The 72089-nt window shown below is 39.2% G+C and overlaps 1 non-coding gene and 1 pseudogene across 1 annotated transcript; both read left to right on the plus strand.

The window, feature by feature from the left end:
- The first annotated feature begins 23439 nt into the window (after positions 1-23439).
- On the plus strand, positions 23440-23576 carry LOC136316525 (small nucleolar RNA SNORA15). Its single transcript, XR_010727755.1, has one exon. It is a non-coding gene; the product is annotated as a small nucleolar RNA SNORA15 (small nucleolar RNA).
- A 43699-nt stretch (positions 23577-67275) lies between these two features.
- LOC136316562 (small nucleolar RNA U3) lies at positions 67276-67393 on the plus strand (annotated as a pseudogene).
- Positions 67394-72089: the final 4696 nt, after the last annotated feature.

Here is a 72089-nt window from a genome sequence, read left to right on the forward strand (position 1 = left end):
ATGTTTTCGGTGGGACACTTGAATCTATGTAAACACAATAAATTAAAATAAATTTTAAAAAAAAGACAGATACATGGAAAAAAAGAAGTAATGTGACCATAGAGATAGAAATTAGAGTGATGTGGCCACAAGCCAAGGAATGCCCAGGACACCAGAAGCTGGAAGACAGAGGGCATAGAATCTCCTCCAGAGCCTCTGGATAGAGCACAGCCCTGCAGACACATTGATTTCAGACTTCTTGTCTGTCTCCAGAACTGTGACAGAACAATTTATGTGGTTTTAAGCCACCCAGTTCGTGGTAATTTATTATAGAACCCTAGAGAACTAACAATCTAGCTCTGCTTCATTGAACTGCTTTTCTCAAACAAGACTTATGGGCCTTACTCAAGAAGTGTTCATCCATGGAGATCTCTTCCTTCTCTAGATGTGGTTGTACTTGATTATTGCTGACTATAAGGAGGGCAGTTTATGACCATCCCACACACTAATTTTGCTCCTTTCTTTTGGCTCTGGGCTCTAAACTCCTTGGGAATGAGAGCATACTCACTGCTTGTGCTCTAGGCTGTCTTGAACAGTGCTAGTTTCATATATAATTCTCATGAATTCCTGTTGATTGACCACAGGTTTGAAATATTAATGAGGTTTTAATTTTAATTTTGTTTCTTTCTATTTAACATTTGGAGAACTTCAATGAGGAACTAAATTTTCATCCCTATTTGAAATGAATATAGAAAATTTCAGTATTGAATCGCAAACAAATGTAATACATTATTCACAAAAATTTGGGGAGCAGGGAACGTGCAGATACCCCAGTACTTTCAGCCTTTTGTATAGTGCATTTTCACCATGAGATAAGAGTTGAGTTTGCATCTCATTTGCATAATCAACTTTCTTTGACTTGTTTGTTTTTCTAATGTTCTTGTTTAATAAAAAAATATCAAATGCTTCATATTCATTTTGAAATATCCCCTAATTTTTGTGAGCAGTATATTTTACTTTAACAAAGTGATTGTTTTAGAGAGGCCTAAAAGCAATTCAAATCTAAAAGGTCTCATAACCTTGCTTTTGGTATTGAAGACCAGCTTCAAGGTGGTATGTGTAACATAGGCCTTTCTTCTACTGTATCAGATGTTGCCCCAGTTACACATGGCAGAGTTTAGGGCTAATAAGGGAGAGATTCTGGGACAAGCGCTTTTCTATATCCTTTGAATTGCAACTTGGACTAGATCAGTCCACACAGGACATATAGTGTATAGGTCTTTTTTTTAAAAGAATGTTAACCTTAATTTAAACTTTAATTTAATTGTGTGAAATTACATTTTTTCCCTAAATTTTAGAAGATCATTTAAATTAAATTTAGTGCAGCAAATATTTACTGAGTATCTTCTCTTGCAGAATACTTACTAGTCAGCTGTAGGGTACACAAAAATGAGGAAGACACAGTTCATGTTCTGAAGTGACTGATTCTCTAGGAGGGTCAGGCAATTACATAACTTCAATCTGGTACCTAAGTCTATTAAGATACACATGTGCACACACATGCACCCCACATACACATGCACGTACACGTACACACACAAACACACACACACAGGCCAAAGGCATGCCCAGGAGGAGAGTAATTCAGTAATTCATTCTGAGAAGAATGATTGGTGATGGACTCATTAGAGATAGTGATAATTGAATTTTATCTCAAAGAATAGAAATTTTGTCACAACCCAAACCATTTTAGAGAAAGGATATCCTTGGAAGAGACCTCGCACAAGCCAGGAGAATGTAAGCATTGTGGTCTCTGTAGGGTGTGCTAGTATATTAATGACATTTCTGAAGGCTGTGTGTGTAAGAAGGTGTGGTAGGAGGTGTGACTTGAAAAGGTGTTTGAACTCAATCACCCAGCGCCTTAAACTTCAGGCTATGAAGATTATACTTTATCCCATAGGATGTGAGAAACTTTGCAGGTTTTTGAGCAAAGGAAGCATGTAACCCAAGCTTTGTGCCATATTAACGAGGTGTGGATGGAAGAGCTAAGGGTTTAGTTGTAGAGGAAGCTATTACAAAGGTCTAAGGAAAAAATTTTGACACATGGATTTGGGAAGTAGCTTGGCAAATATAAGTAAAGAAATAAAGTTGTTTGAGAGATAATTAAAAAGTAGAATTAACAGGATTTAGTGACTGATGAGATATGAGTGCAGAAAGACATTAAAGACAAGTCCAATAAAAGTAGCCAGAGTGCAGGGAGGTTTATATGAAATATGTAGGAAACTCAGAAGGTGCAGTTGTAAAAGAAACTCCCCAGGAGAGCATAGCTTTAGGATATGGTCATTTTGCATTGCCAGCAAGTATTCTGAATTGGAGCTCAGGAGATGTAAAGTTGGAGACTCCAGTGTGGAGACAGTATTTGAAGCCACCAGAGAGGATGAAAGCCTAGAATGTACAAAGTGAGAGGGAAGAACGGAAAACTAAGGAGAGTATTTGTGGTCGAAATTTTACATGAACAACAATACTCCTGAAATTCAGAGCAATAAAAGAAATTCTTTTAGTCAGGTTTATTGAGGTATAAATTTATATATGGAATTCATCCTTTTTAGAGTGGACAGTCCTGTGAGTTTTGACACATACAGCTGTGTAACCACCACCAGAATCAAGATCTACAGCATTTCCATTCCGCTCCTGAAATTCCTGTGTGCCCCTTAGTAGTCACTCTCCCACTTCCCAGCCCCTGGGCAACAACTAGTCAGTTTTCCAATCCCATATTTTGCGTTTGACTTCCCTTACTAAGCGTAACTGAGATTCATCAAGTTGTTATGAGAATGGATAGTTCATTCCTTTTTCTTGATGAGCAGTAGTCCACTGTGTAGATACACCACAATTTGATCCATCCCCCTGTTGATGTATACCCGAGTTGTTTCTAGTTTTTGCTGATTATTAAGTAAGCTGCTATAAACATTTGCATACAGATTTTTGTGGAGATATCAGTTTTCCTTTTTCTTGGGTAAATACTTAGGAGTGGATTGCTGGGTAGCATGCCAGGTGTGTATTTAACTTTATAAGAAGTTGCCAGACTGCTTCTAAAGCAGCTGTAACATTTTGCATCCCTATCTGCAGTGAATGAGAGTTCTGTTGCTCTGCATCTTCGCCAGCACTAGATATTGCCACTGTTATTATTATACATTATATGTGGCTGATACCTCATCTCATTGCAGTCCATTTCACGTCTACATTGGAATATGTGCATTCATCTAGGAAAAGGGTCTATAACACCATCAGATTCTCAAGGGGTTACAAACCTGAAGATAAACGTCGTTAAAATACAAGTTTGCAGAGTGATGAGGAGTCAGTCAGGACAGCGCCCTGTGGAGACTGAAGAGAGTTTTATAGTGTGGAGAGCCAGCTCTGCCTAGGGAAGAGGAAAGCCCAGCATGTGAACTAAGAAAAGGAAACTACTCAGCAAGGGAAGATTCCTGGTGGTCTCCACGATGCTGTTTCAGTGGACTGGAAGGAAATGGAGGTGACAAATGGGGGTGTGTGCTGCTTTGAAGTAGAAATAAAAGGAAATGGAGGCAGCACAAGCAGACCATTCCTGTAACTATCCCAGCTAATCCCTATACCGAGAAAAATCACTGATGGGAAGCCTGAGAGGGGGCAATTTTGATGACAATGAGCAATGTTAACTGGTATGAACATTACTTTGTTTTGAAAACGTGGTTCTTTCATGTGCAATTCATTGTACTGGTATTTACTTTAAGTTTTCCTGAGAAGCAAATTCACTTCACCACTAATGCCACTGACTTGGCTAACAGGAACTTTTGGGCACATAGAGTGTTATTGTGGCCATGGAGCTTTCCTCAAGTACATGCCCAAGGGTTTTACAACATGCAGTTAGTATGCTGTCAGGAAATTTTCCAAATCAGCTGCCGCGTGCTGAGGCACCACAGTCCTCACCTGTTCCCGGCCTGCCTGCCACAGTGCGCAGCCGCGGCTGGCCTATACGTGGTCCCCGGGACACAGAGAGCATGCCCACTGAAAGCACAGGATCAGCATGAGGTCAGGAAGGATTCACCACTCTACTTTCAGACAGTTGCTCAGAAAGGTTGTCAAAGGAGAGCAGACAAAGATTTAATAAAACTCAGGCATCTGTGTACAGAGAGTTTTCTCAGGCATGAGGTCTAATTGGATTATAAAAATCATCCATTCCTGAGTCTCTCTTCTGCTTTCTCTCTGTTCTTTAAATACTTAAAGAAATTAGAAAGCAGAAAATGTGTAAGTTTTACTCTCCCCTACCATTTCTGGTCAATCTCTCTCTCTCTCTCTCTCTCTCACACACACACACACACACACACACACACACACACACACACACACACACACACTACTCCATAGTTTTGATTCATACTAGCTCACTATCTAATCCTATATTCTTTTTGTTTGGAATTGGGTCAGATAGATATGTGGTGCTGGGGCCGTGAGCACATTGTCCTCCCCTGGTTCCTCTCTAAGGGGCGGGTGCAACGGTATCATGTTAATGCCATCAGAAGACTGGAATTCTCATCTAATGCCTACTCCTCCCCCTTACCTGTCTTTGATGCTAGAGTCACAGTTCCACTGAATTCTTTTCAATGCCACATCCTATAACAGATCACAAAATAGGTTGCTGCAACAACTTTGGCCCTATAGAAAGAGGACAGACATGGTGATAGATATATGAATTCCAAACTGCCCTCTAGATGTTCCGCTTATCTGTCAGACCTCACCCTTACTGGACTATTGCCCCTGAGACAGAGGAATTCCAAGAAGCTGGTAAGCTGCCCCAAAAAGGAGCATTCCAGACATACCAGGACTTTTGATTCAACACCCACATTCTCGAAATTCTTCCTTACCCTATAACATTCGTCCCCTCCAGCTTGTACTGGTGCTCTTCTCCCCAGAGAAGTGCCCGGCAGGGTTCCTTTCTTCCTTGCAATAAAGCCTGTTACTCTGGTCTTTTTGTACTCCCATGGATTCCAACATTTGGTGCCGAAACCCGGGACAGGGTACTGCCTGGATGATCTCTCTTTGCTGTCCAAACTTACAACCAGGGAAGCAATGGGCAGCAGCAGCTCATTCAGGGCTTACTCCCTGATTCTGTTTGGATGTGTAATTGTAGGTTGATTGGCTGGTGATCTGTCCCAGTCCCAAACCCCTGCCGGACCAGAGAAAGGTAAGGAGTTTCTCCCTCCCCCTTCCCTGGTTGGCCTCCAAATTTCTCTCTGAACACACCCCTTCCTGGTCGGATGGTTTTGACTTCGGACCCCATATCTATGAGTGGTCTGCCTCTACTCCTTTATGGATTTCTACGAAAGTCTAGGCGCATCTAGCCAGGCCCCTCTCCTACGTCCCAGGATCTCAGCCTTGGGTTGACGACCTTCTGTCTGAGTCTCTCTTTCTACGGAGATTTTCTCCTCTCGGAACTGTGACTGAAGGCAGGGTCGCCCCCTTCTCTCACCAGTCTCCTCTACTATGGGCTCCTCTCAGTCCAAACCAAACAGACAGGCTCCTCTCGGAACATGGGCTCCTCCCAATCTCAGGCCTCAGAGACTAATCCTCTACTCCTTTGGGACTACTTCTTTGGGATACTGTGTCATCCTCACTCTACTCTCTGAGGTTCACAGTTTGGGAGGTTTCTACTCCAAGCAGCCTGCTTCTATGGACTTCCTCGAAAGTCTAGGCACCTAACCAGGTTGCTTTCTACTACCATTACAATATCCTAAGAGATCTTGACAATTTCTGCCACTGGATGGGGAGGGCATCAGAGATTCCTTATGTGCAGGTCTTTCTTCTCCCTTCTCTTCTGTCCTTAATTTCTGTACTGCTTGTTCTACACGCAGGCCATTTTTGGCCAGAGAAACCTCACCTAAAACTGCCATCCTAATCTTTCCTTCTCTGCAGACTCCCAACTCTCTCCTTCTCCTGCCTGACCCCTGGGGGGAACCCCTCTCTTGGGACCCCTCTTTGGTCCCTCTGCAAATATCTTGCTCAAGTCTCTTCCCTCCAGAAAGCCCCCTCCCTTCACAGGATTCTGTTTCTCATTCACCTGCAAATACCATTCTCTCTTTCTCCTCCCCTGCTGGCCAGGGGCCTCTCCCTTCTCCACTGTGTTCTTAAACCCCTCCTCCCTCCTTACAGATGGGAGGCTCTGTCTCTTTTTCTTCCTCGACCCATCCTTCCCTCTCCTCAGAGACTGACTGTGCCTTCCACTACCCCTTGTTCTCTCCCTGCAATACCCCCATTCTTCCTGTTCAAAAACCTTCAGGGGCTTATCGTCTTGTACAAACTTTACACCTAATCAATGAGGCAGTAGTTCCCCTCCATCCAGTAGTCCCTAATCTCTACAAGTTACTATCACACTTCATGGTCCTAGACCTCAAGAATGCCTTCTTTACCACTCCTCTACACCCTGACTCTTACTTTCTGTTTGCATTCATCTAGACTGACCTGGACAATAATGCAGCCCAGCAATTTACGTGGACTGTCTTTCCCCAGGGGTTCAAAAACAGCCCACACCTGTTTGGGCAGGCACTAGCTCAGGATTAACAGCATGTAATCTCAAAACTAGTACTCTCTAACAATATGAAGATGACCTACTCCTCTGCAGCCTCCCTGCCTGCTTCAAGGATACATACCTCCACCCTTCTTAACTTCCTTGCTGTGAAGGGATATTATGTCTTCTCTGCTAAGGCTCAACTCCACTCTTAGATCATAGTCTATCTGGGCATTGCCTTAGACCACCTGAGGTCTCACCCTAGATCGAACTCAGACCCTCCACAGTCTTCAGCCACCTACCACCGCAAACGAAATTCTTTCTTTCCTCAGTCTAATAGACTTCTTTAGACACTGGATTCCCAATTTTGCTCTCTTAGTCAAGCCCCTCAGTGAGATCTTCTGAGCATGGCTTTTAAGGTCTATAATGACCAAGGTAGTCACAGAAAAGGCAAATAGGCCCAAAAGAGGTTAGGAAATACCAGCTTTTGGCATATGTTCTTAAAAGCTCCAGTGCCCTAAAGGGCTTCATAGGATTCACTCAGGGCCCTGCTCCAGAGTGGAAAGAAAGGTCATTGAACTGAAGCCTGCCAGGCTTCCCGGCTCCATCAAGGGACACATCATTGCTGTGGAAAGAGGGACACAAGAAGGTAAGCTGCCCCCTTGCTCCATGGAGGGAGGGTTCAGTCTTTTCTAGCCCTGCTCCAGCTACCTGTGACCTGACCTTGCCCAGCATGCTGGAAATTACCACTGAAGGCCCAAGGACATCGTTCACAAGCCTAAGATATTTCTTCCAAGTAGCAGATAAGCTGATCTCATTTCTTGTAAACACAAGAGCCATTTTATATGCCTTGCCTCAATATTTGAGTTTTATTTATCCCTCAAAGATCTCTACTGTAGTGTTGACAGTCTGATTTTGTTACTTTATTTAATGTATAGCATCTCCTCTATTCCTCTTATCTCAATGCGCCATGCCTATTGTAGGCTGGGACCTGCTGCTAATTCCAGCTAGAAGCAGTGGTCACTAGGACTTAAACTCTACTGCAAAGTGTAGAAATGTAACCACCCATTCCCTAAGTACTTGCAGGATTTACAGGTTACTCAGCAAACTGTTCAAAGACTGTCCAAGAGGCGCTTCCAGCATTACATCACCCAAGGACTGACTTTCACATGGACAGGTCCACACACCATGATCCTGACAACTCCCACTGCTGCTAAAATAGAAAAACAGCATGCCTTACTCCAACCACAAACCAGAAGCTGGTTGGTCTACGTATGGCAAATATATGAAGAAACTAAGGACTCTTTTGATCAGACTTTGGGAAAAGGGAAACTAGGGTACAAAGAAAGTCAACTTAACTGTCACTAAAAGTTAAAGATTTTTAAATTAAGAGTTATGACTAGAAAGGAATTGTATGGTTTTGATAATAGAAGGTATAAGGTATGGAAATACTTTTGAAAGAAAAAGGAAAAGCAAGTTGTTATGAAGGCCAGTTATTTCTGGATAAGAAAGTTTATGAAAGTTGTAGGTTTATAAGGTTTGTGCAGGTTGTAGGAGGTTTGTACCAAGAAAAAAGAATTTGAACAATCAGAAAACTAGTTTGCAAAGAATGTTTAATTTGTCAACCTAGCTAACAATCCTCTACTCTCTCCACTTATTGGGATGACTCTTTTCTTTACCCTGACCATCTGGAGCTCGGAAACAAAGAAATGAAACCAACCCCTTGTCCATCAATTCTCTATTCACCTCTCAACCTACCTCACCCAATCAGGGGCTTTCTACTCATGTGGGACCAACACCTATATGTGTCTCTCTACTAATTGGACAGAAGCCTGTAACCTAATCTATCTCACCCCAAATATCAACCTAATCCCACCCCATGAGCCTCTTCCAGTTCCTAGTACACTACCTGTCAATTCAAGGACCAAACGAGCCATACAGGTAATTCCTCTCCTTGTTGCTTTAAAAATTTCTATAAAAGTAGGTCTAGGGGCAGGGGGACTGGCCACTTCCCTGTCTTATTCCTACTCTCTCTCTCTCTCTCTCTGAAGCCCAGCGAATTCGTAAACATAGAATCAGTGGTTTCACACAAACTGGGTGTCTTGACTATTGCCTTTCATTAGTCCACTCACTCTCATATTTATTTTTTTAACTTTTGGACCCTGCCTCTTATGTTTGTTCACTAGTTTCTTACAGAACCGCATGCAGACCTTCGCCAATCAGAAAATTGGAAAAATCTACCTAACCCTACACACCAACCCTGAACCCTCGCAAAACAGAAAAATCTGAAACCCTGTATAAACAAACCTCCTAAATCCTATCTTTCAACCTGTAAAGCCAGCAGCCAAGGCTACCATCAGAGCAGCCCAGCCCATGCAGGTTCGCATTGAATTCGGACAGTCGGTAAAGAAACAACGGAGCCAAAAACTGATGGGCTGTTGTAAAGCCAGAAGCCATGGCTAGGGCCACCATCACAGCAGCCTTCTGGCCCATGCAAGTTCGCACTGGATTCGGACAGTCGGCAAAGAAACAACGGAGTCACAAACTGGTGGGCCATAGTCTTTAATCCTAGCTTGCACCCGGCGGGCAAGTAAAACATACACTGGGCTCCAAAACCCAATCACATTCAGTGCTCACAAAGCCACTGACTTATCCGAGTTTCCTAGAATCAAAGGTTTCTAGCTCACCAGCCTTATTCTCCTCAGTTCCCCATCTCCTTCCTTATCCCAGATACAAACTCTGCACAAACTGGCATCTCACTCAGCACTCCGCCATCTTAGCTGCTTCTCCTGGCCTCCTCCACGTGGCCTCCTTCTGCTTTCTGCTCTGCTCTCTCCTCTAATGATAATCTCAGGAACCAAGAGCCCCCATTTTATATTGTAGCTTCACAACCTCTAATCCAATATACAAAATAGGGAAGTCTCTAATACAAAGTCACTTCTCTGAGGCATGATTGGATTGTACCGCCCCACATCAAAAAGGGTGGGAAAGGCTTAATCCCAAAACCAAGCCCCAGGCTACAAGGATTCTCAACACACATTAATATCACCTGGGTGACGGCCTCCTCGTGAGCAATGTAATCTTTAACAAAGTGAGCATAATACATTTTATCTGCCCAACAGCTGTCATCTTTAATTCTAGCTTGCACCCGGCGGGCAAGTAAAAACACACACTGGGCTCAAAAACCCAATCACATTCAGTGCTCACAAAGCTACTGACTTATCTGAGTTTCCTAGAATCAAAGGTTTCTAGCTCACCAGCCTTATTCTCCTTAGTTCCCCATCTCCTTCCTTATCCCAGATACAAACTCTGCACAAACTGGCATCTCACTCAGCACTCTGCCATCTTGGCTGCTTCTCCTGGCCACATGGCCTCTTTCTGCTCTCTGCTCTGCTCCCTCTGCTCTCTCATGCTAATCATCCCAGGAACCAAGAGCGCAAGCTCCCGCTCCATCCCCATTTTATAGTGTAGAAATCCAAACTCTTAATCCAATATACAAAACAGGGAAGTCTCAAATACAAAGACACTTCTCTGAGGCATGATTGGATTGTGCCGCCCCACATCAAAATGGGTGGGAAAGGCCTAATCCCAAAACCAAGCCCCAGGCTACAAGGATTCTACCTGCCCACAGAGACACACATTAATATCACCTGGGCAACGGCCTCCTCGTGGGCAGCGCCATCTTTAACAAAGTGAGCATAATATATTTTATCTGCCCAACACAACCCCTACAGGTCTAAAGCTCTCCTGTATCTCTGAAGAACTAGGAGAATGAATAGCATTCACCTCTTAATGCTTCTCAGTCTTTTTACCCTTCACATAGTAAGGGGACAAGATCGCTGGGTCTTCTTGGCTGAAAAAGAGCCTACAAATGGACATGAAACATTTCTTTTAGCTCAAGCTAACTGCTCTCTCCAGGGCTGCCAGGAAAGAATATCTCTAATTTTACCATGGAAGAACTTTCACCCCCCACTATACAACCCTCCTTATCTCTGCATTCCTGATCTCCAAATACTTGCCTGTTGTGGACCGTTAATGGCAGGAAGCCATTATAGATTCAAGACTTAGCAAAAGGCTAAGTTCTCCCCCCTCCATCTCCATATTTGGCTTTGATGCTGAGTATTTGCACCCACTCCACTTGCTTCCTTGGGTTGCAGGAAGCAATATACATGCCCTTCCTCTGACTCTTTGTTTGTTTCAGATGTTTGTAAATTTCACTAATGTATCCTATGTAAATTTCACTAACTATCCTGTTTTTGCCTTGGGAGAGTTCCTGTCTTAGCCTTTGATGTGCAACTTTGTATCAGGGTCCTTGATTTGCATATGACTATATAATAAAGCGAACTGGCGCTATGAGGCACTCAGATATTGCCAGGCAGTTTGAGGAGTCCTCCCAGTCCCATCGGTTTTGTTCTGACAAAGTGTGTTTCCTTAATTCCGCACCGTTATTTGGAGCCGCACTGGTCCGAGGCACTTGCCCCCTTCTTTATCAAGTCCCTACAGGCCCAGATGAGAGAAATCGCTAAAATTACCTACAATCAAATGCTCCTACACTCCTATTCCTCAATACCCCAAGGAAAACTTCATGAGGGAAATATCAAATAGGTAGGGATGACAGCAGGAAGAAGGCGCCCCTCAGCCCGAGAAGTTCCCTCCTGAATATTCTCCAAACCCCCTTCCTTTTAAACCACACATACTCAGTCCTTCTAAAACTTACATCAACAGGTTCCTTGTCTCTAAAAATCTCCACATGTCCTCCCATTTGAGAGGAACCAGACCAGCACGTTCATGAGGCTCATCCAGGAGACCATGTATCACCATATCACCCTGTTCTATCAGCACTCTCAGCAAGCAACTAACAATTATTACCTCAAATTTTTTTTACTTCCTCACTCAGGTTTTCGAGGACTTCTCCTGGTTCAGACCGCACAGCACGGAAATTGATGACCTCTTTAACTGGATGACAAACTTGGCTTGGCAAGGTTCTTTTCTTGAGTTCTCTCTAGAAGAAGCAATAATTTTCCAATTTTTTTCTCCTTGTCACCCCTCATCGTATATTATAAAATTAATAACTGCCTTTCTTTTATATGTAACCACAGAGTTGAGAAATGATAGATACGTGAATTCCAAACTGCCCTCTTGATGTTCTGCTTATTTGTCAGAACTCACCCTTACTACACTATCACCCCTGAGACAGAGAAATTCCAAGAAGCTGCAAGCTGCCCCAAGGAGAAGCATTCTAGACATACCAGGACTTTTGATTCAACACCCACATACTCGAAATTCTTCCTTACCCTATAACATTCATCCCCTCTAACTTGTACTGGTGCTCTTCTCCCTGGAGAAGTGCCCGGCAGGGTTCCTTTCTTCCTTTCAATAAAGCCTATTACTCTGATCTTTTCAGACTCCCATGGATTCCAATACATGGAATCAAAAGAGATGGCTTTGACACACAGTTCTGTCCTGTGCTAGTCATGCTAACAATTCTTCCTGTCTCAAGATTTGCATCAATAAGATAGAAACAAATGGTTCCTAATTCATTCTTCATCTTGTATTGAACATTCAAACAATGTCATGAAAGCTCATATGAACTAACTCTAGAGGGTTTGACAGTTACTGCATGTTGCCATTATCACTCTCTACAAACTGGAGGGCACTGTGCCCTTGCTGTGTGCCAGGGAATCTGCCAGTTTTAAGCCCTCCTGCCTGGGAGCTGTCAACACAGCCGCTCTTGCCTAAGAAGTTTCTCTCCCCTTTCTCTCCCCTGCCGTGCCTTCCTTTTACCTTTTAGAAACAGATATCAATACATACGTAAGCTTCATTTTCTAACTTGGACATCCCTCAAGCAGACGACTTACCATATTTGCAGGGCTCTGTGGCTCTCTTTCCTTGATTTTGTTATTATGATTAAGGATAACCTTTTCAAAGTAACCTCTGCCCTGCACCATTTACTACTCCTTTCCCCCATAGCATCCATTTCAGTCAGTTGGTGGAATGAATAAAGAATTTAGGGAAACATTGGTGCAAGCGAACCCTGGGCCTTAAGAAAATAAAGTGTAGATTCAGCTTTCTGATATATTTGAGGGCAGTTAGTTATTTTTCTGAGATTTGTTCTCTTTGTCTACACCATTATTTCACAAACACTTCTGATCTCTGCTCAACCAGTTTCTAATTATGCTCCATCTGCATTTACTTGATAGTGAATAAAGCTATTTAAAAAAGACTATGTGAATGAAAGCCCTTATCTCAGAGTTTTAGACAAGGCACTATCTAACTGATAGAAACAGAAAATTTGTCAAGGTGCATCATAGATAAGATAAGTTAGCTTATGATAAGCCAGGACCTAAGATAATGTTTTTTATTCTTGCAGAATTAGGGTTACACACTGCCCTTTGCTTGTGAGAATACATTTCACTCATACTCATGTGAATGGTATTCTTGGGCCAAGGAGAAATACAGCCCTTCAAGATTTCAAAACTGTCTGAAGACTCTGAAATAATGGTTGAAAAGCTGGTTAATAGGTAGATCGTCACATGACTTAATTAGAAACCATGATCTCCTCTTGCTTCAAAGTTCCCCTGAAAAATGGTATGATTTTTGTTTGTGTTCTCTGACCTGCACTATGTCAATACATTAGAAAGTTAAAATAGAAAGATAGACAGATTATACATACAAAGAAATTTTGATATTTTTGCCTTTTATTTGGAAAAAATTGTCTAGTTTCATTTTTTTAAATTATGATTTGATAAACAGTATTGTATGCAGAGTGCAGTAGATAAAAGGCATTGACAAATATATCTTGAGTCAAATTATATATGATACTGACTTTTCTAAGAGCCAGGAAGGTCCTGTTGCAGGGCACTTTTAACTTAGCCCTTCTCCTCAGCTCTTTATTTAGAAAATGATTCTTATGTTATTTCAAATCCCAAATGGACGGCAAAGAATAAATAGTTCCCTAAAATAAGATCTAGAGAAATGAAACTAGATTCTAATTCCTCCCCAATCTTTAACAATTATTTTCATAAAGTCTTCAAATTGCTCTAGGATTAAATTCTTCTGAGGCCAGTTTGTAGCCCTGGCAGAATCCGTAGCAGCCCGTAGGACCTCTTAGTGAGATGCTGTCCCGGTCTCGGCCATCACAGAAGGCAAACTGAGGCCAGCAAGTCAGTCTTTCTTTGGTCAGCTATATTGGTAATGCTTTTATTGTGGCTACTCGGTTCTTGCTTACTTAAAATGGTAATTTACTATATCTGTTCACAATCACCTTCTGAAAGAAAGGTGCCCAGGGTTTTCAACAGCTAAATTGTTTGGCAGCAATTTCATTCTCTGATCAAGCTTTCTTTGGGGCCTATGTGCCAGCGTGGTGGTCATCATGGGAGCTGGCCTATGAGTATCCTCATGTCCCTAGCACCCTAAAGGGTAACTCTCTCTGTTCTTGCCAGAAAATGGCAGGCTATTAATTGGATTAAAAAAATGAATAAACATCATTGTAGAACCTACTTTCTTAGGAGCTAAGTATGTTTGAATAGAGAATTTAGATCAGAAAACCTGTGTACAGTAATGAAGATAAATACCATAGGCCATTCATTCTTGGCTCTGTTTCACTTGACGGGATTAGCTTTACTGAATGAGCCCAAGGCACTTTTCAAAGCTCATCTAAATTTTATTTTAAAAGTCAGCAGGGAATATGAAATATGGAAAATTTGTTTCTGACAAGAGGTGAACATTGGCACAGAGCTATGAAATGATTAATACCCGTGCTAACTACGATCTGGACAGTCATTTATGGTATGATTCATGAATACCTAATAGAACGAAAAGTTCACTTTTAAAACCATTATCCCAAAGATCTTTAAGAATTTCATGCAAAGCTCTATTCCCCGACTATTGAGTCTCTTACTGTCTATGGGAGATAACCTCTTGACTTTCTTTTTCTGCAATAATCCTTGTCTGGTGAGCTAGGAGTTCAGCAGAAAAAGATAATACATTCCTTCTGGTGGACTTTGACAAATGTCTGCTGGAACACTTTATTCTTATCCAGAGAAATCTAAGAGTCAGCATGTTATTTTAAGTTAAATCATTCACTTTCTAATTTCTGCTTAACCTTTGACACAACATTGTGTTAGGTGGCCATGGATTCTAGGCAGTTTTAGCAAAAATTATGGTATTATCAATAAATTTAAACAATAATGATTCAAATCTCATGTGAGTTTTTGAAATTCAGTGATAACAAATATAAGCTACTTTATGATCTGGGGGCAGAGGAGGTGGTTTCCACAGACAAGGCCAACATTCTGCAGCCCCCACCTAAGTAGCACATTTAACACAGCAGGAGGTAACCAGTGTAGTGCTATGACTGGGTGTGGCCCTGCAGTCACGTTGCCCAGCATTCAAGTCATGACACTGCCTTGTCTGGTTGTGTTTAGTTTTGAAAAATTACTCAATTTTATGAAATTCCATTTTTTCACCTATTCAAGTGGAGCCACAATTCGTATTTCGTAGAGCTCCTTGATGATCAATGAGATAATGCATAAAAATCCATATACCGCACTTGACACATAGTAAGTGCTCGAAAGAAGCTGATTTTCCAATCTTTCCATTTTGAGTCCATCAAAGGGGCTTCAATTTTCAGAAGTTCATAATTATTACATGGTTTCAACTATACACTGATCCTAGAACATAAACATCAAGAACAGCATGAATAAAGCTCAAATATCCATAGCTTTAAAATGAGTTATTTTGCTAGCATAGCCTTGAAAACCAAAGTTTCACATTATGTTAGAATGTGACTTTTTTTGGAAGGACCTGTTTCTATCATTGAATCAGCCCTTCTAGAATATGCCTTTCTGTATAACCAAATAGCTGGGTAAATTTGCTTCATAATTTCCCTATCATAAAAAAAACTATAATTGACAGGAGAAATATAAGCTCTATCACTCTGAAACTTTCCTTTCCTCATTGAGGTAGCATTTGCTGGTGTCATTGAACAGGCAAAGTGGATGCCCAAAGAGAGTAGTGGCATTAGTACTAGCCGTGATAGAGATGGCTGGCATTTATAAAGTTTTATGCCTATGACTTTGCAAACATCCCAACAACATCCTTAGATAGAAGGTAATGTTAATCAACTTCATTTACAGATGAAGAAACTAAGAAACAAAGAGGCTGACTAACTTGTCCAAGGCTATCTCTCTAGGAATATAGAGATGGGAGTTTAAATTCAGGTTATCTGAATGCAGACCATGGTCTGTAACCCACCATGCTGTTGGAGCCTGACAGCAGCGAATCTAGAAGAGGAAGAACTGCAGAGGGAGCTCAGTTTCTGTTGGCATAGTGGGCCATTTCCCAGCCAGGGTGTCCCTGTCGTAGTGAGGTTCCCTGGAGATCCTCACTGTTCTTTAAGGAAAGTGAAGATGGCTATCACGTCTAAATCTATTGTTACATGAATGGAAAGAGTAGAGTTTGGAAGGCTGGTATTTGTCAATATCTGCTTATCCTGATAAAACAGTTACTTGGGAACCCCCAAGACCAGGCTTTTGACATAATAAATAATGGTTGAATATATTAAGTATGAAATAAAAGATATGTATGGGATTCCTACTGCTTTCCTAGTTAAATGGGAAATCTCTGCCTCACTTTGAATCTATGGTCTCTTTCTATCACATGTAAAAACCATATAAAAACAATTCAAAAATGAGCAGAGGATCTGAATAGACATTTTTTCAGAGGGGACATAGAAATGGCCAACAAGGTATATGGAAAGTCATTCAATATTACTTATCAAGAAAATGCAAATCAAAACCACAATGAGGTATCACCTCATACCTGCTAGAATGATTATTATAAAAAAGACAAGATATAAGTGTTGGTGAGGATGTGAAGAGAACCCTTGTGCACTGTTGGTGGAAATATAAATTGATGCAGCCAGTATGGAAAACAATATGAAAGTTTCTCAAAAAATTAAATCTAGAATTACCATATCATCAACAATTCTACTTCTGGGACTTACCCAAAGAAAACAAAAACACTAACTCTAAAATATATATGCACTTCTATGTTCATTGCAGCATTATTTACAGTAGCCAAGATATGGAAACAATCTAAGTGTCCATCAGTGGATGAATGGATTTTTGAAAATATGACACAAACACACACACAATGGAATATTATTCAGTTTTGGAAGAAAATCTTGCAACAACATGGCTGAACCTTGAGGGCATTATGCTAAATGAAATAAGCCAGACAGAGAAAGACAAATACTGAATGATCTCACTCATATGTGGAATCCCCAAAAGGAAAAAAAACAAGTTCATAAATGCAAAGAACAGATTGATAGCTGCCAGAGGCAGGATGTGGGAGTGGGCAAAATAGGTAAAGAGGGTCAAAGAGTACATACTTCCAGTTATGAAATAAATAAGTTATGTGGACGTAATGTAGAGCATGGTGACTACAGTTAAGAATACTGTGTTCTATATTTGAAAGTTGATAAAAGAGTAAATCTTAGAAGTTGTCATCACACCAAAAAATTTTGTAACTAATACATGATGACAGATGTTAACTAGACTTACTGTGATCATTTCACAATACATTGCATACAAATATTAAATCATTAAGTTGCACACCTAAACTGATAATGTTACATATCAATCATAACTCGATTTAAAAATCACAATGAAAGCTCAGATAGATGGATATATGTATGAACCTGAATTTCATGTTATAACCTGCCATGTTTTCCTCTATTTCAAGCTGAAAATTGGCTGGTGCATGGAGAAATGGGATAAAAGTCTGAATTAGAAACTAAACTAAACAGAGACAGAAGACAGAAATAACAATAAAAATAGAAGTATGAAAAAAAGCAGAGGTTGGCAACTGACTAACAAGTAAATTTCACTATCTGCAACCTTGTCACACCTCCATGTGCCAGGCTGTCTACCTCTGACAGTTCCTCCTCCGGCTCTCTGAGGCCTCACCCCCTCGCAGCACTGCCTATCACCCAGGGCTCACTCTCCTTACTATTTGATGTCTTCTTGTTCATGTTACAAACTTATGAGTGCCATAAACAACACTTTTTAAGTGGATTGTTATACAGTTCTGGCTGTAGCATGAAACATACTTTTTTGACTTCACACAAACATTATTTGATGATCATCAGTATCTTTTTTAAAAAGTTTTTATTAAGTGAGATGCAGGGAGGCAGAGAGAGACTCCTACATGTGCCCCAACTGGGATCCACCTGGTGATGCTCTGCTCATATGGGGCCATTGCCCCATTGTTCAGCAACCGAGCTATTTTAGCACCGGAGGTAAGGCCAGGGAGCCATCCTCAGCACTTGAGGCCAGCTTGCTCCAATTAAGCCATGTCTGCTGGAGGGGAAGAGAGACTGAGAGAGAGAGAGAGAGAGACAGAGACAGAGAGAGAAGGGGAGGTGAAAGGTTGGAGAAGCAGATGTGCACTTCTCCTGTGTGCACTGACCAGGAATTGGACCCAGGACTTCCACAAGCTGGGCCAACACTCTACCACTGAGCCAACCGGCCAGGGCCAGTCATCAGTATCTTGACAATTATAATCTCCATTGGTCACCTGGAAATTTCCAGGAGGTAGAGGTACAGGTTAAGAGCATGGGCTTTGGAATCAGACTCATTTTGAAGCCTGGCTGTGCTGTTAGTTGTGTACTTTCATAAAATGGGTGAAACTCTTTTTCTGTATGCATTCAGGGTGATAATACTACCTATTATGCAGGGTAGCTACAAGCATCAAGAGGTAGTAGGAGTTCTTAACTTTTTGTGCCATGAACCCATTTGAGAGTCTGGGGAAGCCCTTGGAATACCTCAGAATAAAATACTTTAAATATATAAAATAAAATATATAATATGATAAAGTACAATCATAATACAGTTATCCAAATATTTTTTAAAGAAAACTTGTGGGATTGTTAATAAATGTATTAAAAAATAAGGTCTAAAAGTAGATATGATATCAACAGGAAATTTCAAGTTTGTAATAAGTGTCACTCTTTTGTGATAGCTGTCCCATGTGTAATGCAATATTAAAATATCTGTGATTTCTATTGGTGACAAAGGTATAGATGATATAAACAAACTTGGCTGCTTTGTCTTAGCATTGGAAAGAAATGAAAAATTCAAGTTACAGGTTGGTGAAAATAAATTGCAAATTTTTTTTGTTTGTGTATGACAGAGACAGAGAGAGACAGATAGGGACAGACAGAGAGGAAGAGCGAGATGAGAAGCATCAACTCTTTGCTACAGCACCTAGTTTTTCATTGATTGCTTTCTCATATGTGCCTTGACTGGGGGGCTACAGCAGACTCAGTGAATCCTTTGCTCAAGCCAGTGACCTTGGGCTCAAGGTGGTGAGCCTTGCTCAAACCAGATGAGCCCATGCTCAAGTCGGTGACCTCAGGATTTTGAACCTGGGTCCTCCGCATCCCAGGCCGATGCTCTATCCACTGTGCCACCACCTGGTCAGGTATAAATTGTAAAATTTTTTATCCAAGTTCAAAGTTCATCTTCCAGTCTAGCCTTGAACTACTTGGGGGGAGTCAGTGGACCCCAGGTAAAGACCTTGGATTGATGTCAGACAGGGCTTAGTACTGAGTGGCTCACAGCAAAAGCTCTAGAAATTACTCATTCCTTACAGATCTCCTCTCAGGAATTGAAATAATGCCATTCTATTAGTAAAAACCACATGAAATCACCAATTTTGTAGGTTAAAAGAAAAAATTTTGGCAATTCCATATGGTTCAATCTGATATAATTTAGGAACTCTATAAACATATATTATGAAACTATTTTAATTCTTTAGTATATATAGTAGGAGGTTTCTTTCCTAAGAAAGTATATATTAGCTTAGTGGGTTGTAAAAGCATAGTCTATTTGGAATTATGTTTGACTAAGTCTTTTGGCTCTTTCCAGTATTTGTTGACAAAGACAAATAGACACATATTGGGGCTATTCCGAGATTTACGATGCTTAAAATACATCTTTATCTTCTTAATTATAGGACATTTGTTATGGCTGTGATTTACTCATCTCTAATGATTCATTTGAACCTGGAAAATCTCTCTCGTGTTGCCAAAAATTTTAGTCTTACTAAATTGGAGGAAGTCCATGGCCCTAGCTGCATTTAGCTATCACATATTATTTAAAAAGATACTTTATTTATTTGCCTCAATTACTCTCAAATGAGTATTTAGTATAGTCTCAGAAGTAACATGTCACCCTGGACAGCACTACCATGTCCTCAGATTGAAAGAATGAAGGTAAAAGGGAGATTTTGGTAACTTAATACAAATACAAGTTTTCACTGTGTAAAGTGAATGACTATGTAACCACTCTGCTGTACACTTGAAACTATAGTAATACAAAATAATATTGAATGTGAACGGTAATTGTAAAAAATGTATTAAAAAAACAAATGCAAGTTTTTGTAACAAAGTGCTATCATTGTCAGTTTACTTCCCTGTGGCCCCAGTTAGAAAAATCTAAGGGTACAGATTCTCTCTCTCATCCATTATAATATCCCCAGTACCTAGCTCTGTACCTTGCACAGAGTAGACAATAAATATTTGTTGAAAGAAAAAAAGAAGAGATGAGGAAATGAAATACTAGCCTCATCATTGATCTCATCTTCAGCTGATAGAAGAGTCTGGGCTATGATTCTGGTTTGGTTTGCCTTTAACATTCCAGTTAACTTTGCACTCTCAGAAATACTGTCAATTAAATAAAATATAGTTAAATGGAGGAAAAGATTTAATTTTGTAAGCATTTAAAAATATTGTTTATGAAAATTGTACATCCTATGAAAGAGAATGTACTAATCAAATTAAGCATATAAACAAGATTACTATATAAACAAGATTACTAAGAGCAAGATTGACCTATTTAAAAACAAAGCACCTTTCAAGCATTATCATGCTCCTTAGAGGCATCTGTTCACTACTGATCATATTATTTAAAATGTGTAGTTTATTATGGAAAATATGCTCACAAGAAATATGTAAAATATACTCATAAGAAAATACAAAAAACACCTGGCACATAGAAAGTACTCAAAAATATGTTTATTGTATTAATCAGATAAGTAGAAATAACATTGCTTTTTTGTTTTAAATTTAGCTTTTTAAAATTTGTTACAAACTTTGGTATCTTTTCACATGTTTATTAACCATGTGGGGTTTTTTCTCTCTGAGCTGTGCTTCTATGTCACTTGCCCTTCTCATTAATATGGGCTCCTCATATTTTTAATTGATCTATCAGAGCTCAATCTTTCATTCTGAAAATTGATAATATTTTTCCCAGTTTAACATTCATCTTTTGGCATTGTTTGTATGTGTGAATATGTGTTTGTTTTTGACAAGTCAATGATGAACATTATTCTATATTTTAAAAGGTCTTTTCAATACAATATTATGTAGTTTTACTTCTTTATTTTATAGTTTAATGTCTTAATATATATATCTTTGATCCATCTGATTTTGGGAAAAGTAATTATCCAGAGGTGTGGCTTTATTATTTTCCAAATGGCTATCTAGGTGTAACCAAAACCTTTTATTGTAAACCTGTTTTTCTTTCCATTGATTTGAAAACCCAACTTTTGAAGTCACCCTGTTGTAAACTTGTGATCATTGCTGAGTTCTTCCCATTGAACTCTCTGTTATTGCAAACCACAATTACAGTTGGTTAATCCACACTTACTATTTTCTTTCCCAGAATTTTTTTTGCTCTTCTCTCATGTTTATTTTTCAGATAAGTTTTACAGTCATTTTGCAAATTCCTCTGAACTTGTGATTTTGACTGGGTTTTACGAACATTTAACCCAGTGCCTGAGACATTTAATTTTTCTATAAGTGAGAAATACAATTGTAATTTAAATAAAAATTATGATTTTCACATCAAATATTAATACAATGACAGATATGAATAAGATTGACATCTTTGCAATATTGTCTCTCCTCATCCAAGAGAAAATTTGGATAATTTCCACTTATTTAAATTTAAAAGAATAATCTACCTCAGTACGGATGCTCTTCTACTGACAATGGGGTTACATCCCAGTAAACCTGTTATAAGTTGAAAATATCTTAAGTCTAAACTGTACTTAATATGTAACCTAGCAACCATTATTACTTAGCCTAGTCTACCTTAAATGTGCTCAGAACACTTAGAAATAGCTAATAGATGGACAGAATCATCCAACACAAAGCCTATTTTATAATAAAGTGTTGAATATCTCAAGTAACTTACTGAAAATAATATCCCAAAAAATGCTGGCAACACAGTACACTGCAGAGTGTTGGATGTTTACCCTTGTGACTGCATGGCTGACTGGGAGCTGCCTGCTGCCCAGTCTCATGAGAGTGTATTGCACCACATATCAGTGGCCCAGGAAAAGATCAAAATTAAAAATGAGAAGTACAGTAAGTCCCCGAGTTACAAATACCTGTCCCAACTATACAGCTCATACTTATGAACAGAACACGGTAAATGCTGCTGGATATCTGTGAAAATAATATCATCGAGTTACTTGGCTCTCATGACATAAAACTAACCAACGAAGACCTTATAAAACTAGAACAGCAGATGATAGCATTTAGGGAAGAAAACAGGGACCTAGAAACTCCAGAACTGAGTAAGTTTTTTACAAAAGTGTTAGCTGATGCTTTTCATCTCTTTGAAGCAGGAAAGACAAAGTTAGAGGAGCACAATCCTGATACAGAGAGGTTCGCCAAAGCTTACCATACAGTTACCAAAGATCTGAGAAGCTACAGGGCCATTTATGATGAGGAAAAGAAAAGCTCTGTACAAACCTCCCTCAATGCCTACTTCAAGACGCTGACTCCAGCAGCAGAATCAAACCCTGCCTCTAACATCAGTCCTATCCCCTCCAACAAGTCCATCATCTTCCGCATAATCTAGGATTGTTTAAGGTTGTGTTTGAAAATGTTTAAGTACTTATATGTACAGCAGGTAAAATTAAATGTTAAGACAAACATCTGTCTAAGTTGCATTTAATAGGTAAATGTACCTGTTCCAATTTACAAACAACTTAAGAATAAACCAACAGAACCTATCTCATTTATAACCCGGGAACTGTCTGCATAGTTCCACTGAACACATACCCATTTTCACACTGTCCTAAAGTTGAAAACTTTGAAGTTGAACCATCATAAGCTGGGGACCATCTGTAGTTGAACTGATTTTCTGGTCTTCTCATGACCCTCTCTTGCAATAATTTTACACCTTCCTCAAATCTCCTTTCTCAGTATCTATACTTTTGTAGAGAGAATCTATACCACCTGACTAAAACTCCTTTATCTTCCTCCAAAGGTACAAGCCTACCTCCACTTGTATCCCTTCTCCCTTTCTTCATCCCAGTTATAAATAAACGATCATCATGCTGTTTAATTCAATAGTCATTTCCATTTTCTTTTTTTTTTTAAAGATTCTATTTTATTCATTATAGAGAGGGGGGAGAGAGAGAGAGAGAGAGAGAGAGAGAGAGAGAGAGAGAGAGAGAAGGGGGGAGGAGCTGGAAGCATCCACTCCCATATGTGCCTTGACCAGGCAAGCCCAGGGTTTTGAACCGGCAACCTCAGCGTTTCCAGGTTGACATTTTATCCACTGCGCCACCACAGGTCAGGCAGTCATTTCCATTTTCCATGCCTTGTCTGACCTGGCTTCTCACAGAGTACTTAACCGTGTTTACTATTTTTCTTGATACACTCTCTTCCCTTGGCTTCCCCACTTCACTCTTGGATTTTTACTCTCACTTTCTGACGGCTTCTTCTAGGTCTACTTGATCTTTGTTTAAATTTACCAGAAATTTTCTCTGTACCACTTCTTTGCTTTTTCTTCCCACTCTCCCTTAATGACTGTAAACACTCTCTTTAAATATTGTCCAAGGCATGGCTGAATCCTGTGTTCTTTTATCGGTAGCTTACACAGCCAGACAACATGCAAAAGTAGTCTTCCCTTTAAAATGGCTGTGATGGTATGCCAAGTTTTTTCATAGCATATCATTACTAAAAGTAGATACAAATAAAAAAATCATCTAAGTAGTCCCTTCTTATCCGTAGTTTTGCTTGCATGTTTTCAGTTAATTGCGTTAACCATGGTCCGAAAATACTATATGGAAAACTCGAGAAATAAACAATTCATAAGTATTAAATTGCATGCTGTTCTGATGAATAGCTTGATGAAATCATGTGCCATCCTGCTCTGTCCCACCCAAGATGTGAATGATTCCTTTGTCCAGTATATCTAAGCTGTATATGCTCCCCGCCCATTATACACTTTGTAGTGATTTGGTTATCAGATCTACTGTCGTAGTATCTCAGTGCTTGTGTTTAAGCAACTCTTATATTACTTAAGACCCCAAAGCCATTCACATAACTTTATGATAATTTATTGTTCTAATTGTCCTATTTTGTTATGATTGCTGTCAATCTTTTTCTGTGTCTAATTTATAAATTAAGCCTCATCACATGTAGGTATGTATAGAAAAAAAACCCAGTATATATGGGGTTTAGTATTATCTGGTTTCAGATATCCACTAGGGGTCTTGAAATATATTTATTGTGGATAAAGATCAAAAACTTCTATCCCTGAGTCAAAGCTCTTTTTCTTTGTTACAGTTGGAAGATTTTACTTGATTATTTGACCTCTCCACTTTGAAGTCTCATTGGCACCTTATCCTAGATTTAAAATGGAACAATACCATTCCCTACCTGACTTCAGATCTGCACTTCCTTTTATTTTTCCCACCTAGGAATGTGGCTTCTCCATCTACTCCATTGCTCATGCCAAAATCTGGGTAGAATCTATGATATCAACATCTCACATTTAAATCATTACCAAACCTGTGCAGTATTTCTTGAATCCATTCACTTATTCTCATGTTCACTGCCCCCACCCAATTTCAAGGACCCCATTACTAACCTGGGCTCCTATGCCAGCTTCTTTTTCTGCATATTTTCAGGGATTCTTTCCAGGCAAGCTGTTCTCTGCCTGAAAGGCAAAGTAATAGTTTAAAAATATAAATTTGCTATTACTTCCTTGCTTAAAGCATTTTAGTGGCTTTCCATTATTCTCATAAAAAGGTTCCTATAATCCTAGTTAATCTAGTACGACCTGTCCCCAAACTATTTCTTCAGTATTACTTTCTGTCAAGCTCTCTAAGTATCACTATTCTCTGCTGAGATTCTACTTTTTCAAAGGTGAAAATATTTTGTCTTTCTCCTCCTTTCTTGTTTGGCCAATTTTTATTCATTCTTATGCTTCACTTTAAATGTTACAACCTCAGGGAGGTCTTTCTTGACCCCTGAATACAGACTAGATTCCAATATTTGCACACATTTATGGTACTTTTTTTCTACTACATTATAGTAGTTATTACATTTTGTGTGTTTATTTCTTTATAATCTCTTTCTATGACTAGATTTTATTCTACAGAATGTCAGAGACTATATACTTTTAAGAACCTTTTAATTAATAGTAGAGTCACATATAAGAAATAGTACAGAGAGAGCCTGTGTACACTTCCCCCAGTTCACCCCAACTTCCCCCAGTTGCCTCCATGGCAACATCTTGAATAACCACAGTATAATATCATAACCAGGAAACTGACATCAATAAAATGTGCCAACCTAATTCAGAACTCACTATTTTAACATGTGCTTATCTGTGTGTATTTTGTTCTATGCAATTTTATCACACGTAGATTTGTGTGACAACCACTACAGTCCACACACTGAGCAGGTACATTATAAGAATCCCTCTTGCTACCTTTAATAACCACAGTCACCTCCCTCCCTATGATTTTCTAAATTGCAATATGTGGGAATATGCTGTGAAAACATGCAGAGTTAGGATAACAATTAGAGACAGCAAGGTGCCCTAGGGTGAAAGCCCTGAGCAGACAAGAGTCCAGGGGCTTCTCTGACCTTGTACTGAAAACAATCTGTGCTGGAAACAGCACAACAGCAGGATAAGATTTAGCAACAAGAAAATGTTTAGGCTCTCAAAACAGAGATTAGGAGTCAGCACGTTCCTTGTTCTTTACTTCACCCTCTGAGAACTTCTGCTTTCTGCTTCCTTGAGCTATTTATACCGGCTAATAAATATCTGAGTAAGGCTGGGGATGGTGCTTCAGTCCTTCAATCTGCTGACCTGGACTGTTGCCTCCCCTCACCCCTCAGTGCATTTCATTGGGTCTCCGAGTAGTTTTTTGTTGCTGTGACAGCAATATCTGTATACATTAAGATAGAGATTGGTATATAGTGAGTATTTAAAGAATATTTATTAAGTGAATAAAGTAAGAAGTTTCTGTAGTGTAGTGGTTATCATATTTGCCTCATACATGAGTAAATTATATATGTTATTAAAGCTAAAATTCATTAAAAAGAACAATTTATCACAGCCAAAAAGAATTTATCCTAGAAACTGAAGGGAGTAAATTTTATAAAAACAACATTTTACTACAATATTTAAAAAAATAAAAGTTAATAATAGACAAGAATTTTAAAATGTGTCAGTTTTGAAATAAACATTTTTTCAAAGTGTAGAACTAGTCATACTCCATATAATAAAAGAACACACTTTAAAGGAGGAGTAAGCATTAATTCCATGCTAAAACATGATAGGCTTTTTAAACAGGGACCTTTGCTATCACCATGATCATTCTATGTTGTTTTAGAATCTAGTCAATGTAATAAGATATAAAAAAGAAGAAAAAGAGCTTGATATGAAGAGACTGTCAGTCCTGCAGACAAAGAGCATAGGGAACATACCTGTTGTTAAATAATTTGGGTTTATTACTCATTGCAGTTCAAGGGAAGGCTTGCCAGGGAATTCCATGAATGAACACTTGTGGGGTGTCTCAGTAAAAAGGTACTGAAAGTGACTGATTATGTCATTTGACTCGTGTTAAGTGACTTTGGGTAAAGTTTAAAGAAGCAGGGCTTATCTCTGGATAGGCTGCTGTTATGAAATGGGGATTCCTCTATGACTGGGTATCTTTATACATCTTTTTTAAAGGTGTGAGAGATGAGACAAGGCTAAATCTGTAACTGGTGAACATGCAACCATCACACATACTAGTCAAAATAGGCATGCATTTGGTGTTTTGTGGCTTGAATATTGTTCATGTCTTATCTGTGTTTAGACCAGAGTGGTCTTGTTTTTGTCTGGATGCTTGATGGTCATAGTGTGGCCTTGATGGTGGTGTTCTGTGAAATTTGTATATATATTCATATATATTTTTAATTTTTAAATTTTACTAGAAAATTAACTTTAATAGGATGACATTGATCAGTAAGAGTATACAGGTTTTAGTTGAACATTTCTATAGCATTTGAACTGTTGATTATGTTGTATACCCATTATTTTCCATCACCTTATATTTGTCCCTCTTTATACCCTTCCACTCACCCCCTCCCAGCTCCCCATTCACTCAGGTCCTGTTCCCCTCCCCCATATTCCCTTCCCCCTGGTAACCACTGCACTCTTATCTATATCCATGAGTCGCAGTTTTATATCTCACCTAACAGAAAAAGCTAAGAACTGTATGATTTAACACATAGGTGGGAAATTTGTATATTTTATGAAAGAATGCCTGGACCTGGCTAATAGTATCAGGCCAACTTCTGGATGTCAGGGACAGCTTTCTTTTTCTCATGACAAATAGTATCACTTGAAAATCATATTATTATCTACATACAAATTATTGTAAGAAGCTAACTACTATTAAAATTTACCAAAAAAGTGTATTAGTAATATTTGAATAGATGACAATATAAGCTCTCTATATATCAGTGATAGGTCACTTAGAGAATGAAAAATAAACTTTTCTTATAATAGAAAATAAATATATAAACTGGGATTAACTTAGTAAAACATGTCAAGGGACTTTAGATAGGAAAATATTTGTACTCACACATAGGAGATGAACCAAACATTTACAAATATTCTTATTAAATATTGCACATTTATTTTTATACATTTTGTGATACCTCAAGTACTTCATAAATCTGCTTTCCCTATTCTGCTATTAGGAAAGGAAAGCTATAATACCAGGAGTTCTTTCCCAAGTATAGTTTAAGGTCTAGTCTACCAAAGAACAGGACAAGGCTGGGGATGGAATATAAATCTTTGAGAGCAACTGTTTTCTAAGAAACTAACTCTAAGCTTAACTAAAAAATTCACCTTCTAAAAATATATAGCACATCCTGGAGATTGGCCTGGGTTATAAATGAAGCAACTGACTCATTATCTTGTTAAACTACAATATTTTAATAATAGGGAAATATTTTTTTACTTATTAATCAAGATATATGTAAAAGTAGATAGAGAAAAGACTAAAAATACATTATTTTGCCAAATGATAGCATCAGAGTCTTAACTTGTCCTATGAGAGGTAGCAATTGTGGAGGAATGAATTCAATGATGGAAATTAGAATGATCTGGCTACAAATTCCTTCTCTGCAATTTACTAGGTTGTGGGACCATGGGCAATTTACTTAACTTCTGAGTATCAATTTCATCTGAAAACAGGGCACATGCCCAAGTTAATGGTACTTCTACAATAATCAAATGACACAATACATTAAACATAAGAACTACCTTAGTGTTTGACACAGAGCAGGTTCTCAGAAAAGAAACTGCTGATATCCTACATTTACTCTTTCTCCTCTGTTTCTACCTGAGATTGATTTCAAAACCAGGGAAATTTAGGTTGCATTTCTGAACAAATACCTGACATTAAACATTGTGAACCCTAATGCCTAACTCTGAATGTACTAGAAGTTTAGTAAATGTGACTTGCAGTGGTAAACTTTAAAAATTTTAAAAGATATTCGGATAACCACCTTAACGGGGTTCTGAACATCAATCTCAATGTATGTATGTGGGTTCCCATGCTTCACCAAGCAATTTCTAACATCAGCTGAATGCATTACAATTTAACTCAGTCCTGACACTATCTACTCAGAGCATCAGATCCCACAGATTAAGGACTCAGTCCCACAAGACTACCCCTCATCCATTCAGATGCCATTTGCAAGTCTGGGTTGTTACCTGTACTTCTGACTGATTGGTTATAAGCCATGGATTTTCACAACCCTGTCCTTGGGTTTAATTAATTTACTAGAGTGGTTCACACAACTCAGGGAACATTTTGCTTACAAGAGTACAGGTTTGTTATAGAAGTTTATAAATCAGGAACAGCCAGCTTGAAGTGATGAATGGGGCATGGGATGGGGAAAGGGATCAAAGCTTCCATTCCCTCTCTGGACATGCTACTCTCCCCAAACCTCCCTGGGTTTACCAACCCGGAAGCTATTCGAACCCCCTCCTCTGTTGTAGGTTTTTATGGAGGCTTCATTACATAGGCATGATTGATGAACTCATTGGCCATTGGTGACTGGTTCAACCTCCAGCCCCTCACACCTCCCTCCAGGAAACAGATGGGTGGGACTGAAGTTCCAATCCTTTATTCATGGTTAATTCTCTTAACAACTAACCCCCATCTTTAGGTGCATTCCAAAACTCACCTCATTAACATAAACCCATTTCACCTTTATGGCTCTAAACCATTTTCAGGAACTGAGAAAAAGAGACCAAGTATTGTAATAAATGATGCTCCCATTGCTCTTATGCTTAGAAAATTCCAGGGGGTTAGGAAATGAGAGCCAGAAACTGTGGATGAAGGTCAGATACACATGAGAAATGTATTTTGCTCACCTAGATGACCAAATATATATTTCTTATGAATCACAGTATTACCCACCTTTTCTGAGTTCTTTAATGTTAGGCTACAGTAAGACGTTTTGCTCCTCCTGGTGAAAGGGTATCTTTTATTTCCTGTCCACCTGCAGTTCCAATTAAAATGCCAGTTAATTCAAAATATATAAAAAATGTGCAACTCAGCAACAAACAAACAACCCAATAAAAAATGGGAAGAGAACATGAACAGACATTTCTCCCAAGAAGAAATAAAAAGGGCCAACAGATATATGAAAAAATGATTATCATCACTAACTATTCGAGAAATGCAAATCAAAACTACCATGAGATACCACCTCATACCTGTTAGATTAGCTATTATCAACAAGACAGGTAATAACAAGTGCTGGAGAGGCTGTGGAGAAAAAGAAACCCTCGTTCACTGTTGATGGGAATGTAAATTAGTGCAACCACTATGGAAGAAAGTATGGTGGTTCCTCAAAAAATTAAGAATAGAACTATTATATGACCCAGCAATCCCTCTACTGGGTATATACTCACAAAACTTGAAAACATGGGTAGGTAAAGATATATACACCCCCATGTTCATCACAGCATTGTTCACAGTGGCCAAGACATGGAAACAACCAAAAAGCCCTTCAATAGAGGATTGGATAAAGAAGATGTGGTACATATATATTATACTATGGAATACTACTCAGCCATAAGAAATGATGACATGGGATCATTTACAACAATGTGGATGGACCTTGATAACATTATACTGAGTGAAATAAGTAAATCAGAAAAAAGCTAAGAACTGTATGATTTCATACATAGGTGGGACACAAAATTGAGACTCCTGGACATAGACAGGCGTGCAGTGGTTACCAGGGGGAAGGGACGGGTGGAGAAGGAGCAGGATAGGGGAAAGGGAGGGGCTCAAAGAGAAACAAAATATAGGGTGACAGAAGATGATCTGACTTTGGGTGATGGGTATACGATATAATCTACTGTCCAAAGGATGTGGAGATATTTTCTCTAAATCTATGTACTCTTATTGAATAATATCACCCTTTTAAATTTAATTGTTTAAATTTTAAAAAATGCTAGTTGAGATCACAGCTCTTAGAAAGCTAACCCCCTGGTGTTTCTTCACTGAAATGCTGGAACAGAACGTCATTCTGGCTTTTTACCTGGCTCTCATTGAAGTCCTGATCAACAACCACCAGAGAATTGTCTCCCTTGATTATCATGTGACATGACTGCACTGGGATCTTCCATCCAGCCTGGATTATCTTCAGTCAGAGAGGGTTTCAGAGCATTCTTCCTTAAGGGGTAGCTTCCACAGCAGCCCCCGCACCCACAGCCCTCCCAACAGGCTGGATTTGCTTGAGGTTATGCAATACATTATTAAAGGCAGGCTTGTACGTGTCACTTAGGCCTTGTGAGTCTAGTCCCATTCTTTAGTTCTCTATATGGTGAATCCTGAGACTGCTGCTCCCCCCGCCCCCACTGCCAGCCCTGTCTGATGCTGACTTAGTGGAACCTATCTTTACCTATGCATGTCTCTAAAGCTAACACCAGAGGTGTTTACAGACTTGATTGGGAATAAAATTGGAGCTACCAAGCTCAAATCTCTTATGAGCCAAATCATTATTTAATCAAGTTGTAGATGTGGAAGAAGAGAGCAAAACCATTTAAATACGGATAATTATAGTCCCTGACTTCACCTCCACTTGTGAGAAATAATTACTCTTCCCAGTGACACATACAGTAAGTCAGAAGATTGCCATTTACTGCTTTTGCTTTTAGCATATTCCTCATCATTATATATGGCATTCCATCTATCAGCAAAAAATTCAGTTCAATTGACATATAGGTCATAGATTCATCCAGGAGAAAATAAGACTTTTTTTTTGGTATTTTTCCAAAATTAGAAGCAAAGAGGCAGTCAGATAAACTCCCACATGGGCTCGACCAAAATCCACCCAGCACACCCACCAGGGGCGATGCTCTGCCCCTCTGGGACTTTGCTCCGTTGTGAACAGAGCCATTCTAGCGCCTGAGGTGGAGGAAATGAAGCCATCCTCATTCCCCGAGCCAATTTTGCTTCAATGGAGCCTTGGCTGTGGAGGGGAAGAGAGAGACAGAGAGAAAGGAGAGGAGGAAGGGTGGTAAAGCAGATGGGCACTTCTCCTGTGTGCCCTGGCTGGAAATTGAACCCAGGACTTCCACACGCTGGGCCGATGCTCTACCGCTGAGCCAACCAGCCAAGGCAAGACTCTTTTTTTGACATAAGTATATAATATATGAGTATATATTGATATAACCATAGTTCAGTCTTAATTTAATTACATTATATAGTATCCCATAATTTATTTGTGTTTTAACTTCTCCATACTTTCCTAATGTTCAAAAACTCTCTAGTGCATAACTTTCTTTTCTATTTTTTTTATTGAAAATACTTTTAGGCCCTGGCCAGTGGGCTTAGTGGATAGAGTGTCAGTCTGGCATGCAGACATTCTGGATTTGATCCCCGGTCAGGGCACATAAGAGAAGCAACTGCTTCTCTCCCCCTTCTTTCCCTCTTCCCCTCTTGCAGCCATGGCTTGATTGGTTTGAGCGTGGCCCCAGGCGCTGAGGATAACTCAGTTGATTTGAGCATCAGCCACAGACAGGTTGTCGGGTGGATCCCAGTCAGGACACATGCAGGAGTCTCTATCTCCCCTCCTCTCACTTAAAAAAAGAAAAAGAAAGAAAAAAGAAAATACTTTTAAATTGAGACACTTCTATAAATATTGCTGTATTTTTGGAAATATGAATTACTTCTAGAAATAAAAAAACATAGGAGGAAAAGGATATTTTTATTGTCAAAATTTGAATAAGATCATTACTACTTGGTTTACATAAATATTAAGTTTCTTTGTTCCCAAAAAAGTCTATACTATTAATATATGATAGCTGTCATTGCTAAGCACTTTATAGGTATTACCTTAATTTATCCTCATATCATCCAACAGGGTTGATAATATTATTTTACCTATTTGAAAATATACAGTGCATCTAAGACTTAAAAGAGTGAGATAATATTCTCAAAGTTTTACAGCTAATTAATGATAGAACTAAAATACAAAATTATATAAGACATTCACTTTGAACATAATGAGACAAATGTAATCTCTAGATATTTTGTTGAGCCCTTTATCATTGGTATTTTTGTTTGTCTTTTGGACCCTTTATTTCCCCTTTGAGGATGTGATAGGCAATACATTTTCCAAGTTTACATAACTAACAAATTAACCAACTAAACAAATGCAGCAAATATAAATTTGCAAATACACAGATATGTAAGAACAGTACATTTTCCACAGATGACATCAACTTAATTTCTGATTCCAAGCTGTGTTATTCTCAATTCTTCTGACATCCTCATCTACCTTGTCCCAAAGCCCAAGATCACATCTCCCACTGTCTGAGCACCTTAAAGATTCCATGAGTGGAGGGGCTTTCTTGTAAGACAGATGCTGGTCAGTCAGTCTAGATGCACCTTATATCCATTCTTCTTTGAGGGTTTGCTATCTCCTTGGAATTGCTGCCCTGCAGGTATGACCTGAATCCACACCACTCCTGGACCCCCAGAACTCCTTCTCTTCTCTCACATTTTCTCCACTTCATCATTTTTTTTTAGCTGGGGCAGTGAAAGGGGAATCTGTCAATCACCTTATCTCCCCAGTTCATTTGCTCTGTATATACCTGTAAATACTATTCTCCATTATCCACACTAAACTGTCTCCATTTGTCAAAGGGTTTAAGCTTTTGGAAAAGAAAACCACAATGGCTGATGCTCTGCTTCTGCTTCAAACCTGGCCTCAACCTTTCCTTATGGCAATAAAGTTTGGAGCCAACTGCCCACCTATGGGAAAAAATGAGGGGTTGAAGAAATATAGGAGAAAATATACCAAATTAATTAGATATTACAATGCAATTCAAAAATATTGACTAATCATGTAGTCACATGGCAACCATGTAGTCACTGCTCACAAAAATTAGGGGATATTTTATCACTTCATATCCGTTTCTGAAATATCCCCAACCTTTGTGAGCAGTATATAAATTAATACCTCAAAATATACTCAAAAGCCCCAAATATTTAGGATGCATAAGAATTGTCTTGATTCTGAAAGGGAATGGGAGTAAGCTAGAGAATGCTAAATAAATAGAGGGAGCTCTCTATCCCTAGGAGCTCACAACCTATTAATAACTGAAATAAAAAAAAAAACAAAAACAAAAACAACAACAAAACTAAGAGCTATTAAACTGTCAGAGAACAATGCCAAACTGCTATAGGAATTCTGAGAGGAGAGAATTTAGAAAGAGCAGAAATACTAAAGTGTTTTAATACTACCTTCAACCAAATTAATTAGATATTACAATGCAATTCAAAAATATTGACTAATTATGTACTAGGTACCAAAAATGCAAAGAGGGGGCATAATTTTATCCTTCAAGTCAGGAGTGGGGGGCTGAACGTGGGCAGAAAAGAAGGGAAAAACATTGAAAAATGCTCTCTAAAAGATGGGATTTTTGAGTTGGGTCTTAAAGAAAGAGTAGAATTTTTGCAGTGGAATTATGATTAGAAAAAAGACTGTGTGCAAAGGCACTGATACAATAGATCCAGTTGTGAGCTCTCTCCCCTCAGGTTTGGGAGTGAGGAAAAAGGTAGTGTGAGTGGAAAGAAAGGTTTTTTTTCATCAAATACAACTTTGGTTAGAGACTTCCTCCTAGGACATGTAGGAGTGGAGAATAACTAGTTCAGAATCCCTTCTATATGAGAGTTGAAATAGAAACCTTAGCTTAAAAAAGACCTAACTATAAAATCTGAAACAATAAAATATATAGAAGAAAACATAGGTACTAAACTCATGGACCTTGGCTATAGAGAACATTTTATGAATTTAACTCCAAAGGCAAGGGAAGTAAAAGCAAAGATAAATGAATGGGACTATATCAGACTAAGAAGCTTTTGCACAGCAAAGAAACTGACAACAAAACAAACAGACAGCCAACTAAATAGGAGATGATATTCTTGAACAACAGCTCAGATAAGAGGCTAATATCTAAAATATATAAAGAAATCACAAAATTCAACAACAAACAAGCAAACAATCCAATAAAAAAGTGGAAAGAGAACATGAACAGATACTTCTCCCAAGAAGAAATATAAATGGCCAATAAATATATGAAAAGATGCCCATCTTCACTAGCTATTAGAGAAATGCAAATCAAAACTACAATGAGATACCACCTCACACCTGTTAAATTAGCTATTATCAACAAGACAGGTAACAAAAAGTGTTGGAGAAGCTGTGAGAAAAAGAAATCCTCATTCACTGTTGGTGGGAATGTAAAGGAGTACAACCATTATGGAAGAAAGTATGGTGGTTCCTCAAAAAATTAAGAATAGGATATGACCCAGCAATCTCTCTACTGGGTATATACCCCCAAAACTCAAAATCACTGGTATATAAAGACACATGCAGCCCCATATTCATCTTAGCATTATTTGTGGTGGCCAAGATATGGAAACAACCAAAAAGCCCTTCAATAGAAGATTGAATAAAGAAGATGTGGTACATATATACTATGGAATACTACTCAACCATAAGAAATGATGACATAGGATCATTTACAACAATGTGGATGGACCTTGATAACATTATACTGAGTGAAATAAGTAAATCAGAAAAAATGTAAGAACTGTATGATTCCATACTTAGGTGGGACACAAAATTGAGACTCATGGACATAGATAAGTGTGCAGTGGTCACCAGGGGAAGGGGAAGGGAGGTAAAGGAGGGGGTTGTGGGAGGGGAGGGGCATAAAGAAAACCAAATGAAGGGTGACAGAGGATGATTTGATTTTGGGTAATGGGTATATAATATAATTGAATGTCAAAATGATCTGGAGATGTCTTCTCTAAATCTATGTGCACTAGTTGACCAATGTCACCCCGTTAAAATTAATTGTCTAAATAAAACTATTTAAAAAATAGTCTGCAAATCAATGGCGTAAGGTCAAAATTGTATACTGCTCTTTTGTTTAAGTCTATATTTTCCTAGATTGAACCATAGTCAGAATAATGTAACAATAACTCTAAAAAGATCATATGTTCCCAAAATGAGACTTCTGACTATTTCAGCAACTTGCCTGCCTGGTTTACAAATTCTGAACAAGCCATGCCAAGACTATCTTATGACTAATTCCAGCCTCCACTCCCTACTAGAACCTGTCCTTAAGCTCCCCCTCTTTTGACTCACTCCAAGACTCTTGGCTTTGGATTGCCTCTTGCTACAGGAGACTAAATCAACCTACCTTATTTTCTCTTTTATTACAGGTGAGTACCTGGTGGTCCCTGGGCAATGTGTTTTAACAAATGAAGGTCCTATCAAGATTTGTGAGACAGCCTCCTGCTGTAGAACCGGTCCCTTCTGACAGCCACACCTGACAGCCTATGACTCTACCTCCTTGAGCCACTCTGTCTGCCATTATAGGCTTAGCCTCCCTACAAATGTGATCTCTAGATATTTTGTTGAGCCCTTTATCATTGGTATTTTTGTTTGTCTTTTGGATAAAATTTCTAGGATCTTTTGGTTATGTGATCACATTTGTACTTATTCTCTTGAAGTTCTGCCAAAGTCTCAGGATACTTTTGTATCACTCTTTCTCCTATTTGCTGTCTGTGTATTGGCAATCCTATAACACATTTATTAGATCCAGAGAGCAGGAGACAAGCATAGGTCCAACGAATTTGCACAACAGTTTGATAGCTGGTGATCAAATATCACAAGTTTATGGAAGATTTTTTTTTAAATTCTATAAACATCAAATCTTTTTGTTCTTTTGGGGGATGAACATTTGCTGAATTATTTAGCATGGTAGCACCTGAGTAGTAGAGTTTAATACTCTGAAGATCACACATTTTGTGTCTAAAACATGGACAAACACTAAGGCAAGGATAATTATTAAAGTTTGAAACATACCTCATATGTCCCATAATCAATTTGGATTTCTTTCTCTTTCTGGGGAAAGCCAGCTGCAATATTATGAAGACAATCAACCTCTTACCAACAACCATGATTAATTTGTTAGTCATAGTGGCTACTTTGGGAGTGGATCCCACAGCCTCTCAAGCCTTTAGATGACTACAGCTTTAGCTGACATCTTGACTGAAATCTCCTGGGAGACACCAACCAAAACATCCTAGCTAAACTGCTCTCAATTCCTCATCCACAGAACTTTTATATAAGAAAACAAATATTTATTTATTCATTTTAAGCCATTAAGTTTGGGGCAACTTGTTATATAGCAATAGATAACTGATATAATAGATAACTAATATTAAAACAGACCATTAATACAATAGATAGCTAATATCAAATGGTCTAGTGGTGGTATTTAAATAATTTAACAACAAGTTCTTGGCCCTAATTACCATTTTAAGTATGAATAAATAATGTACTGAAAGGTACTATATTATTTCATGCATTTTATACTTAAGAACAATAAAAGAGGTATACAAAACTAGATTATAAGAGTTTTAAAATATTAATGAAAAAATATTAAATAATACCTGACAAAAAACGATAAAACTGGGCCCTGGCCAGATGGCTCAGTGGTAGAGTGTCAGTCTGGCATGCAGGAGTTCCCAGTTTGATTCCCGGCCAGGGCACACAGGAGAAGCGCCCATCTGCTTCTCCACCCCTCCCCCTCTCCTTCCTCTCTGTCTCTCTCTTCCCCTTCTGCAGCCAAGTTGGCCTGGGCGATGAGGATGGCTCTGTGGCCTCTGCCTCAGGCGCTAGAATGGCTCTGGTTGCAACAGAGCCACGCCCCCAATGGGCAGAGCATCGCCCCCTGGTGGGCGTGTTGGGTGGATCCCAGTCAGGCGCATGCAGGAGTCTGTCTGACTGCCTCCCCAATTCCAACTTTGGAAAAATACAAAAAAACAAAAAAAACAAAAAGATGATAAAACTGTTATTTAAGATATTTCCATTGGCAAATTGTCAATCCCTGGTTGTTTGGCACTTTTTTTCTTTATGTTATGTATTTGTTGACTGAAGTAACAAACATGAGGAAATTAAAATGAAGTATTTCATCAAAGGTATAATGAGTTTTATGAAATGAATAAATATTACAAACATAGTTTCATCATATTTTTTTCAGCTATGGATGGAATAAACATTACTAGTGGCACTTAGAATATGCTGTTGCATGGATGAATATTGAAAAAGAGTAAGGAGGCCCTGGAAGGTTGACTCAGTGGTAAAGCATTGGCCTGGTGTATGGACATCTTGGGTTAGATTCCTGGTCAGGGCACATAGGAGAAGCTACCATCTGCTTCTCCACCTCTCCCCCTCTTCCTTCTATCTTTATCTCTCTCTTCCTCTCCTGCAGCCATGGCTCGGTTGGAACAAATTGGTCCCAGGCGCTGAGGATGGCTCCATGGCCTCACTTCAGGTGCTAAAATAGCTCAGTTGCAGAATAAGGGAGCAACAGCCCCAGATGGGCAGAGCATAGCATAGTATGAGGCTTGCCCAGTAGATCCTGGTCAGGGTGCATGTGGGAGCCTGTCACTCTGCCTCCCTGCTTCCCCCTTAAGAAAAAAAAAAGAGTAAGAAATGTAAATTTGTGATTTCCACATTGGGCAGCTTCCTAGACACCCACCTTAGCAAAAACCTTGATTACAAGTGCCATTTTAACAACTGGTTCACTGAACTAAAAAAAAAAAAAAATTAGGTGTCCATTCTGCTGAACTGGTGTGAACTTGCTGAATCCCACCACTGAAATGGCTTTTTCATTTAATTTGAACACTGTTGGCTTATCTTTGCCTGTGTCTCTAGGATTAGTTCCACATCTTCTAATTGTCAAGATCAAGGATCTGGAAAACACCATAACCTTTGGACAAAACTGTCTACTAATAATCTATTTACTTATTTATTTACTTTCTCTAGAAAAGGAGCTTATGAGTTTGTTTGATGAAATAGTCCCTAGAGATTCCAAGGTGGCAGTGGAGTAGGCAGATGCACAGACTCCCAGCTCACACCACCAAACTGGATTACATACTAATTTAGGAATAGTCTTGAAAAATTAAGTTTGGACTAAAAAAACAAGTCTCAAAAACCAAGGAACAAAGAAGAATCCACACCAATTCTGGTAGGGAATGCAGGGGTGCGGTGGGGGCAAAAAAACCCCAACAAAACTCAAAGAATTTACCACAACCAAACCAAAGCTGCAAGAAATATTAAGGGGCCTGCTGTAGATAGAACGAAGCAGGAAAAAAAAAATCTGGTAAAAGAGAAATCTAAATTTAAAGAATAAAATGGCAATAAACAACTACATATCAGTAATACCATTAAATGTAAATGGATTAAATGCTCCAATCAAAAGACATAGGGTAGCTGTGTGGATAAGAAAACAGAACCCATACATATGCTGTCTACAAGAGACCCACCTCAGAACAAAAGATACACATAGACTAAAAATAAAGTGATTGAAAAAAATATTTCATGCAAATGGAAATGAAAGAAAAGCTGGGTAGCAATTCTTATATCTAACAAAATAGACTTTAAAACAAAGGCTTTAGTAAGGGATAAAAAAGGTCACTGCTTTATCATTACTTTAGTAATCCAACTTTAGCAATCCAACAGGAAGAGATAACCATTATAAATATCTATGCATCCAACATAGGAGCACCTAAATAATATAAAGCAAACTTTGATGGACATAAATGGGGAGATCAACAGCAATACTATAGTAGGGGATTTCAATACCCCACTAACATCACTAGATAGATCCTCAAGAAAGAAAATTAACAAAGAAACAGCAGACTTAAAGGACACACTAGATCAACTGGATTTAATATCTTCAGAACCTTTCACCCTAAAGCAGCAGAATATACATTCTTTTCAAGTGCGCATGGTACACTTTCTAAGATAGACCACATATTAGGGCATAAAATGAGTCTCAACAAATTTAAGAAAATTAAAATCATATCAAGCATCTTCTCTGACCACAATGGCATGAAATTAGAAATCAAGTACAATAGAAAAACTGAAAAACACTCAAACACTTGGAAACTAAATAGCATGTAAAATGAATGGGTCAACAATGAGATCAAGGAAGAAATAAAAAATTTCCTTGAAACAAATGAAAATGAGCAAAAAACTCAAAATCCGTGGGACACAGCAAAAGCAGTACTGAGAGGGAAGTTCATAGCATTACAGGCATACCTTAAGAAGCTAGAAAAAGCTCAAATAAACAATGTAACCCTTCAACTAAAAGAACTAGAAAAAGAACAGCAAGTAAAGCCTAGAGGAAGTAGAAGGAAGGAAATAATAGAGATCAGAGTGGAAATAAATGACATAGACTAAAAAAAAATACAAAGGATCAATGAAACCAAGAGCTCGTTTTTTGAAAAGGTAAACAAGATCGATAAATACTTAGCCAGACTCACCAAGAAAAAAAGAGAGAGGACTCAAATAATTAAAATTAGAAATGAGAGTGGAGAAGTAACAACAGACACAGCAGAAATACAAAAGATTGTAAAAAAAAAAATACTATGAAGAACCTAGTTAGACAACCTAGGTAAAATGGACAAATTCCTTGAAAAATATAATCTTTCAAAAAATCAATCTGGAAGAATCAGAAAACCTAAATAGACCAATTACAACAGATGAGATCAAAACAGTTATCAAAAACTACCAACAAACAAAAGCCCTGGGCCAGATGGCTTCACAGGCAAATTCTACCAAATATTCAAAGATGAACTAACTCTTATCTTTCTCAAGCTATTTCAAAAAATTCAAGAGAAAGGAAGACTTCCAAGCTCCTTTTATGAGGCGAGCATAATTATGATTCCAAAATCAGGCACTGACAACACAGAGAAAGAAAACTATAGGCCAATATCTCTGATGAATTTAGATGCTAAAATTCTCAACAAAATATTTGCAAACTGCATCCAGCAATACATAAAAAAAAAATCATACATTATGATCAAGTGGGATTTATTCTGGGGAGGCAAGGCTGGTATAATATTTGCAAATCAATTTGTTTATATGATTCATCATATAAACAAAAGGAAAAAGAAAAATCACATGATAATATCAATAGATGCAGAAAAAGCATTTGATAAAATCCAGCACCCATTTATGATCAAAACTGTCAGCAAAGTGGGAATACAGGGAACATACCTCAATATAATAAAGGCCATCTATGACAGACTCACAGCCAACATCATACTCAATGGGCAAAAGTTAAAAGCAATCCCCTTAAGATCAAGAACATGGCAGGGGTGCCCCCTTTCACCACTCTTATTCAACCTAGTTCTGGAAGTCCTAGCCACAGCAATCAGACAAGAAGAAGAAATAAAAGACATCCAAACTGGAAAAGAAGAAGTGAAACTATAATTATTTCCTGATGATATGATACTGTACATAAAAAACCCTAAAGTCTCAGTCAAAAAACTGCTGGATCTGATAAATGAATTTAGCAAGGTGACAGGATATAAAATTATACTCAGAAATCAAAGGCATTTTTATACACCAACAATGATCTGTCTGAAAGAGAAATTTAAAAAATTTCTTAATTTTCTTCACTATTGCAACAACAAAAAAATAAAGTACTTAGGAGTAAATTTAACCAACAAGGTTAAAGACTTATACTCAGAAAATTATAAGACATTGATAAAAGAAATCAAGGAAGATACAAACAAGTGGAAGCATATACCTTTTTCGTGGTTAAGAAGAATAAACATCATTAAAATGTTTATATTACCCAAAGTAATTTATAAATTCAATGCAATTCCTATTAAAATACCAAGGATATACTTCAAAGATATAGAACAAATATTCCAAAAATTCATATGGAACCAAAAAAGAACACAAATAGCCTCAGCAATCTTGAAAAAGAAGAATATAGGGAGTGGCAATACACTTCCAGATGTCAAGTTATACTACAAGGCCATTGTACTCAAAACAGCATGGTAATGGCATAGGAACAGGCATATAGATCAATGGAACAGAACAGAGAACCCATAAATAAACCCATACCTTTATGGACAATTTATATTTGACAAGGGTGGTAATAGCATACAATGGAGTAAAGACAGTCTCTTTAACAAATGGTGTTGGGAAAATTGGACAGCTACCTGCAAAAAAATGAAACTAGATCACCAACTTACACCATTCACAAAAATAAACTCAAAATGGATAAAAGACTTAAATGTAAGTCGTGAAATCATAAACATCCTAGAGAAAAACATAGGCAATAAGCTCTTCAACATCACTTGCAGCAATATATTAGCTGACTTATCTCCACAGGCAAAGGAAATAAAGGACAGGATAAACAAATGGGATTCTATCAAACTAAAAAGTTTTGCACAGCTAAAGCCAATATGAACAAAATAAAAAGGCAAACCACACAATTTGAGAACATATTCGACAATACATCTAATAAGAGGTTAATAACCAAAATTTATAAAGAACTTGTAAAACTCAACACTAGGAAGATAAACAATTCAATCAAAAAATGGGCAAAAGAAATGAATAGACTTTTCTCTAAAGAGGATATACAGATGGCCAATAGGCATATGAAAAAATGTTCATCACTAATCCTTAGAGAAATGCAAATTAAAACCACAATGAGATATCACCTCACACCAGTCAAAATGGTGCTCATTAACAGAACAACATAATAAGTGCTGGCAAGGATGTAGAGAAAAGGGAACCCTCCTGCACTGCTGGTGGGAATGCAGACTGGTGCAGCCACTATGGAAAACAGTATGGAAATTCCTAAAAAAATTAAAAATGGAACTGCTTTTTGACCCAGCCATCCCACTTTTAAGAATATATCTCAAGAACACCACATCAATGATTCAAAAGAAGAAATGCACCCCCCATGTTTATGGCAGTATTGTTTCCAATAGCCAGGATCTGGAAACAGCCCAAGTGTCTGTCAGTGGGCGAGTGAATTAAAAATCATTGGTACATATACACAATGGAATACTATGGGGCCATGAAAAAGAATGAAATACTACTTTTTGCGACAACATGGATGGACCTGGAAACTATTATGCTAAGTGAAATAAGCCAGGCAGAGAAAGAAAAATATCATATGACCTCATTCATTTGAGGAATCTGACAAACAATATGAACTGAGGAGCAGAATAAAGACAGAGGTGGGTTCAATGAATCCAGAGGGAAAGCAGACAGAGGGAAAGGAGATGATAGGGTGATATGATAGGATGAGAGCAGATAAGCAAATCCTGGAGGGGAGGGGGGAGGGTGTTATGGGGAGGGGGACAAAAGGGATGTAGCGGGGAACACGGGGGAGGGGAGGACGTATTCGGGGAGACACTAGAATCTATGTAAACACAATAAATTAAAATAAAATAATAAAAAAAAGAAATAGTCCCTAGAGAAATCTTAGAATTGAGAAGTGCTGTACTACTTCAATAAGTCAGGTAAGCACCCTGGATTTGGAATCTGAACCAGCAGAAAGTAAAGTTCTCCCTTTACTGAGATCTTGTCCTATTTCTTCTAGAAGACTCTGTGTCTGATTATTGCTGCATCCTTTAGGTAATTATAAGAAAGGAAAAGAAATCCCTGTGAATAACTGTAGTAGTTGGCCTTTCAGAAGGCCCCTAGTGATTCCTGCCTCCTTTTGAGTGCTGACTGTAGCAAAAGCCTTACGTCTAAGCAGTAAAATATGGCCAAAGGATAGGATATGATTTCTAAGGTTAGGAAACAAAAATAAAAGCATGTGGCTTCTATTTTGCTTGTCTTCCCTTACTCTCTTATTGGCCTGCTCTGAGAAGGCAAGCTGCTATGTTATAAGCTGCCCAGTAGATAGGTTTATGTCATAAAGAGATGGTGTCTCTGGCCAAGAGCCAGCAAGTACCTAGTCCTCAGTCCGACCATCCACAGGAGTTGAATCCTGTCAATAAGTGAGGTAGCTCACAGGGGATGGTTGAGCTCCAGTCAACACTTTGTTGCCCTGTTAGAACCTTGAGCCAGTGGTATTCAGCTAAGCCATGCAGAGATGCCTGAGTCATGGAAACTATGAGACAATAAATACTTGCTTTAAGCCACTAAATTTTGGAATAACTTGTTATACAGCCAGACATAACAGATAAAATAAGATTAAATTGTTCTGAATAATTTTTATAATAATTATTATATTATTTATATATTATTGTTATATAATATCAGAATGAAGGTTTTCTCTTCTATTGAGGTTTTATACATAATCAATTTTACAGGAATTTGGTCATTGCTTATCCTGGAAATAAGAATACATTAATGTCAGTGAGGACATTGACAAATCATTAAAATGCATTATAAATGACATTAGTGTACAAGGACATTTAAATCTGTAGAAAAAAAGTCTTTTATTCCTCTCATCATTCTATGAACAATTATCATACTAGTCATGTACAAACCTGGGTATATCTCTTTTTAACCTGGATCTTATTTATAGTAACACATTTTCCTTAAACATAACCCAGGAATGCTGAACTTGTTTGATTTGTCAAGTTATTGTTTCTTTTTTTTTTTTTTTTTTTTTTTCATTTTTCCGAAGCTGGAAATGGGGAGGCAGTCAGACAGACTCCTGCATGCACCCGACCGGGATCCACCCAGCATGCCCACCAGGGGGCGACGCTTTGCCCCTCTGGGGCGTCGCTCTGCTGCGTCCAGAGCCACTCTAGCACCTGAGGCAGAGGCCACAGAGCCATCCGCAGCGCCCGGGCCATCTTTGCTCCAATGGAGCCTCGGCTGCGGGAGGGGAAGAGAGAGACAGAGAGGAAGGAGAGGGGGAGGGGTGGAGAAGCAGATGGGCGCCTCTCCTGTGTGCCCTGGCCGGGAATCGAACCTGGGACTTCCGCACGCCAGGCTGATGCTCTACCACTGAGCCAACCAGCCAGGGCCTGTTTCTTTTACCATACATTTGATTAATAAGAGAACTATTACAATCATTTTGAAATGATTAAAATGTGGAAATTTCCAAACAAATATAATTTTTATCTTTCAGTCTATAAAGCAAAGGAGAAAATATTTATATATAGACATTATTAACCATTTTATTTTTTAGAGCTCAAATTAGGCAAAGACAAAATCAAGACAAGGTATTTTTTAAAAACAAGGAGATACGTTATTAAGGAGTCACCTCTCCAAAAGGTACAGGGCTCTGTTTACCAAGAGACTCTTTCAAAGATTTAAGAAATAGATTTATGTTATTTAAACTTTGGAGAGGCATAGAAAAAAAGAAAAAGAATGCTTTCCTCTATAAGTTTATGAAGCTGGAGTAACTCTGAGAGCAAACCTGACAGAACAAATGAACAGCTTGATGGCAGCAGACATGAGGGGTCCACAGCGCAGGACAGAGAATGTCTCCGAGCAGTAGAATGAACAGGGTCCTCTGGAAGTGCGTCCTTGAAGACCCTAACTCTGATCGACCATCTGCACCAGAGAAGAATTTTGTGTTGGCTGAATATAGTGATTGGCAATCGAACTAGTCCAGACTCTCCTAAAAATTAGATGTACTATACTGTTTCCATTTAAGACCCACCTGTCTTCCCATTTGTAGTTTTTAAACTCAAATGTTAAATTCTGGCATCAGCAGGCATCCCCAAACTACAGGCGGCCCGCAGGGCCGCATGCAGCCCCCTGAGGCCATTTTTCCGACCCCTGCTGCACTTCCGGAAGGGGCACCTCTTTCACTGGTGGTCAGTGAGAGGAGCACTGTATGTGGCGGCCCTCCAACAGTCTGAGGGACAGTGAACTGGCCCCCCGTGTAAAAAGTTTGGGGACCCCTAAATTATAGAATCTGAGGTTCTAGTTCTTTATAACAGAACAAAATAGGAGAGATTTCCCTCATAGTCATCTTTTCTTAGTTCATAGCTATCCCTTGGCTGTCTCATGATGGAGTTTCCAAGGAAACCTGCTAGATAACAAGGTAGCTGTGTAGAGATTTCCTATATGATGCAGTAATTTTCATTTAGAAATCAATCAGTTGCTGTCATATCTCTGCCTGTGTTTTAAAAAAAATTTTCTATTGTCTCTGCAGGCACCAGGACAAAACTCACTAGCAAACACAAACACTCTCTCTCTCTCTCTCTCTCTCTCTCACTCTCTCTCACACACACACACACACACACACAAATGGATAATCATTTCAAAGGCTTGTAGGGTGCTTGGAAAGCATATTTTATAACACTACGAGTAAACAAAAAGCTGTTTCTGGTTCTGTTTTTTTTAATATCTAATCATCAGTATCCAGCTGACTTGGAAAAAATTCATGAGAAACGATGCATAACAGGTACCAAATCTATTACACACCTAAAATTCTGCTGTGGTCTTTTTTTCCCTTTCTTCCTGTCCCTAAAACCTCAAGGCAAGGAATCAAGGCTTCTAGACACCGCTGGATGAGTCAGGGTACCGCGGCCCAGACAAGCTAAGCACTGTCTCTCTCACCACACAGACACAAAGGCAATCAAGAAAACACAGCCCTCTGGTTTTGGGACTTCTGCCTGCTTAATCCAACTGGCACAGTGTATATAGGGTTCACGCACAACACAAAATACCCTAAATCACCTTGGGGCAGTTGGGACTGAAATGTCCATCGAGCTGTGTGATTCACGGGGGTGGGGTGGGGTGGGGTGGGGGGGAAGGCCTCCGAGGGCAGCCAATCAGAGTCAGCCCAGGGAAAAGCCACTTGGCTCTTACAGGAAGCCATCTAATTATATTACTGTAATCCGCAGGCTTGCATTTTTCAGCCACCTCAACACGAACTCACAGACTTCACCGATTATGTAATTACGGAAAACTTCACAACAAACACTGAGATTCCTTCTGGTGGCCACATTGAGGACTGGGACGTGCATTTGAGCAGGGGAGGGAAGCACACGGCTCACAAAGGGAAGAGCAAAGAGATTTATTGAACTTAAAAGGCCCGCCGTTTAAAAGGGCCTCTACCAGACCTCCCTTTGCGTGCGCACATTTTTTGCACCTGCAACTGTTTGTGGGCTGGAAAGCAATAGCCTTCCCCTTCTCCCAAGAGACTACGCTTTCAAGCCTTGGCCCCAAATGTGTCATTTTCCTGCCAGGGGAGAGAAATCAAAAGAAACCAAGTTTTTAGAACTTTGTTGTAAAGAAAATAATAATTCTGAAAAGGATTGGAGCCACATTTTCAGGTTAGACACAGTTGTTAGAGAAATGTCAGAAGGGAAAACATTCCTCTTCACTTTCTTTCCTAACCGGTTGAAGTCCTTCATTTCATTGGGTGCTGTGTGATGTTGTAGCATCCATTTCAGCAGGGGGCTGCAGCCAGCTTTTGACCCGGCCGCATGGAACTGCTCTCAGACCAGGATGTTCAAAGTCTAGATTTCAAATGAACTTTCCTGATTCTTCACAGAGAAGACGCCTTATAAATTATTTCCATTAAAACAAACCTTTGATACCAGAAGTGAACTGTGGAATCTTAACGATGATGCTCACAAATGAAGTGCTGAAAACGATCTTGCTTTAGCTAGTGTTTGTGGGCGGGGCATGGGTGAGAGTGGGGATCAAAACTGGATTTTGGCCATCGATCCATTTCCTCCCTCCCCTCAACACCCACCTCATATACTGAGATGAAAGTTAGGGTAGAAAGCCTCTTTTAAACCATTATGAACTGTTTTATTCAGAGCAGCATCTGTAAATTTTTATAGGAGTAGCCAAGATTTGCCCAATTATTTCTCCAACCTATCCAGGTAGTAGGAAGTTTCAAATCAAGGGTCATAATTGAAGCAAAAGCATTCAGTTCATACGAGACAGAAAGCATTGCCCAGTCAAGAGGAGGTACAATAAGGCCCCTCACTGGCATATATTATAGCACAAGGATGAATTTGATTGACTATATTAGAATAGTTGATGCATATCAAAAAATGTGGTTTTCTTTGGTTTAACCTGAAAGACACTGAGGATTTTCCATGTAGCACAAACTTCAATGAGGGTTGAGGATATAGGGGCTCTCATATATTTTGTAAAATACTAGTGTATCATGTGGTCAGATAGCTGGAGATTTTTAAAAAGTAGATATATTTAATATCCTCAATGAAGGGGAAATAATTACTGTCTCAGCTAGAAAGAGTGATCCTTTTTCTTCTTATTCTATGGCTCAACTTAGTATTAACATTTTTGAAGTAGGTAGGTTTTGAATTCCCGGTTCCTATAAAGCAAAGCCCACAATGACCTTCAGTTTGTTTGTCTTATGGGGGAAATGAGGAGATAAGGCTTAGTAGTTTGTTACCACTGCCACCTGAGCCACCCCTACACTGGGAGATGTGATGATGGTATGCAATGAGGAGGGGGTGTTCAGGGGAGATATGGGAGTCTGGGTATCAAGATACAGATTAAGGAAGGCATAAGAGATAATGGGAGAAAGAGGAAAGAAGAAATGAGATAAATTCAGGAGCACAATATGAAATAGTTAATGACATTGGGCTACTTGGAACAGAAAGTACAAGTTTTACTTAAACATATGCTTGGCCTGACCTCAATGAGATCAAAAGGGACAGTTAGGAAGCCTGCCTAGAAAATGTTGACAGGGGCTTTAGAGACACAGAGAGCAAGGGACAGGTTCTAGGAGGTTTTCTAGCTGCACCAGTGGATTCCCCAGGAATGTCTTACTTTAGGACTCTGCTATCAAATGAAATCATTCCTCCTTTGATGGGCTCATATCCCTAAAGAGGAAAAGGAACAGATGAAACTTCAATGCCAAGGGCTGAACAAGATACACTGAAATGATTAACTTGGGAGGATCAAATACACTTAGGAGCTAGAGATCAATATTCAAAGATCTCTGCACCCCACCTCCATTTAGACTTTAAATACGCAGATTAGGTGGCTATATCTGATAGCGGGACCCTAACACATCTTTTCACTTTGCAAAGCCTGTTCTGTGGGTGACTTTCTTTCCTCTTGATCTGTACAAATAATGCAGACTGGACAAGGGCAGCAGAACAAAACATCGTTGCCTCCGAAACCATTTGAATTATGATTTCCTTTGGAGGAGAAAAGAAAAACTTCCTATTTTATTTTCCTTCACTCCTTGAGAGAGTACATTGTTTGGTCTTGTCTACTTCAGCATTTTGGTATTTTATTTTATTTTTGTATATTTCTAAAATGAGAAGTTGGGAGGCGGAGAGAAAGACTCCCACATGCGCTCGACTGGGATCCACCAGGCCAGCCCACTAGAGGGTGATGCTCTGCCCATCTGGGACTTTCCTTTGTTGCAACTGGAGCCATTCTACCGCATGAGGTGGAGGCCATGGAGCCGTCCTCAGCACCTGGGCCAACTTTGCTCCAGTGGAGCCTCGGCTGCGGGAGGGGAAGAGAGAGACAGAGAGGAAGGAGAGGGGGAAGGGTGGAGAAGTAGATGGGCGCTTCTCTTGTGTGCCCTGGCTGGGAATCCAACCCGGGACATCCACAGGCCAGGCTGACGCTCTACCACAGCATTTTGGTATTTTAAATACTCCTCTCAGCCCATACTTGAGGGCTTTCTTCCAATGGGAGGGGTCTCCATGAGTTCCCCAAAGGTACAGGCCCTGGTGAGCCCAGGAGCTGGGGCCACTAACGCCGGGGGTCCCGGAGCACCGGCAGCAGGTTCTCCAAGGGCAGCCCCTTCTCCAAGTATATAAAACTGAAAAGGAACTTAAAGCCTGACAATTTCACTTCCTACCCAACAAATAAAGTGCTACCGAGGGCTTGCGATTTGCTCACCTTCACTACCAAGCAGGAAATGGAGAGACATAAAATGTGGATAGTGATAAAGGTATACACCAGAAAGAGTGATCTCTTCCTTCCATTATTGGAGACATCACTGACCTCTTTTTGAATTGTACTCTTTTGTTTTTTGGGGTCATGTCTCTCTCCCTTTATTCCAGTACCACAACGTTGTAGAGTTTTAAAGATTAAGGTTTCCTTCGGTGGTATTGCTAGACTCCCTTTCAGCCTTGTCAGGAAAGTGAAGAATGGCCTGACTTATGGGCATTCTTTATCATAACCCAGAGGCTATTAGCTGCTCTCCACTTGACCTGTCTACTAGATTATCTGTAGGCAGTTGGAAAATTCCACTAGATACTTCCTGAAAACAGACTTTCTACGTGGTGGTTTGGATGACAGCTGTAGAATGCCCAGACCGCTCCCTGCTCTAATACGCCTGGTCATGAAGAAATACCTAAGTCCTTTCCCCAGTACAATTCTTCACTCCTTTCTGTCCTAACCAAACTTCTTCCTATCTCATAGCTTTGTCACAGTTTCCTCAGGTAACAGCTATTTCCCCTTTATAGGAGAAAGTAGATTTGACAATTTCCCTAATATTGTAGTTAGTATGTGCAAAATGCAAAGTAAATCATTGTGGATATACAACTGAGGTTTGGTCCATCTGTCCACAGTATTTATTGAGTGACTAATATATGCCAGGAGGGCCTGATTAGGAGATGCTCATAAGGGATTATAAATTAACAATAACAATCACCAACAGATTAAGTACCTGCTGCAAGATTCAGAAAATTCAGGAATAGAACATTTTTGTGGACTTCAGGAAGTAGTCATGTAATGCAGCACCTATATAACAAAAGAAATCTTTAATTTTATTTATTTATTTTGTGACAGAGAGAGTCAGAGAGAGGGTCAGGAAGTGAGAGAAATGAGAAGAATCAATTCTTCGTTGCGGCACCTTAGTTGTTCATTGTTTGCTTTCTCATATGTGCCTTGACTGGGGTCTACAGCAGACTGAGTGACCCCTTGCTCGAGCCAGCAACCTTGGGTCTAAGCTGGTGAGCCTTGCTCAAACCAGATGAGCCCGCGCTCAAGCTGGCGACCTCGGGGTCTCAAACCTGGGTCCTCTGCATCCCAGTCTGACGCTCTATCTACTGTGCCACCGCCCGGTCAGGCGACAAAAGAAATCTTTAAAACACCTCATGTGAATGAATTAACTCTCCACATGTCAGTACAAATTCCAGGGTGTAATCATTCAGTGAAATGTTCTTTTGATTTACCTACACATGTAACAACAACAAGAAAAAAATAAATCTTCATTTATTTGTCACCAAAGCTAAGCTCTTTAACACTTGGTACACTAAATACATGTATTTTGAAAATGTGATGATTCTCTGTCACATTAATAAAAACAATTACACTTGAGGGGACACTTAAATTCTATTAATCTGTCACGTTTACATTTCTGGATCAGAAAGAATGTTAATAAAATCAGTCTAAATATATATATACGTATAATGTCAAGGAGCAGTCTACAATTCTCTTGGGCCAGGGCTGACACCAGCAGGCCGTGCAGAATGACTGCTTAGTGAAGAGGGTTCAGGAAAGAAAGTCCTGGAGTTCAATGGGGAGAACAGAATCCTGAAACTTAAGAACTTCTTTCTGAGGAAAGAGTCTTTTCAAACACAGCTGTCTTGGAGAAAATTCAAACTGCCCTTTCTCAGTGATTCATTTTATGGTAAATTTATGTTTGCCTAGTTATCATGTGAGGAAAAGAAATAAAGGGTTCTGTCAGACTTATAAGGAAAGGCACTGATCAGTCAGCTTCCAGCCCACCCTGGTCTTGACATCAGTCCTGGTCTGAGCCAGGAGGGACTTAGGGAGCTTGATGGGAAATCGACACTGAGGCATCCCAAAAGTTTGACCTCCCCAAAATCTTGAGTCCTTGTTCCAATGTATGTGCTTCTGTCTTGTAAGACCTGGTCCCCACTCATAAATTCCTGACTCAGGTGTGGAGCCTGAGCCACCACCAGTACCCTGCTATTTCCACAGTTTCTCGGGGCAGATGGCTGCCTTCTCAGGAAATAGAGAAACACCCGCACCTGCTTCTAATGCCTGCTACTTTGTGCTAAGTAGTGTGCTGCTGTCTGCTTCCCCAACATCACCCCACTGTCCACATGCTCCCTTTGGCACTGTATAACCCCAGTTCTAATTTATTCGAACATTCATCGTGTAGCAGGAACTATGCTGAGCAACTCACCTGCATTACCTCACTTAAACCCACAGCAAGTCCGTGAGTCACATTATCATTTCCATTTTATAAAAGAGAAGTCTGTCTTTGAAAATTAACCTGTTGGTAAATTCACCTCACGAGCTGAGATTCAAACCCAGATTTGTCACTCCTGTCTCTCTTCCATGAAGGATGGCTAGGTCTTGTCCATAGCAGGGTCTGTCTTCCCTCAGTGGAAGACGGCCCTAGTCTAGAGCTTTCTCACTGCATGTGTGTTCTAAAATAGAAAGGGCTCGTTTGAACTTTTCAGTGCCTTTATAAACAAATGTGCTTTTGCTCATCAACTATTATCTCACTTATTTTTTTAATTACTGCGGCCACAGCCATATCTTAAGTGACATCTAAGAAGCATGTTAGGAAGTGCACAGAGCAAAATCCCAAGCCTCCCTGCCTCTTGGACTGATATCTGTCCCTCAGAAGACATCATAAAAGGAAAAGGATGAAAATCTCCAAGAGGAAGTTTTCCGAGAGCGCTTACGTGACGAAAAAGTCAGGAAAGTATGGCATTGTTGTGATTCTCTTCACATTTCAGGATCTGAAGTGTTCAGAAGGAAAGACACTGCAAAAGGAAGGTGAACTTTCAGGGGATATGACTCATAAGGGGGAATATGAAAGGAGAAAAGTGCCCTGTCTGATGGACAATGGGCTTTTATGTGAAGCACATGGAGCCAAGTGGAAGAAGACAGAGAGATGGAAGTCAGAAAGGGAACAAAGGAGACATAGGAAGATGCTCCAGGGTTGGGCAGGGGGAGGAGGTGGGGTGGGCAGGAAGAGAGCAAAGGAAACGAGTGAGGAAGGGACACAAATACAGGAGACCTCTGGGTATAAAGGAGAGAAACGAATGCCTGGCTTTTGGCATCTTGATAAATGCTGCCTGTTTTTTTGTTTTTAAACAAGAATGAAAACAAATTTCTCTAATGCTCCACTTATGCCATACATTAGCCAGGAGAAAACCTTCATCCTCTTTCTGCTGATAGTGGAACAATAGCAGATGGAGTTCCCAGTCTCATAGAGAGATGGCTTCTAGACAAAGAAGTAAGAAGTGTGTTTTCTAAAAAAAAGATACCAAAAGTTAATTTTTCTGAGCTTGACTATTACCAGTTTGTCCCAAGGAGACCAAAGAAAACAAGCGCAGCGAGAAAGAAGGAAATCCGCTTTGTCTGGGTCACTTCTCCACCTCTCCCCAAGGCATGGTCATGTGTGGGTGGCTCCCTTTGGTGCCACTTCTCGGTCCCCAAATAAAAATCTGCAGACAACTTTTCTTCTGTCTCCGAGGAAATGCCTGTATCAGCAATCTGTTTGGAATACCAAGTACCTCAGAAAATGCCATCTGGTGCTCTTGAAGTTAACATTCTTGTACAAGTTTATCCTGATGAAATCCTTGGCATTTTCCTGAGGCTTTTTTTGCCTTCCTGCCAAATGTTAATTGGTACTTGTTCCTGTAAGTCTTGGATTCTCCTTCCCCAGCTGTAGAGTTCAGCCTTAAGGGTACTTTTTACTTCAGAATCTTTTCTCTGAAACCATGGTTGGTTCCCAGCCCGGCCCAGAGCCCCTCTCCAGTTCTCCCCGAGGCCTGCACACTGTGTTTTTCCATCTTCCCCCAGTGCCTTCCACTTCACAGAACCGACCCACTATGTGGGTTATTTCAAAGTTTGCAAAATAGACTAGGACGTGCTGGGTCAAATGTCATTCAGTGTCTGTCAGCCAACATATATGCCTAAGCCTTCTACAGTATCTCTGATCTCCATTCAGCTCCTTCCAGACAAAGAGCCCATACACCCTCGTCTTTAAGCATCATTTTAATTTCCACTGTTTTTATGTATTAACTAGGCCTGGCAAATAGCACAATGAAGAAGAAAGTGCATTGACATTGATATCGAATTTAATTTGTATCTTTTTATTCTTATTTTTATTTATTTAGAACTACCAAGTTTTATTTATTTATTTTATTAAGTGATAGGAGGCAGACAGACAGACTCCCACATGCACCTTGACTGGGATCCAGCAGGCAAGCCCCCCACAGAGCAATGTTCTGCCCATCCAGGGCCAATGCTCCGCTTGGCAATCGAGCTACTTCAGCACCTGAAGCGAGGCCATGGAGCCATACTCAGCACCTGGGGCCAACTTGCTCATACCTCTCCAGCCATAGCTGTGGGAGAGGAAGAGAGAGAGAGTGAGAAAGAAGATGGAGGGGTGGAGAAGCAGATGGTCACCTCACCTGTGTGCCCTGACTGAGAATCAAATCTGGGACTTCCATACCCTGGGCCAGTGCTCCACCACTGAGCCAACTGACCTGCGCCAATATCTAATTTTAAATTCTGGTTTTCTCTTTATTCACCCCCCCCCTTCACTAAACTTTGGCATGTGAGCTACCTTCTTGTTTCTTTTTTCTTTAAAATGAGAGTGATGGTGGAGTTGTAAAAATTTAGTGAGAAAATGCATTCTGGTGCCTGGTACATAGTAAGTGCTCAAAAATATTTGTTGGATAAAAGAATGAATGAATGTATGTATAAGTTAATGAAAGAGGAGAGCAAAGAAAAAGGAGACCGTACAGTGTTTGCGTACCTGCTTTGTGCTAGCTCTGTTAAGATTCAGTTTGGTAAGGGCAACAGATATTTATGCATAAAACTACCAATGCAGTAAGGGCAGATGAAGGAGGAATGTGCAGGGGCCTCTTCAGTGCAGAGGAATGGCACCAGCCAGGCCTTATCAAGGAGGAGGGTTGAGGAGAACCATGGTGTAGTATCACACCACAGAAATTCAACCACCTTGGTCAGTGACTTGGTGAGGAACGGGACTGGGGCTAAGTGTGTCTAAAGAAATATGCACACTTTCTCTTCAGGGTCCATGAAAGATGCTTCATGGAGACCTAATATAAAATTACCAAGTATGGGGATTTGCATACAAGTCTGGAATGCAGGAGAATAAAATTTGGTCCTGGTACTATTTTTTAGACTGTATTTCATTTAGTAAGGCAGAAGCCTAAATCTCCACATTCATTAGTTTTGCAGGTACTGAATGTTACCAAAATTACCTGTGTGCTATTGAGATAGTGTTAATGATGTGAGATACAGATACTCTTGGACACGTTCCAAAGTTGGCCATCGTCTATGGTTAGGTTGATTCCTAATCCTGACAGAATTATTACCTCTATACAACAAAAAAAAACTTGCTTTTCTTTTCTATGAATTTTTAAATGACACATTTTCCCTATTCTAAAATATTTTTCTCTTAAATGAAACTGCCCAAATGTTAGGATTGATTCCATAAATACTTGATCCCACAGCATAAAACATTTTTATTTAATAATCTAGTAGCACTTTTTACTGGTAAACACCCCCTACCCCCCCCCACACACACACGTTATGGTCCTGTTGTAGATAGTCCTGTTCTCCAGTTTTTCAGATGAGAAAACTGAGGCATGGATAGAGCATATGATTTGCCTAAACTTTCATGAAACCTTAAGAGAAGATCTGAGAATCTTCATAATGCCTGTGTTTTTAAATCTGTTGCTTAGTCATGAGACATAAAGCATCACAAGAACTACCAAGATTGTTAAAAATGTTCTCGAGTGACATCACGGAAATGGCGCCGTGAGCAGCGCGTCCGACAGCTCTCCCCTAAATCACAACAAATTTATCAACTAGAAACAGAAAAATTTATCCTCGGAGCATTCCGGAGTTCCACACAAACTGATAGCGAAAGGACTGTTATCACTTGAATCTGAGAGACGAGGGTGTGGAGGAATCTACCACAGGGACGTTCTTTCAAACCGCGAGGAAGTGCGCCTGTGGTGAGTCAGCCCATACTTGGGAGCCAAGAGCCGCCGCCGCGAGCCGCCACCGCGAGCCGCACCGCGAGCCGCCACGAGCGGCCACCGCGAGCCACCGCAGCGAGCCACCACCGCGAGCCGCCGCGAGCAGCCGCGCGCGCGCCGGGCCGGTTGAGCACCGCTGACGTTCCCAGCGGCCCGCACACAGCGAGTGGGGGTCACCAGCCACCGGTGCCCGGAGCGCCCCATTCGCGCGCGTGCCTTGAGCATTCCACGTGCCCAGGGCGCCCTGCTGGCCCGCACACCCAGGGTGCTCCATTATCCTGCACCTGGTGCGGTCCAGCCGCCAGCGGCGGGGCGAGCGGGAGAGGCTTGGGAGATTCTCTCCGTGGGCGGGGCACCTCACCCAGCCATTCAAGCTAACAATCAAGCGTTGGGGGAGGGGCGCGCGCAGGCAGCCTAAAATACCTTCGGAAGCACAGCTGCGACCCAATCACTGAAATTAGCTTAACCCATGAAATCTGCGCACCCTCGGTTCTAATTGATAAGATCTCTCTCAGTTCAGCGATCCAAGACAAGAGGCGTGATATTTTTTAGTGCCTCTCGCTAAAGGGGTGGGGGCAACTTCTGATTGATAGAGCCTCCATATTCAGGGATAAACGCTAACAAGAAGGACTTGGCAGATAATAAGATCTATACTACACTAGTCGCAAGCAGAGACTAGTGCCTCTTCTTCCCTGCAAAAACAGGCTACAAAGTGTGGAAAGCCTGGGTTGAGAAGTCCAACTAAATGATAGGCGCTGAACAGTCACCTTGACAACAACTGACTCCCACCCCCGCCTGATTACACTGGAGGCCCTGACTGTCAGAGCCTTTCCCAAAGCCTTGCACTGAGTGGGGATAGAGTGGGGATTTCCCAGCTCTTTGAGCCTCTTACTCCCCAGGCAGAAGCAGTTGCAGCCTTATAGCTGGATCACCAGGCTGCTAATTCAGAAAGGGGGGACTAGGAGAGAGAATCCAGGAAAGCAAACTCTCTCATCGTTGGACCCTGCAATCGCCAACAAGCCTTGACTACCAGCAAGACTAAAGCCAATTATATGACATTGCCATAGAATCCCATCAATTGCAAATCCCTACCTAAGTGTGACACAGGGGCAGAGCCTGGGGTACAGAGTCACCGACCAGGAAGAGGGAGAGAAAAGAAAAAGGAAGAAGTTAACCTCTCAAAATCAAGAAAAATCCACAGACTTTACAACTTGATCCACTAATTTTTTTGTTGTTGTTGTTTGTTTCTTCTATCTTATTGCCTTTATTTCCTCCACCTCGGTCCTTCTATTCTCTGCCCATCTTACGCTTACCCTTTCTTGAACTACACTACCCATGAGTGTTGCATTTTATTTCTCTTATTCATCCTCACCCTCCTTTAAGGTTATACTCCAAAACACTTAACTCTCACTCTCTCCTCTTTTGTTTTTTTTTGTCTTGCTTTATTTTGTTTATTTCTCTTCCTATTTTATTTCTTCCTTCGTTTTTCTCTTTTTCTTATTTTTCCCTTTCTATTCGTTTTTTCTTTTCTCATTTTACTTTCCTCCCATATAATCCTCAATCACGAACAAATAAGTTAATTTGGGACTCAAGGCTTTTTTTTGGCTTTATTTCTCTTTTTTGCTTTTGTTTTTATTTTTTTTCTTGTTTGTTTATTTTTGTGGCATTTTGGGTCCTCCCAACCCAAGGTCTCCATTGTATTTAGTCTTTGCTCCACTTAATACAACAGATTTTTACTTATTATTTTTATTTTTTCTTCTGTATTATTCTTTTTTGGTCCTTTTTTCTGGTTCCCTCTTATCCCTCTCATTATATCTCTTAGTTGACCATCACTTACAAGCAAATCATCTTATGCTTGTCTAAGATTTTCTTCCTTTTTTTTTTTTTTTTTTTTTTTGCATTTAGTAGGTCCCTACTCCCTTTTTTTTGCCCCTTGAACTCTTCACCCCAAATCAGGCCCTCCATTATAGGCACAATATTTCCCTGAGGAGGGGAGAGGAGGGAAAGAGAAGAGAGAAAAAAGGGGGAAATAATAAATTATTACTGTTTTTTTTTTTGTGGGGTGTTTTACCTTTTTTTTATTTTTTTATTTTTTTACTTTTTACTCTTTATTAATTCTAATTAGTGCTATCAACAAGACCACCCTCAGATGCCGATAAGAAAGAGGAAATCGAATATTATGGATACAAAAGAAAGAGAGGTAACACAAATACATGTGGAAAAATCTATGGAGAAAAGACTTAACATATTGGAAGCCTTGGAGCTAAATGACAGAGAATTTAAAATAGAAATCTTAAAAATACTCAGAGATATACAAGAAAACACAGAAAGGCAATATAGGGAGATCAGAAAACAACTCAATGAACACAAAGAATATATTACCAAGGAAATTGAAACTATAAAAACAAATCAAACAGAAATGAAAAACTCAATTCACGAGCTGAAAAACGAGGTAACAAGCTTAGCTAACAGAACAGCCCAGATTGAAGATAGGATTAGTGAAATAGAAGACAAACAACTTGAGGCACAACAGAGAGAAGAAGAAAGAGACTCAAAAATAATAAAAAATGAGAAAGCCCTACAAAAATTGTCTGACTCCATCAGAAAGAATAACATAAGAATAATAGGTATATCAGAGGGAGAAGAGAAAGAAAATGGAATGGAGAATATACTCAAACAAATAACAGATGAGAACTTCCCCAGCCTGTGGAAAGAACTAAAGCCTCAAATTCAAGAAGCAAACAGAACACCGAGTTTTCTTAACCCCAACAAACCCACTCCAAGGCACATCATAATAAAGATGACACAAACCAATGACAAAGAAAAAATTCTCAAGGCAGCCAGGGAAAAGAAGAGTACAACATATAAAGGAAAGCCTATTAGATTATCATCAGATTTCTCAGCAGAAACTCTACAAGCTAGAAGAGAGTGGACCCCAATATTTAAAGCCCTGAAAGAGAGGAACTTTCAGCTAAGAATACTATACCCATCAAAGCTATCCTTCAAGTATGAAGGAGATATAAAAACATTCACAAATACAGAAAAGATGAGAGAATTTATCAACAGAAAGCCCCCACTCCAGGAAATACTAACGGGGGTTTTCCAACCAGATTCAAAGAACAAAAGAAAACAACACCACAAGTAACAGCTCCACCAAGAACACAATAAAACCAAACTTAAACTGTGACAACAAAGGAAAAAAGGGGGGGAGAGGATGAAGATTAACAGTAGCAAAGGACAATGAAGTGCAGAAATACTTATAAGATAGGGTACTACAATGAATATGGTAGGTACCCTTTTCATTACTTAATGGTAACCACCCTTGAAAAAACCACCACAAAAACACTTGACTTAAAAAAGGTAGCAACAGAGGAAAGAAGTATGGAACACAAACAAACAAAAACAAATGATAGAAAAACAAAAGAGAAGAATCAAACTAGATACAAAACTAACAGAAAGCAATTTATAAAATGGCGGTAGGGAACCCACAAGTGTCAATAATTACACTAAATGTAAATGGATTAAACTTACCAATAAAAAGACACAGAGTAGCAGAATGGATTAAAAAAGAAAATCCAACTATATGCTGCCTACAAGAAACACATCTAAGCAACAAGGATAAAAACAAATTCAAAGTGAAAGGTTGGAAAACAATACTCCAAGCCAACAACACCCAAAAAAAGGCAGGTGTAGCAATTCTCATATCTAATAATGCTGACTACAAGACAGAAAAAGTACTCAGAGACAAAAACGGTCATTTCATAATGATTAAGGGGAAGTTGAATCAAGAAGACATAACAATCCTTAATATATATGCACCAAACCAAGGAGCACCAAAATATATAAGACAGCTACTTATTGACCTTAAAACAAAAACTAACAAAAATACAATCATACTTGGAGACCTCAATACACCGCTGATGGCTCTAGATCGGTCATCCAAACAGAGAATCAACAAAGACATAGTGGCCTTAAACAAAATACTAGAACACCTGGATATGATAGACATCTACAGGACACTTCATCCCAAAGCGACAGAGTATACATTTTTCTCTAGTGTACATGGAACATTCTCAAGAATTGACCATATGTTGGGCCACAAAGACAATATCAGCAAATTTAGAAAAATTGAAATTGTACCAAGCATATTTTCTGATCATAAAGCCTTGAAACTAGAATTCAACTGCAAAAAAGAGGGGGAAAAACCCACAAAAATGTGGAAACTAAACAACATACTTCTAAAAAATGAATGGGTCAAAGAAGAAATAAGCGCAGACATCAAAAGATATATACAGACAAATGAAAATGAAAATACGACATATCAGAATCTCTGGGATGCAGCAAAAGCAGTAATAAGAGGAAAGCTCATATCACTTCAGGCCTATATGAACAAACAAGAGAGAGCCGAAGTAAACCACTTAACTTCACACCTTAAGGAACTAGAAAAAGAAGAACAAAGACAACCCAAAACCAGCCGAAGAAAGGAGATAATAAAAATCAGAGCAGAAATAAATGAAATAAAGAACAGAAAAACTATAGAAAAAATCAATAAAACAAGGAGCTGGTTCTTTGAAAAGATCAACAAAATTGACAAACCCTTGGCAAGACTCACCAAGGAAAAAAGGCACAGGACTCAAATAAATAAAATCCAAAATGAAAGAGGAGAGATCACCACAGACATCATAGATATACAAAGAATTATTGTAGAATAATATGAAAAATTATATGCCACCAAATACAACAATCTAGAAGAAATGGATAAAATCCTAGAACAATACAACCTTCCTAGACTGAGTCATGAAGAAGCAGAAAGCCTAAACAGACCAATCAGCAGGGAGGAAATAGAAAAAACTATTAAAAACCTCCCCAAAAATAAAAGTCCAGGCCCAGACGGTTATACTAGTGAATTCTATCAAACATTCAAAGAAGACTTGGTTCCTATTCTACTCAAAGTCTTCCAAAAAATTGAAGAAGAAGCAATACTTCCAAACACATTCTATGAGGCCAACATAACCCTCATACCAAAACCTGGCAAGGATGGCACAAAGAAAGAAAACTACAGACCAATATCTCTAATGAATGCAGATGCTAAAATACTAAATAAAATACTGGCAAACCGAATACAACAACATATTAAAAAAATAATACATCATGATCAAGTGCGATTCATCCCAGAATCTCAAGGATGGTTCAACATACGCAAAACGGTTAACGTAATACACCATATCAACAAAACAAAGAACAAAAACCACATGATCTTATCAATAGATGCAGAAAAGGCTTTTGATAAAATACAACACAATTTTATGTTTAAGATTCTCAACAAAATGGGTATAGAAGGAAAATATCTCAACATGATAAAGGCCATATATGATAAACCATCAGCCAACATCCTATTAAACGGCATAAAACTGAGGACTTTCTACCTTAAATCAGGAACAAGACAGGGTTGTCCACTCTCTCCACTCTTATTCAACGTGGTGCTAGAAGTTCTGGCCAGAGCAATCAGACAAGACAAAGAAATAAAAGGCATCCATATCGGAAAAGAAGAAGTAAAGCTATCACTTTTTGCTGATGATATGATCCTATACATCGAAAACCCGAAGGACTCCACAAAAAGATTATTAGAAACAATAAACCAATACAGTAAGGTCGCAGATACAAAATTAACATACAAAAGTCCATAGCCTTTCTATATGCCAACAATGAAATATTAGAAAACGAACTCAAAAAAATAATCCCCTTCACGATTGCAACAACAACAAAAAAATACCTAGGAATAAACATAACAAAGAACGTAAAGGACCTATATAATGAAAATTACAAAGCATTGTTAAGGGAAATCAAAAAAGATACAATGAGATGGAAAAATATTCCTTGTTCTTGGATAGGAAGAATAAATATAATCAAAATGGCCATATTACCCAAAGCAATATACAAATTTAATGCAATTCCCATCAAAATCCCTATGAGATTTTTTAAAGAAATGGAACAAAAAATCATCAGATTTATATGGAACTATAAAAAACCCCGAATAGCCAAAACAATCCTAAGGAAAAAGAATGAAGCTGGGGGCATTACAATACCTGACTTTAAACTATATTATAGGGCCACGATAATCAAAACAGCATGGTATTGGCAAAAAAATAGTCACTCAGACCAATGGAACAGAATAGAAAGCCCAGAAATAAAACCACATATATATGGTCAAATAATCTTTGATAAAGGGGCCAACAACACACAATGGAGAAAAGAAAGCCTCTTCAACAAATGGTGTTGGGAAAACTGGAAAGCCACATGCAAAAGAATGAAACTCGACTACAGCCTGTCCCCGTGTACTAAAATTAATTCAAAATGGATCAAAGACCTAAATATAAGACCTGAAACAATAAAGTACATAGAAGAAGACATAGGTACTAAAATCATGGACCTGGGTTTTAAAGAACATTTTATGAACTTGACTCCAATGGCAAGAGAAGTGAAGGCAAAGATAAATGAATGGGACTACATCAGAATTAAAAGTTTTTGCTCAGCAAGAGAAACTGATATCAAAATAAACAGACAGCCAACTATATGGGAACTGATATTTTCAAACGACAGCTCAGATAAGGGCCTAATATCCAAAATTTACAAAGAACTCATAAAACTCAACAACAAACAAACAAACAATCCAATTAAAAAATGGGAAGAGGACATGAACAGACACTTCTCCCAGGAAGAGATACAAATGGCCAACAGATATATGAAAAGATGCTCAGCTTCATTAGTTATTAGAGAAATGCAAATCAAAACTACAATGAGATACCACCTCACTCCTGTTAGATTAGCTATTATCAACAAGACGGGTAATAGCAAATGTTGGAGAGGCTGTGGAGAAAAAGGAACCCTCATTCACTGTTGGTGGGACTGTAAAGTAGTACAACCATTATGGAGGAAAGTATGGTGGTTCCTCAAAAAACTGCAAATAGAACTACCTTATGACCCAGCAATCCCTCTACTGGGTATATATCCCCAAAACCTCAGAAACATTGATACGTGAAGACACATGTAGCCCCATGTTCATTGCAGCACTGTTCACAGTGGCCAAGACATGGAAACAACCAAAAAGCCCTTCAATAGAAGACTGGATAAAGAAGATGTGGCACATATACACTATGGAATACTACTCAGCCATAAGAAATGATGACATCAGATCATTTACAGCAAAACGGTGGGATCTTGATAACATTATAAGAAGTGAAATAAGTAAATCAGAAAAAAACAAGAACTACATGATTCCATACATTGGTGGAACATAAAAATGAGACTAAGAGACATGGACAAGAGTGTGGTGGTTACCAAGGGTGGGGGGGAGGGAGGACATGGGAGGGAGGGAGGGAGAGAGTTAGGGGGAGGGGGAGGGGCACAGAGAACTAGATAGAGGGTGACAGAGGATAATCTGACTTTGGGCGAGGGGTTTGCAACATAATTTAATGACAAAATAACCTAGACATGTTTTCTTTGAATATATGTACCCTGATTATTAATGTCATCCCATTACCATTAATAAAAATTTATTATAAAAAAAAAATGTTCTCTTGGTGGAGGTCATTCCCATGATTTAACATGTGATAAACTTCAGGGAGGAAAATTAACCACCTTAGAACATAAAACCACGTTGAAGAGTAGTGGAGTCTCAACCTCAGCTTCGAGTACTGTTTACTCAGGAGTTGGAAAAGTATGTGAAATGACCGCCCAGGATTTTGCCATTCTTCAGTAATGTCTATGTTGTTCAATTACGCTTGTGCAAATTCAATTTCTAAAGGTTATGGAGGGAATTTTTTTTTTTTTTTGGCAAAATGTTCTTCTAAAAGTCATCTGCTATTAAACTGTAGACACAACTCTAAGGAATCTCTTACTAGAAAGCAATGCATTATTTCAACATGAATCACACAGGCTCAACTGACTATTTCCCCAGGATGTTATAACTGACTGCTGTACTCAACTGAGAACTGTACTACACCTGTGATTGAGATGCACATTGAATAACTGTTCAACCCAATGAGATTCAGAAAGAGTTTGTTACATGTAAAAGAGAACCCAGGAGAATGTGGTTAGGGCAACCTTCAATTAAAAAGACTACCAATTAGAAAGAATGTACATGAGAAACATTAATCATCACACAGTTAACCATGTTTAAATGGTTCTATTAAACACTCTGGAATATTCTGCCTTTTTTCATGTAGATATGAAGAGAAGTAAAATTCCAACATAGAAAGAGGAAGTCAGTCTAGAATCAGGCCTTAAGAGAATGATTTCTTTGTGCATGACAATGGGTCATAGAAGACTCATTACGTGCCCAGATGCCCAAATAATAGGTAGTGCATAGATTAGAAATGTACTTTTAAATCTAGTTTCACTCTAACCATAATTTTTATTACTAACATTCATCAGAGAAGGAAATCAGAGAATGGTGCTATATTTTTTCATGAAACTTCCTAGCACTCAAACAGTGCTTTGTTCTTTGAAAGTATTGTAGTTTAACACATTCCATTTTTCCTTTACAAAATCTTGGCATATTAGCTCAAAAGGCATTATTACCTCCACTTTTAAAATAGGGAAATTAAGACCCAGATAAAACTAAGACATTTTCCTGAGTTCAAATAATAAGTTAGCAGAACTTGGACTAAAACCCAAGTTTGTTTCTTTTTTCTTCTTCTATATGTTGGTACTTTATAAAATTTGTTTTTAATCCTACTGTATAATTTTCTTTATGTGTTTTAAAATAGACTTTAATATTTCCTGATCTCAAACAGCAAATATTTGATACTCTACACAAAACTTCTGCCTTGGGTCTAAGAATGAAATATTTGTGGCAAATTGTTTCTTATGAAAAAAAATTAGAAGAATATTTGTTTCATTGATTCACAGAATATTTATTTTGATTCACAAACTAAGAATTATGAAGCCCTGTTATTGATTTTTTTGTTTTAAAAGTTAAAAATGATAGAAAGTTACAGTAAACAATATAATAAATATGAATGTACCTTCCACATAGCATTGACCAATATTGACATATTTTGGTTTTGCATTATGTATAAACATAAAATTGGTATATCTCCTCACTTACTCATCTTCTGTGTACTTTAACAACACAAAATCCACATTTCTTGACCCAGAAGCTGCAAAGTATGAGGTCACACAGAACATGTGGAGACAGAAAACCTTTTCCACTCCTGTGGCAAAAGCCCTGGCAGAAAAAAGTTTAGGTTATCAACAAGCCTCACCTCCAAGTAAAACACAACCAGCAGACCCCAAACATAATGCTGCTGGTATTTCCCTGAGGTAATTTTTGAGTCATTATTTGCTGCATTTTTAAGAACCTATCTTCTAAAGTTTTAGGTAGACTTTGGTCCATACTCAGCAATATAGGGGGATTTTGAATAATTATTCCATTAAAACAATGTATGTGTGTATGGCATGTATGTATGTATGTATGTATGAATGAATGTATGTATTAGCTCCCAGTGAAAAGGAAAGGGGAGAGAGCCTTTGGCAAGAGGAGTGACTGTAGCAAAATAGAAAAAGAATGGTTTTATTTTATTTCTATTCAAGGAAATCATCTCTATTCTGCAGATCAGCTATTCTGAAGAGAAATAAGCTGATTTAGCATATTAAAAAATTTAGGGGAAATTGAGGTAATGAGAGACCTTAAGGGCTTTTTTGTTGTTGTTCTAGAAATATAAATACCATTCTTTATCCAAGTTCTGTAATATAGGTGGTATATGAACTGATGAATGAGTCTTTTGTTGTTGGAAAGTGAACAAACTTGCCTAATGATATAGTATTCTTTTCAGTGTGTGTGTGTGTGAGTGTGTGTCTTCTGGGAAATGCCTGCCTTTGACTCATCTTATAGTTGGAATTATGACATTTTTTAAAATTATCAAAGTTATTTTCAAGTTCTTTTCACCATTCATCATGTTTTTCTTTCTCACTGTAGATTTGTGGCTGAAGCAATAGAACAACAAAGAGAATCCATGACTTTGTTAGAGACTTTGTTAGGGACTTTGGGTTATAGATGACAATGAGAACAATATAGAAGGGATATTTCTGAAAAGCTGTATTTCAAGATGTTTAAAATACTGCATACTGAAAATTAAGAGATAGGGATAAAAACCATTATGCTTTATTAACAGAAAATGGCACACACATAGAGATATAAAATTATATCCAATTTCTCATGTTCATTCTTTACAGGACTGATTTTTTTTACATCTTTTATTTATTTTTCTTCTTCTTTAGGTCCATTTGTTTTTTCTTGTTTGTGTAATTCACTCCAATGCTTTGAGATTATGAATCAAAGGCAGCAAAATTAAATATTTCAGGGCACTTGTATTCAGTTGGAGCCAGTGGCTTCTTCACTGATAGCCGGAAAGAGGAATTTATAACTGACACACTTATCAAAGCAATTTTCTTTGTTGTGGTGTTTTTATTTTTGTATTCATTTCTTTCCATCTGTCTTCCCTTAGGGTTACTTAGACTTCCATATCTTCCAAAAATTTTGGACTTGCAATCTGTGTTCCACTTTGCCACACGTATCCTAATCCTTATTTGTACTCCTCTCCACCCTTTTGAGATGTTACCTATCAGGTGAAGCATGGTAACACGTTTTAAGTACACCTTAGATAGTTGTTTTCAAGCACCACTGTTCAGAAGGAGTGGGAAGACTGTTCTGTAAATTAAAATGTTTGGAAAGAATGGTGAAGACTGGCTCTTCTAAAAGAAAATAATATTAAACATACCCAGATAGTTTTTTCACGTGGAAAAGAGAATCTAGGACCTCCTCCAAAATACCAAGTGGTCTGTCTTAAATGGATAGCATTGCTCTTGTTGATACTAACTACTAAAGACATTTAAAACTTCCCAGTTTATAGACCACAACATATCCTAAAAGTCCATTTTTTTCCATATGAATTAAAAGGTCTAGCTGATGCATGTGTTCTAAATACTATGTTAATAACATGAATGATGTCCTTGGTACTACTAATATTTTGGCTATTGATTTTAGTCCCTTTGGGGATACTTGATTTGTTTCAAATTCTTGTTATTTGCCGTTAAGAGCAGATACCTGTTATTTTCAGTAACTCTGTGCTGGATAACTGACTCATTTTTCAGGATACCAATTACCCTTCCCAGCTTACATCTTGTGTGGGCTTGGCAGCCATCAGCTCCCCAGCCCCTAGAAGGCACTTCCTTCTCCAGAGTAACTTTACAGAAACCAGGGCTCTGTTGTAACTGGCTGAGGTTGGAATTAACTCCTCCTCTGTCTGCATTACAAAATATGTAAAAACTAACCAGCCCAGGCAGGTTTTCTATATCCTTGGATTGATCTCCTTGCCTCTTTTCAAGAGCTCTTTCTGTAAAATTGCCAGGTTCCATCTAAATTTAGCAATGTGATGTGGTACAAAGAGGCTTTCATGCATGCTGTGTCATCGAGGGGATTTCAGGCTTGTCTAATTGGTCTGCCCTGGTGAATCTGACGCAATCGTCCATTGATCTGTACTCAGGAATCTGGGTGGGAAGTGAAAGTACAGACAAGTCTGACTAGACCATCTCCACCATGTAGGAGCTTGCCACTCCATGGCTCTGAGACTCCCATGCAGGCCAATTCAAAATGAGAACTTGCAAATGGGTCTGAAAGTAAAATGAAAACGGAATCTATCTGCTATATTGCAATGACACCCATCAGATAGCAAAGTTTTGGGGTACAAGGTCAAGAGTCAGGGTGATGGACAGAGAGGGCCTTATGCACTTCCGACTATATATCCTTTCCCAGTGGTAGGGCACAGAAAGGTGGCACGGAAGAAGGTCAAGTGACTCACATGGGATCTAACTTTCCACGGCGGGACGGCCGCTCATCCACACCTTTCCCGACAGCACCTTCACAAAGGGATTCCACAAAGGGACTGGCTCCAAACCAAACCCGAGTTAGGCTAAGTCCTTCCTGATTTAGGACTTAAAAGGGAAAAAGAGAATTATAGGGTTTTGGAAAAACTAATACTAGGTGAATATTAATGTTTATGGTCTTTTACGCCCAAACAAAAATTTACACACCCAGGTTTATACTTTCAGGGATCATTTCTATAGTTTGTTACCAAAATTTACACACACACACAATGGTGAATTTCGTGGTTTCACTTTTTGATGTTTCAATTATCCATGATCAACTGTGGTCTAAAAATATTACATGAAAAATTCCAGAAATAAAGAATTAATAAGGCTTAAGCAGCATGATGTTCTGAGTAGTGTGGTGAAACTTGGCGCCACCGAGCTCTATCCCACCAGGCATGTGAACTAACCCTTTGTCCAATGTATACAGTCTCTACGGAATGTGCTACTTGTATCAGTAGCCATTTTGGTTATTGGGCCAACTGTCATGACATTATAGTGCTCGTGCTCAGGTCACCCTTATTTTACTTCATAATGGCCCCAAAGTGCAAGAATAGTGATGCTAGTAATTCAGATATGCCAAAGAGAAGCCACAAATGCTTGTTAAATAGTGTCAGGAGGTCGATAGTAGCCTAACACATCACAAGGCCTATATCACGCACCTCCCTTCACCCCATCGTGTGGGCACTGTGTCATCCGACAGCATTGCAGGAAGGGTCAGGTCAGTGTGGTAAGACATTTTGAGAGAGAGCAATCACATTTACATAATTAATTATATTATATTGTTATAATTGTTAGATTTTATTATTAGTTATTGTTGTTAATCCCTTATTGTGCCTAATTTATAAATTAAAATTTATCATAGGTATGCATGTATGTATGTATAGGACAAAACAGTATACAGGGTGGGGCAAAAGTAAGTTTACAGTTTTTAAATGTAGTACTAGAATATTCTTTTGATTGTACCAAAAGATGTTTAATCTGAAGGCATAAGAGTTCACCCCCGAGGGCAGAGACTACACCTGTTGGGTTCACTGCTATGTGGACTTTGCGTGGCATGTCAGCACTTCATACTTAGAAGCCCTGAAAGTCTTCCACTCCAGTCAGAAAACCTCTGGGAGAAAAACTATCCCTCGCCACCAGATGCTCAACAGATCCATAGGGAATTTTCTTCGATAGACTCAGGGTCAAGATCTGCATACAGGGAGGCTGTTTCTGTATGTGGGGACTATTTAGTGTTTTGAGGTCGATAGAGGAGTGTGTGCACCTGGCTGGAGGGGAAATAAGGAAGCCAGAGAAGTCAGCACATGGGACTATACTGACATTCTCTCTCATGGCGCACAACCTGTGAAATATACCCAGCTTCTTGGGAGCAGAAAATCTAACTCAGATAGCAGAAAATGGATTCTTAGTAATCTGTGTGTGTGTGCTGATGTAACAACATTAAATAATGTATGTATTTGACCTCCTGTGCACTTACAATTTCTCTAACATATTCACTCTATAATAATCCCCCTGCCCCAAATGTGTTTAATTCTTCAGTGCTAGAAAAATAAAGTGATTCATGTCATCAAGTTTGAGTATCATCTCAGGCTATAAAAAAATATTTCAGAAGAATTTAATTATAATTTTGGGGTTAATATAATTTAAAACCAATATATAGTAGTCTTGAATAAGAGAGAAAACCTACCTATTGGCAAGACTTCAAAGGTCAACACGTCCCAGAAAGACTCTAACTTATGACAAGACATTTATTATGTACTGACTGTGAGACGTTAAAATGCCACCTCTAGGATTTATGGCCTTTGCAAAATGTATACAATTTCTGTGGGGATTTTTCTCATCCCAAAGGACAGGGATAACAGAAAGGAAAGCTTTTATTAGGCTTACTTTTAAAATGTTCTAAAAGTGTTAAGAAGTTAGGATGACTGTTGTCCAGCTGGCTACAGGCAGTTAGTACATAAATCAGATGGAATTGGCCGTAGTGAGCCTTTTGCATGGAAAAGCTACACAAATTGGCAAGTGATCATTCCCTTTTATTTCTGTATAAACGTTTTACAGAAAACATTGTGCCAGAGCGTCTGTGAACAGTGACAGTTTAATCCCTAGTAACCCTTAGAAAATATAATTGTAGGAACAGATTTCACAAAGTACCTTGAATCTTATATAAATCTGTGTAAATCACAGACCCTGTTAATGCCTTTGGACATCAGAGCTCGTGCCGGAACTGGTCCTCACTTCCTCTTGGAGCTTCCCAGGGCAACTGCCAGCTCCCTGGTTGGAGCCTTGCCTTCGGAACTGGCCAAATCTTACCGACTGCCTTCAGTTTCTGTCCAGAGAATTTGGGGCAATATTACCTCATTTGTCCCCCGAATTTTAAAGGCATCTGCCTTTCATAAGAAAACCTATCCCTCTGCTTCTGACTCATTTGCACAAAGTGCTGCAGAGGCCTAAACTGAATTGACTGCTTGCTGTTCCTGGCTGCAAATAGGCTCTCTCTGTTGAAAACTGAAAACCTAAGTGGTGGACAACATGATTCCTGTAGAATGGTGCCAACTTCCCCTTCACAAAACCACTTTCAGAGTATATAAGGGGTGACAACATGAGAATGGGAATGATTTGTTCACAGCTTCCAAAGCCAATGAAAATCAATAAATGAGCCTCTTAGAATGCATGGCATCCAAGTTTCTCTTTCAGCATCCATGTAATAATGTAAAACAAGTGGGAAGTCTATCTTAAAGATACAAACCTATAAACTTGGAGCAGTTAAAGGGTTTTTGTTTTGTTTTGTATGTATTTTTCCAAAGTGAGAATGGGAGCGAGGAGAAGAGGCAGACAGACTCCCGCATGCAACGCACTGAGATCCACCCGGCATGCCCACCAGGGGGCGATGCTCCACCCCCCTGGGGCGTTGCTCCGTTGCAATTGGAGCCATTCTAGCGCCTGAGGCAGAAGCCATGGAGCCGTTCTCAGCCCCAGGGCCAGCTTTGCTCCAATAGAGCCTTGGCTGTGGGAGAGGAAGAGAGAGAGAGGAAGGAGAGGAGGAAAAGTGGAGAAGAAGATGGGTGTTTCTCCTGTGTGCCCTGGCCGGGAATCCAACCCGGGACTTCCACATGCTGGGCTGACACTCTACTGCTGAGCCAACCAGCCAGGGCAGAGCAGTTAAACTCTTCTTTTTGCTCTTCATGTTTTAAGAATCAAATGTACCCATGTAGGAATGGACACTCTGAATTTCACTGTTACCTCAATGACTCTGTGTCATTTTCTAAAATAGGACTCCAATCCTGTCCCTTTTCTCCATCTGTTCTGTCATAGTGCCACCCTGGGGCCTCAGGACCTCTCTCTTGAATTATGTCTGCAGTCCCCAACCTGTTTCTCTGATTCTAAACTGGTCTCCACTAATTTATACCTCCAGACCATTGGCAAACCAATCCATCTCCCACCTGCCTCTTATGTCATTCCTCTATTTATATACATATAACCTGTTGAGTTTCCCACCACCTACAGAATAAAGTACATCTAAGACTCCCAGTGCCTGCCTGCTGCTCCAGGCTCTGCCCCACACATCCATGTCCCAGGCCCCATGCTCATGTTTGCATTCTTCCTACTCCCTGCTTCTCTTGCCTCTGTGCCTTTGCTGTGCTCTCTCTGCCTGAGACGTTCAGCCCTTCTCTTGGCTAGGCTCATTGTACATCACCCATTGAGAGTCAACTCACACGCTACTTTCTCCAGTGATTCTTCTCTAGTCCACCATCCCTCAGGGCAGATAACCACCTAACCCATGCTCTGCAGGCCTAGCCTATATCCTCTAGCTTTATTGTACCCTATTAATCTAATTATGTGCCTTCTGGTCTGTGAGATGCTTGAGCACATAATACACAGTAATTTGGTCATTGCTGTGTTCCTACCCAAGGTAGAGCACCATGTCTCTCATATATCTGGTACCCTATAAATGCCCGATGAATGAATATATGAGGCTAAAGAGTCAAAATGAGGATTAAGAAAGGTTTATATTTTTACACAATGTCTGTAAAAGTCATAGCAGGTTATAGAAGGTTTATAGTAGCTTTTATACAATGTTTATGGTAGGTTTTATATAAGGTTTATAAGAAATATTTTATAAATGAGTAGAATAATTAAAAATATTTTAGAGCTGAGACTTTAGAGATCATCTAATGAAACATTATTGTCTTACAAATGGGTAAACTGAAGCTCAGAAAAGTTATGACCTGTCTAAGACCCCACAGTAAGGTGATAATAGCAGGTCCACATACAGAATTTGTGAGATCTGTTGAACGAATTAAGGTCTATATAATATATGCTTTAATATTTTGTTCAAATAAAGAATCAACATCATGACTCACTAATGGTACATTTAGCCTTACAGATATATAAATTTAAGAGTAATATAGAGTGTCTATCTAATATTACAAAGTGTTCCTCAGCTACCATCTACAACTATGGTGAATATTCCACTGACTCCTGAGTATCTCTGGAACCACCAATTGGAACTTGAAGAGAAGCAAGAAAATACAAGTTCAGCACTACTAAAAAGTGATAGTTGATTTTTCGATCTGAAATGAAGAACAGGACAACTTAACTGTTTTAAGCGCTCCAGCTATCTAATTTTTCCCACATTCCAAAGCAGGGCCCATATCTGCTGTCAGCAGTGGCACTGTCCACAAGTCTTAATGGCATTTGGTCACAGTTCTTTTGTTCAACAGTGTTCCTCTGGGGCCCAAACAGTGTTACCATCAGGGTAGCTGTCTGGGAGGATGGGCTGTGTTGTGTCATCACCGAGCACCCATGTGTTGGTAGTAAATGTGCATCTGTGGTATGTAGTGGTATGTGGTCCCCTAAAGCTAAAGGACCAAAGCAAGAGTCCCTCTTGCCTCACTTTAAGAGCAGCACTCATGGATGGTTTTGAAAAGCATTATGCTAAGTGAAATAAGCCAATCAGAGAAAGACAAGTACCATATTT

Source organism: Saccopteryx bilineata, chromosome 12 (genome assembly GCF_036850765.1).
Source record: "Saccopteryx bilineata isolate mSacBil1 chromosome 12, mSacBil1_pri_phased_curated, whole genome shotgun sequence".
Lineage (NCBI taxonomy): Eukaryota > Metazoa > Chordata > Mammalia > Chiroptera > Emballonuridae > Saccopteryx > Saccopteryx bilineata.